This window comes from Malania oleifera, chromosome 10, assembly GCF_029873635.1.
Source record: "Malania oleifera isolate guangnan ecotype guangnan chromosome 10, ASM2987363v1, whole genome shotgun sequence".
Classification (NCBI taxonomy): domain Eukaryota; kingdom Viridiplantae; phylum Streptophyta; class Magnoliopsida; order Santalales; family Ximeniaceae; genus Malania; species Malania oleifera.
The window spans coordinates 16,044,062-16,116,150 of NC_080426.1; the positions used below are offsets into that span (position 1 = coordinate 16,044,062).

The 72,089-nt window shown below is 34.8% G+C and overlaps 3 protein-coding genes across 4 annotated transcripts; 2 read left to right on the forward strand and 1 right to left on the reverse strand.

The window, feature by feature from the left end:
• The first annotated feature begins 605 nt into the window (after positions 1–605).
• LOC131165414 (auxin-responsive protein SAUR50-like) lies at positions 606–1,304 on the forward strand. Its single transcript, XM_058123203.1, has one exon. It carries the CDS (start codon positions 663–665, stop codon positions 1,041–1,043), a length of 381 nt encoding a protein of 126 aa, XP_057979186.1. The 5' UTR covers positions 606–662; the 3' UTR covers positions 1,044–1,304.
• Positions 1,305–7,619: 6,315 nt separating this feature from the next.
• Positions 7,620–12,154, forward strand: LOC131165415 (U-box domain-containing protein 14). The gene is made up of 4 exons (XM_058123204.1): positions 7,620–8,126; positions 9,424–9,540; positions 9,756–10,169; positions 10,250–12,154. The coding sequence occupies exons 1-4, from the start codon at positions 7,860–7,862 to the stop codon at positions 11,321–11,323; spliced, it is 1,872 nt and encodes a 623-aa protein (XP_057979187.1). The 5' UTR covers positions 7,620–7,859; the 3' UTR covers positions 11,324–12,154.
• A 979-nt stretch (positions 12,155–13,133) lies between these two features.
• Positions 13,134–58,492, reverse strand: LOC131165416 (vacuolar protein-sorting-associated protein 33 homolog). Of its 2 annotated transcripts, XM_058123207.1 has the most exons (22): positions 58,278–58,492; positions 58,077–58,116; positions 57,871–57,951; positions 57,433–57,627; positions 57,209–57,319; positions 57,051–57,116; positions 56,763–56,870; positions 56,624–56,668; positions 55,691–55,747; positions 55,024–55,118; positions 53,642–53,693; positions 53,406–53,462; positions 43,383–43,445; positions 43,182–43,288; positions 34,706–34,828; positions 34,487–34,568; positions 34,301–34,371; positions 27,800–27,880; positions 24,339–24,396; positions 24,171–24,232; positions 16,368–16,446; positions 13,134–13,501 (listed from the first exon to the last, which is right to left on the reverse strand). In XM_058123207.1, the coding sequence occupies exons 1-22, from the start codon at positions 58,328–58,330 to the stop codon at positions 13,412–13,414; spliced, it is 1,776 nt and encodes a 591-aa protein (XP_057979190.1). In that variant the 5' UTR covers positions 58,331–58,492; the 3' UTR covers positions 13,134–13,411. The 2 variants fall into 2 exon arrangements, with proteins under 2 accessions (XP_057979190.1, XP_057979188.1); XM_058123205.1 differs by lacking the exon at positions 13,134–13,501 and having other exon boundaries at positions 15,763–16,446.
• Between the last annotated feature and the right edge of the window lie 13,597 nt (positions 58,493–72,089).

The following is a 72,089-nucleotide window of genomic DNA, read 5'->3' on the forward strand; positions in this document are numbered from 1 at the left end:
ACGTCATTGAATGCCTCATTATGCCTGAAGTTATATACAGCCAATAAAATTATTGAAATTCAATGATTAATAGCTATAATAAAATAAGAATCGATGAACGTTAAACATGATGATACTCAATTCGGGTCTGGTTTGTGAACTACAATAAATAAAAATAATAATAAATTAATTTTCATTTTGTCGAAATTAAGTTTCATTTACCAAACATGCATAGATGCTGCGTTTGAGAGGATGAATTTCGGATCTTGAATTAAAATTTGGGTGTACTTAAACAAATTTCAATATAATTTTATGTTATGTCTTATCCAAATTTAATATAAATTCCAATTAAGGTATCTCCAAAGGATGGTAAAATTATCCTACATCAATAATTTTATCCAAGTTCACTTTATTTTTACGTGCCAAACTATTTTTATGTACGAAATATTAGTAAAATGGTCATATATATATCAACAGTTTTGGGACAGATGTGACATATCAAAGACGGGATGAGAGCATGGAAGCTGGTTTCACGTGGATGGGTCTCTCCCTGCATCGTCCATTTCTACACCTAAGCATTAATATTGCATATATAGAGAAAGCTAAAGGAGTAGAAGATCGCCACTACTGCAAAACTGAATTAATTGTACGTACTGGAGAGGAAAAAAAAAATTGAACTCACAATGGCCGTGATTAGAGCTTTGAATGGTCCCAAAAAGAGTGTTGGCATCTCGGCGCTTAAAATTCTAGTGAAGCTGCTACAAAAGAGCTTGGCACTGGCAAGGAAACCAGCTGCTGTGGATTACTTTGAGGGGTTTGGGGTCAGTGGCAAAGCAGCAGCAGCAGCAGCATTGCCGGAAGATGTGAAACAGGGACACTTTGCGGTGATCGCCGTCGATAACGGGAAGCAGAAGCGGTTCGTTGTTGGGCTGAACTATCTGAGCCACCCTGTGTTCTTGAGACTGTTGGAGCATGCGGCGGAGGAGTTTGGTTTCGATCACCAGGGCGCGCTTAGCATCCCTTGCCAGTGGAGCGAGCTCGAGAGCATTTTGGCTCATTCTTGAAGATAAGCTCAATTAGTGTGTTCACTTAATTAGGTGTAATTGTCGGTAGAACCACCCAAATTATTATATATGTATGTATGCATGCATGCAGAGTGATTATTAATTAATTCATTCCTGAGTTTGTTGTTAGATATTTGATGATTTGTATGATAAAAATTGAGTATATATGTTTAGCGATTTCCAAAAACATCCGTATGAGAAGATTACATATATTTTGGGACAGAGAGAATGATATTAGAAACCTCTAAATAGTCTTATAAAGTTAATGTTTTTTTCTTTTTCATTTTTGATAATCTGGGGATTCTAACTAGCATTGCGTCACTTTGGACACTATGGTGAGGCACCAAACCTGGGAGGTAAAAGTAGCCCGTCCATTGACGTATCCTTAGTAATTTATCGGGATAAACTCTCAAGGGGAAATCGAACTCGTGATCTTGGACTCACTAAAGTCACAAGTCGCTCTTACCACTTGCTTTAATGATCTATTTTTTTCCTCTCCAAACATAGAGAAGGATGAGAAAGAATTCACCAAACGTTAAAGAGCGAGAAGTATTGAATGCTTAATTTTGAGGCATTATTGTGTTGTGTTGCCTAAGCAAGCCAAGCTTTAAATAATTAATTTAATTATTGAATTTTCAGTCATTGTAATATAGTTTTACTCAAACAATTAATTGTAAGCTGAAAATTTACAAAATCCAATAATTTGATTCATTATCCGAGAGTTTAATTTACTCAAACAATGTCTATTTAATTTTGGAGAGCATTTTTTATTTTTGAATTTTTAGTTTTCAAAGAATTATAAAAATTTTAATTTTTAAAATTTTTAATATCCATTTAAAAAAGGTAAAAAATAAAAAAGTTTGTTTAAATGTAGAAAATAATTTTTTTATTTAGTATTTCTAGATTTCATTATAATAAAAAACAACTTATTTTTTAATTTTTAAAAAGTTATATAAGGTAATATTTGGAATTATGGATTTTGGAATTTGAATTTGTGTGATTTGAAAAAAAAAAAATCTATGAAAGTCTAAGATTCGAATTCCATGTTCCCACATGCAAAGTTAAGAGTTAGAAATTTAGGAATAGTAAAAAGATGTTTTCCAAGTTTTCTATGGGTTAGTTTAAAACTTAAATAATACGATAGAAAGGAAAGGAAAATATAAAGAAATTCTATTTTTTATGTTTGGTTATTAGAGAAAGTGAAAAATAGAATTTTAAAAAATACAATAAACGAATTAAAAATTAATTTTATAAACCATTAACGTTTAATCATTTAAATTTTTTTTTAATCATATCAAAATTTTATTTTTAGTAGTTTTTGATATTGACAAAAAGTATAATAAAAAATAAGTTTCCTTCTCATTTTCATTTGTTTGCCTTTCCTCAACCAAAATCTTTTATCCAAAATTTAAGTAGACCCAATATAAATTTAGAAAATTTAAAAAGAAGATTATATTTATATAATTATTTAAATAAAAATAATAATAATAACTATTTCCAAACAAAGTGTCAAAATTATTTATTGATGTTCGTTTATTTCATAAAATTATTATAAAAATAAAAATTAATTAATATTTGTAAAATTTTTTTAAAAAATAAAATAAAAAATAAATATGTTTTTTCACAACTAAATGAACCCTTCATGGTTATAAAGTGCGCGCTTAACATGTATCCTAGACTAGTTATTAATTGAATGAAGTATAAGAAATTTTCAATCATTTTTTTCTTTTAGTCATTTTTTTAAAAGAAAAAAATGCCTTCAATTTACAACTGATCTCATAATCATAACATTTAGAAATAGATAAATAATATATAAATCTGTACAACTTTGTATTATCTTCTCAATTCTCATTCATCTCTTAAAAACTAAAAATACAAGATAAATTTAAAAATGTACCGATCACAACTAGTAAAGGGCAAAAAAGGAAAAAAAAAACCAATAATGTGGAGTAGGGAGATTGGAAGCTATAACCGAAGAGAGTCGATCGACCAGAGACTCTATATATATATATATTCAAGATCGATCAACCACAAACCAGATTGAATCAAATATTTCAAAATAAATGTATACTTGACTATGATCGACTTTGTTCTGATTAGCTCGATTGCGCTGGATTCTTTCCTTCATTTTCATTTCAATTTCAATATCTCATCAACTGAGCAAGAACTGAATTGAAACTGCTCAAGAAGATGGGGATAGGGGGGACCAAAACGGGTTAGTGGGTCGGGTTTGGACGGGTCGTAAATGGTTAGGGGTTAAAAGGGTTCGGGTTCGGATTGACCCGTTTATTAATGAGTGACTAACATATAAACCCAAATCCGCTCATTTAATAAATGGGTCATAAACTGGTACCGCTTAAGAACCCGTTTAAAAATATAATTGATTTATTTTTAATTTTTTGAAATATTTCATATAAAGTGATATATATAAATGGGTCACCTGGCAAGTACCCAACCCGAACCCAGCTAACCTGTTTATTAAACTGGTTGAATTGACCTGTTTATAAACGAGTCACATTCTATTAAATCTGAACCCGATTTAAATAGGCGGGTCACGAGTCACCCGTCAGGTTTTGATCCGTTTTGCCATCCCTAGATTGGGAATTGCGGATCTTGTAGGGGTTGGGTGGAGCATGAGTATTCTCTCCCTAATTCTAGCGTCTTGTGTTTCTGCTGCTCAAAATCCAACAATATTTACAAAAATAACTTATTATTCTCGTCGTTGTCGGATACCGATGGTGATGATACTTGCATTGATGATATAGCGAAGGTTCTTCTTTTACCCAATGAAGATGAAGATGAAAATGAAGAGGTGTTGGAGTAGAGGCGGAGGGATGAGGAGGAAATTATTAGTCGTTGCCGTTGGAGGTCTTGGTTTTGTTGGGAAGAAATGAGACTTACCAAAAAATCATGGAAGTACAATCAGAAGTTCTTTCTCTCCCAATTAACAAAATCATTTCTTATGATATGACAATAGTACAAAACTATATATTTTCAGTATCTTAAATCAAATTTGATAAGTTGATTCATAGATTTGGTCTAATTGGGGACCAAAATATTTTGCCAAACATAAAAAAATTAAATTTTATAAAAATAGTCAAACCTGATTACGGTGGTAATAACCAATTCAAAAAAGTTATGGCTTGTTTGATCAATTTGCATATTTACTTCAAAAAATATTTTTTGATTATTTTTTTAATAAAATAAACAAAAAAATAGGTGTTATATGCGCATTTTTAATTGTTAAAAATAATATAAATTTTTTATTCTATTTTTTTGCAAATATTTAAGATAATTGTGCTCCAAACAGAAAAAAATACAATAATGAAGTTTTATTAATTAAATTGATGTAAACTTTGAATTGATCCATTCATGAATATAGGGTCATCCTTGGATTGGATTGAGTCCAACATTCTTATTAAATCCTTTGTCAAACCATAGATGTAGTTTGGATTGATTTAGATGATTTTGGAATTCGAGTGGGTTGGGTCAAGCCGTTGATTTAGTTTTCTTTCTTTAAACAAATAACGGGGAAGTGCAGGTGCAGTGATCCAAAAAAAAAATTTTAAATACTCTCTGATACCACACACACACACACACACATATATATATATATATATATATATTGCAACCCGCACTAATCAGGGAATCTCGGGCACACCTGTCATTTCTATAATTAAAAATAGCGAAAGATGCTAAAACATCAAAACACTTTACCAGAGTTCTAGTTATTCCTAAACACATACATAAAACTACCTGTCTATATAATACAACCAACCAAAATAACAAAAATGCAACAGCTAGTGGCTCACCAGTTCTGTCTATCACCCCCAAAAGTCTAATCCTTGTCCCGTAATAAGTTAGGCACGGTTCCCTGAAAGACCTAAAAAATGATTTGTATAATGGGGTGAGAAACTTTTCAGTGAGACGGATTATATTATTATCAGTATGTGGCTAGCATGAGTTCCCGTGTGAATTTTAAATTTCAATTATTTCACTGTATATAAAAATGATGGCATTAAAACTGTACTGCATTATTTGTGTCTGAAAATACATAATTTCAGAGTAATAAATTGTCGGTTCAATATAGCCTATTTCTAGTAAATTTGCTTATATATACATAAAATATACAACCTAAACTGTTGAATTAGTATCGTCACACTATCACATACTCATACAACATGCTTCCCTCAATGATGGGTTGTGCGGCCCAAAGGTTGGACTCAGCATATGTCCAGCCAACTATAGCTGAGTCAAAAAAAAATTATAAGTACGATTGTACCTACCCTTAAGGGTCACCCGGAACTGCATTTGATGGGGCCCCCATAACTGCCTCGGGAAAGTATTGTCCCCAAGTCTCCAATTGACTATCCCGTATCATACTTCCATCCTCGTATGATTGCACTCACTCCCAACTCATAGCTACGGTACCATGCTTATAATATCACATTTCATATCCATATGGTTCTTAAATCATAGCAATGTACATAGATTTTCCTTAATTAAAAGTTGAGATTATTTTAAAGAAGCGGGACCCAGGCGTGATGCCGGCGCCTTGCGTGCCGACCCCTTCCTTATTTACCTTCAGCAGAGAAAAAAATAGGATAAATATTCTACGTGGGGCCCACGCCATAGACTCCAACTTACGTCCAGCTATTGGTTGGCCATGCGTCCACGTCAGCAAATAGCGACGTAGGCGCTCTTTGTAAGAAGTAGTTGGGGGCCAGCACATGCCTCCAATCGCTGCCCTTTTCTAGCTTGACACGTCGGCTGCCTCGGACTTTACTGGCTGAAGTGCTCGAGCCTTGGCTAATTCAGCTTCTGGGTGGCGGGGCTGTAATCCACTAATCCGGTGCCGTTGTAAAGTCGGCCGGATTGGAACTCACAAAATATTAGAAAAAAAAAAAACAATTTACATATTTTTATGTTTAAAATTTTAAGATGATTTATATTGAAAACTTGACCAAAATCTATGAAATATTTGACGAAAAGATAATTTAAAAAGTTATAATCAAGTCAAACTATTTAAAATTTAATTTCTAATTCATATATATATATATATATACACAAGTAATTTTCATCAACATAGCAATGTCTCCCATTTTAAATTTAGGATTTAATTTAATTTTTTGTTTTGAAATATTTTCATTCACAAATCACAAACTCAAAAAAAAAAAAAAAAAAAGGGCCCAGATTCAGACAATCATGACCATCCATTCATCGTCACAAGGTTGACCGACGCTAATGCCTTGACAAGCTCTCTGTGGTTTAAGCTCAAGCCACATAACTGAGCGGCTGGGCCTAGCCTAGCCTAGCCGCACGTATAAAGTTTACTATAAACTATATTTGATAGTTTCTACAGTTCCGCGTGGGAGCTGAGCACATGCTCAGAGAGACTCGCCAGCTCGCCGGTCAAAGGTCCTAAAGTCCAAACAACCCCTCCCCGCCTTCAACGGGAGATAATAATAATAATAAATATAAATGGGAAAAGAACTTTCTGTTCTCCCCTTTATATAAAGTCGGAAATGCCCTTCTTCCCGTGACTCTTTTTTCTTTTTATTTTTCTATTATTCTCAACAAATTTAAATTATATAGCACAGGTAATTTATCTTTTATTTTTTTTATTTTAAAATTTAAATGTATAATTTTCAAATGAAAGTTTAAAATTTTAACTAATTGGATATATTTTCTGAATTAAAACATAATATGAAACATAATGTATTTTTTTTTGTTTAGTTTGTTACAAAAAATTTGACGTGATAATGATGAAAATTATTTAGAATAATGTTATGCCATTATAATAATTATCATCGTTCAAAAAAATAAAAATTTTATATACTTTAAATATACAAATAAATATCATATATCATTAAACCACAAAAGAAAAAGTTATGTTATACAACTTAAAAGATATGTTATGAAAATACAAAAAATTCAACACTCGATTCACAAGACTCCAATAAACATGTCGGAAGTTTTTTATTTTTATTTTAAAAATTGCAAGAAATTCCAAGGAGGGGTGTTCATGACTCGGTTACCCGAACAAAACCTCTAGATACCAAATCGAATCTAACGTTTTGATTCGGTGTTTTTGTGAATCGAAATCAATATGAACTCTTTGATTAACCGGTCGTCTAGTTAACCAACAACTCGGTTCGGTTCGGTTATTTGGTTTGAATTTATTTTCAAACCATTATAATTTATTTAAAAGAAAAAAAAGATATTTTTTGTTTGAGTTTTGATTTAGTGTGTATATTTATACTTATTTATATAAATTAATCATCAAAAAATATTTGTACGCACTATTTTGTAATTTTAAGATATATTTTAAATATTCTTTTTATATAATAATATAGAATATAAATAGTATATATTGTAAATAAATACATGTAGATAACCATCAATTCATGAATATAAAAAATCAAAATTTTAGTTTAATTCAGATTGCATTCATTTTTAAATATTTTTGAACAGTCCTACTCAAAGGGTATTATCGTCTAAAAAAAACAGCTCATTTGGTCAGGAACGACGCCGTCCCTCATTTCGCCATCTTAATAATGCACAATAATCACTTTATGCGGATATTTAATCCCCGCATTCGGCCTTTATTCATATTCATATCTTTAAAACAATTTCAATTTCAATTTCCGTCCAAACCCAAGCCCTCTTCTTCTCCTTTCTCGTCTTCTACCCTCTCTCCCTTCTCACCCTAAAGGCTTAAACCCAAAATCTGACTCCTCCAATCTGTATTTGATCCAAAAATCTCACCTGGGCATCTCTCGCTCCCGTTAAATTCTCACAGATTGGGTGACCCACATGAGTCCGACGGATACGTTGGTTGGTCAGCTGGTGGAGTCGGTGAGGGAGATTTCTGGGTTTCCCGAATGTCGAAACACCTCCAAGAAGATGTATGGTAATCTTGTTCGGAGGGTGAAACTTTTGAGTCCTTTGTTTGAGGAATTGAAGGACAGTGATGAAGAGCTCCAGGAAAACGAGCTACGAGCCTTTGAATCGCTGCGGATCGCTCTGGATTCCTCCAAGGAGCTTCTTCGATCCGTCAGCGAAGGCAGCAAGGTTTATCAGGTATTTTAATTATTTATTTCAATTTGTTTGCTCAGACAGCTGTGGAAAAGGTAATGAAGAAGAAAAAACGGTTTTGTCTTTTGGTTTTTGCTTCAAATTTTCTGGAAAGTTAATTTGACTAAGCTATATATTTTCTTGTATCGGCTCATTTTGATGATGGAAGATTTAGCATAAATATTTGATTTCTTCTATTTCCTATACTCTGCTAGCAACGGGCAAGTGGTCGTCGCTTGTAAATCAGTTTGGGCGCTCATTTATGTTGATGTTTAAATCTGTGGCTTATAAAATTTTATTTTTGGTTATTTGGTCTCTTTGATGCTGAATTGCCATGTACTAAAATGTACCGTATTAAATTTATGAGGCCTTAATCAATTTGCTATTTTATGGATTATTTCACGAAAAAGGGCCATTAGGCCCATTACCAATTGTTGGTCCTGCCAACCTGAACCTTCGGAGGCCTGTGCTGAATATCCTCCTAACTTCAGGCATTTTTGTTCCCGGCAACTGCTTGGCTGTGTTATTACATAATTTTTCTTGAAATCGCATTTAGATCTTCTCATTAGTTATCTTTCAATAACTATTATGGAAGTTAAGCCTTGGAGAGGATTCTCTTTTCAGACAATGTGAAAGTTTACTTAGATTTGCATTGACTTTTTTGAGGCATGCATCATATTCACCAATTAGTTTCCATCTATTTTTATGGGAGGCATCCGGGTTTCAAGTAGTCATGGATTTTGAATTACAGATTAATATATATAATATTTTGTATGTGCATGCATTCACTTGCATGTGTGTGTGTTTGTTGCATAAAGTTATACGAGGCTTACCTGTACTGAGTATAGTTCTACATGCAACTGAGGAAGGATGCCTATCTGCTCACAGAAATCCAGCTTATGTTCAAAGCTGATATATGTGTGTGTGTGTTCCCGCGGGGGAGGAGGGGGGGGGGGGGTTAAGAAATTATTGCTTCTTAACTCTTTCTTTAGAGTGCAGACATTTGATGTGCTACACTTGCTGCAGCACACATGGTACATAGGAATGGAATGAAGTCGAATTCATCACTTGATTTCATCATGCCTTCAATTCAATTTTTCATTCCATTCTGCAAACAAACATGACATTAATGTCTAATACGAATGTATGTTAATTTCGATGTTCTAAGTTGATTACAAAGCATGGATGTGCTAGTTGCTTTTATTCTATGTAGAAGTGCATTGATTTTTTAATTTTATTGAATTGAGTCGAGTAGTTCTTTGAATCATTGTTTTTGAGGCAAGCAGTATTTTACATATCACAGGCTCTGGAAAGGGACAAAATTGCCGATAAGTTTCGCCAGATTACAGAACAAATTGAAGCAGCACTGAATATGATTCCTTACGATAAGCTCGATATATCAGAGGAAGTTCAAGAACAGGTATATTTACCACCTAATGATTTTTAGAAGTATTTTAAAGAATTCATTTGACCTAATTGATCTTGGTTACAATTAATTGGCGTTGAGAGTGTGATAGTAGTATGGGTGCTGTGTGATTAAGCTCAATCAGCTGGGAACTTCTCATATAAAGCTGATGAAGAGTCATGGACTAATAAATTTGAAGTGCTGACCTTGTAATGCTCTATGCCTTTCAGATCGAGCTTGTGCATGCTCAATTCAAGAGAGCAAAAGGAAAAAGAGACTCTCCCGATGTACAGCTAGAGGTGGATTTAACCATAGCTCAGAAAGAAAAAGACCCTGACATTGCAGTGCTGAAAAGGCTTTCAGAAAAGTTGCAGCTTCGGACCATTAATGATCTGAAAAAGGAATCACTTGCTTTCCATGAAATGGTCATTGCAAGTGGTGGTGACCCTGGAGACCACTTTGAGAAGATGTCTTCCCTACTGAAGAAGCTGAATGTCTGTGTACTGACAGAAAACACAGAAACTGACACCTCTGAGAGTGTGAAGGGCTTGATTAAGCACAGATCTCCTGTCATCCCAGATGACTTCCGGTGTCCAATATCGCTTGAATTAATGAAAGATCCTGTTATTGTTTCTACTGGGCAGGTAAACTGGCAGCTGCCGCAATAATTTTATAGCTTCCATTTATGAAACGTTATTTAGTTATGCTGTTATTTGTTTTGCAGACGTACGAAAGATCCTGCATTCAGAAATGGCTAGATGCAGGGCACAAGACTTGCCCAAAGACGCAGCAGACTCTGTTGCATACAGCATTGACGCCTAACTATGTTTTGAAGAGTCTAATTGCTTTGTGGTGTGAGAGCAATGGTGTTGAGCTACCAAAAAAGCAAGGGGACTGCAGAAACAAAAAATCAGGAATTTGTATTTCTGACTGTGATCGAGCTGCTATAGTTGCCTTGCTGCAGAAACTAGAAAGCAGGAATCCAGAACAGCAGAGAGCAGCATCTGGCGAGCTTCGGCTGCTGGCAAAGAGGAATGCAGATAATAGAGTATGCATTGCTGAAGCAGGAGCCATTCCACTCCTTGTAGAACTGCTGTCCTCATCAGATTCTCGGACCCAGGAACATGCGGTCACTGCGCTGCTTAACCTTTCCATAAATGAGGCTAACAAGGGAAGTATTGTAAATGCAGGAGCTATACCTGATATAGTAGATGTATTGAAAAATGGCAGCATGGAAGCAAGAGAAAATGCAGCTGCAACCCTTTTCAGTTTATCTGTTGTTGATGAGAATAAGGTGAAAATAGGAGCAGCTGGTGCTATCCCGGCTCTTATTGATTTGCTTTGCCAGGGGACTCCCAGAGGAAAGAAGGATGCTGCTACTGCTATTTTCAACCTCTCTATCTATCAGGGAAACAAAGCGAGGGCTGTAAAGGCAGGGATTGTCCCGCCATTGATGAGCTTCTTGAAGGATGCTGGTGGAGGAATGGTGGACGAAGCACTTGCAATACTGGCAATTCTTGCCAGCCATCAAGAAGGGAAGATGGCCATTGGACAGGCAGAGCCATTCCCAGTTTTGGTGGAGGTTATAAGGACAGGTTCACCACGCAACCGGGAGAATGCAGCTGCAGTGCTGTGGTCATTGTGCACGGCGGATGTGCAGCACTTGGAAGCAGCTAAGGAGCTCGGAGCAGAAGAGGCATTGAAGGAACTCTCAGAGAGTGGCACTGATAGAGCAAAGAGGAAAGCTGGAAATCTTTTGGAGCTCCTTCAACAATCAGAAGTTGTTTCCAGTTTATAGCGTTAGGGTTATGTCTGCTATCAGTTGGATATGGAGTACTTAGAAAAAAAGGGCAATGGCAGCTTCTGGAGATGCTGACTGGTAGGCAGCTTCAACACATTCCCGGAGAAGCTGATTGACCTATATATAGAATTAGAAACTGTAATTTATATTGGCAATGTTGGAATATTACACTAGAAGTTTGGCTGTATCTTGAGAATGCGAAATTTTTATGAAGGTGGGTGATGGTGCGTGCATATTTACTACTATTGGGGGTTTGAAATGGAGATGTGTTCATGGTAAGCCGAGAATTCGCACTAATTGTAGGGTAAGATACCCGAGACTTTGTTCTACTTGTACAGCTTATGGCATTCAGTGGATTTGAGCTTTGGCCAGAATGTTCTTCTCACCAATATTATGGGTGCATGCAGCAGCATCCATTGCAGGTGCCAATGCAGACGGAAAACTTCTGATAAAATTAGTATGGTAGTAACTCTCCATCTGATGTATGCGATGAATTCCAACATTCCTCGTAGAATTTAACGAGTACAGATTTTATTTTTTTGGGTTTTTGTTTTCGTATTTTAATGTAGGTGTGGTACTAGTGAGTGGATGTATCTTTGGCTTTTGTACCATTAGAACTTGGAATTGTTCCAAGAGTTTCAACTGTGAAATCTCCACTTTCTTGTGTTTGGGGATTCTGATATGGTCAAGCTTACATAGAATGTGAGAAATTTTTGGGCGTGCTAGGTCATGTATTGCGGTGACAATACCAGGGGCACCCCAACAATTTTGTGTAAACTAAGATATGTTGGTTTCACCTTGCTTTTGCAATCTGCAGTTTCTTTGTTAGATGTTTTTGCAATTGACTTGGTCATTTAAAATGCCTTGTAAGGACAACTAATAGTTTTTTATTCTTTTTTATTGGCTAGGCACTAAAAGTCAATAGTTGGTCGTCCTTTTCTTTGCTTGGCAGAGGAGATTGTTCTTGTCCTTTTTAAACAAAAAAGATGTGCAACTTTCATTGCCAAAGGGGAAAGGGAACAGCCTTGTATAGTTAGAATACAAACTTAACGACAAAATCAATCTACAAAGCCGATTTTAACATTTGTAATGAAGGGAAAGTTCATCATGGGTGTTCGTTCCTCTTGGGAAAATGTACTAAGAAGTTCACTTGAAGGCTTTATTTCATGTAAAATCCTTTAATATGATGGATAGAATTAGCCAAAATTAACAAATTTCAATTAATATATTATCCTTCACGAAGGCCATGAATTGCACTTCTACAATATAAGACGATAAAAAAAACTCAGCGTAAGAAAATGCCTATTATTATTATTATTATATACAATACACACACAGATATATATATCATCAACAATAACAAACCACCTTAAACCTTAAACCAATGTAATTTTAACCCTATAAATCTTTTTTTTTTTTTTTGCCAATTTACATAGTCATCATATAAATAAATACACATAAAATTAGCTGCCTGTGCCTGCCACCAAACCATAATATCAGCGAGAAGGTGTCTTCTAAAAGCAGTACTCAGCAGGTAAAAGAAAATAGTTGTGCTTAATAATTTTTCTTTTTAAAAAATAAAAATAAAATATACATGTTACTTTTATGCATTAATGCTATTTGAAAAAAAAAAAAATACTTTTTGCCATTTTCTCAATAAAATATATATATTACATGATGCTATTTAACTAGTCATGCTACTCCATAATCAAATACCCTACTCACCAAATCTCACTTTTGTTCCATTTTTCAAATGATGGTATCCCACAACACAAAAAGGATGCTATTGCAAGTGATTGGCTTGGACTTCTCAATATTAAACGGCTTGTTATCATCACTCTTCAGAATAAAAGCAATCCATGGAAGAGAAAAATGGTGAGTCTTACAAATCAAATACCAAAAAAACAAAAAAACAAAACAAAACAAGAAGATTTGACTTGCAAAACCATACAAAAGAAATCCCATAGTTTGAAAAGGTCAATAAACATATATCAATCTGGGTAAACAAATACACTGCCTTTGAAATCACCTCCCAAAGTTTGCTTCTTTCGAAGCATGATGTAAAAGCCGCATTGTACAAAGGAGTCAACCCAATTTCTCCATGAAAGTTTCAGCCAATGTATGACCATTGACAATCTTCGTTGTGCCAATGATTAAGTCATATGCCATTCCCTCCTGCAAGATATGACTTGCAATCAGGAATTCGGAACAGGTTCAAATAACATGAAGGAAAACCACAAGCAAATAGGGCATATCACCATTCCAGCAACAAATTCAGCCCAACTAAATAGCCAGCTACAATGATAAAATTTTGTGCTAAAAGATTCAGCCATTCAAGAACACATGTCAAAAAGTACATGGCAAAAGAAGGAAACTGAGATGCGAAAGCAAGACACAAACCGACAATATTGACAGGACCCAAACTGAGGACTATTTTCTTAGAGCGCAGGCCTTTTTTGTTTGGGAAGAGATTGTTTTGCGGGAGTGGGGGCAATTGAGGGACGGAGGCATGACTAGATCAACTGATAGGAGAAATAGAAATAGGCTGCATTTTTTGTTGCAAATTGAAGGGTGGGAATAATAAAAATTGAATTAGAAAATTCCATTATGTCCCTACATACCAAATGTTAGCAAGGGCATTGCTAAGAGATGTAAACTAAAATAGCTGACGAGAAAATGAGAAGAAAACTAGTGTATATGTACTAGAAATCACCAAGGATGTGTGTACATTATATATGTATACACACACACACTCATTTTCTTCTCATTTTCTCTTGTCAGCTATTTTAGTTTACATATCATAGCAATGCCCTTGCTAACATTTGGTATGTAGGAACATGAGTGCATGTACTAGAAATCACCAAGGATGTGTGTGTGTGTGTGTGTGTGTACATATATATATATATATATATATATTATGGATATTAATAAAAACTTTAATAGAGATTAGCACATTGTATTTATTGACCCAAAAAAGCCTATAATAGGAAACCTAGAGAAGTTCTATCGCTGGGTCTAAAAAAGGAATGGAATAGGTAGTAAGTACGATGTTACTAACCTAATGTTTGATGATTCTGGAATAGAATGGATTTGAATAGAAATGGAATGAACAAATTATATGGTGAATATGTAAAATTTTAAAGATCAATTAAATTCCATTCTTGCATACCAAAACAATTTATGAGGATATGCACAACGGGGTAACAATTTGAGTTAAGAGTATTTTAGGAGAATCTAAGGAATTTTCAATCATAATAGGTGCACAACAAAAGTCTACTTTCGAGTCTTTATACTTTTGCTTTAGTTATGGATGAATTGACAAGATATATCCAAAATGAAGTTTCACAATATATGTTATTGGCAAATGCTATTGTCTTAATTGAAGAAACCAGAGTAGAATTCAAGTTGGAATTATGGAGAGAAGTTCTGAAATCAACACATTTCAAAATATGTAGTAGTGAGAAGATACAAAATGCAATTTTAGTAATTTTAGGAGAAAAATGGAAAAAATATTAAATTTAATATGTTAGAAAAATCCTAGCAGTGGTAAATTTAAGAAGCTTTTTATCTATTATGCTAGTTGAAGAAGATGTGGTACGTAGAATCAAACCAAATTAGGAAAGTCGAGCATATTGTGTGATTGTAAATTTCTTTAAGCTTTAAGAGCAAAGTTCTGCAGGTCTGCCACAAGACCAATTACACATGGATCATAATGTTGGCAGCCAACACACAAACCAAAAAATAAACATTGTAGAAATAAGAACGTTAAGATGGATGGACAAATAACTCTAAAAGCTAAAAGGAATGAACATATTTGAGGAAAGTTGAGCATTATCTTTATAGAAAGGTAAGGGAGGAACGTCTAAGATGGTTAGGCACCTACAATGTATGCCAAATAACACTTTAGTGTGAAAGAATGATTTGATATCACAAGCTTTAGCCTATAGTAGGGCAAGGGTTACATTTAAAATACCATGGACCAAGCATTAAAAACAAATTGACAACACTAACTTTCCGAGGACATTGCCCTAGATCATGCGGAATGCTAAAGGAATTCACATAGCCAACCCCGCCTAAGTAGGAATAGCTTGGTGGTGATGGTGATGGTTGCTTTATATCTATTCAAGCCCTTATTAAATGTGGAGCACTCCTTTAAGCTTCAAAGACATGAAAAGCTCAAGTTTATATAAAAACTAGACACAAGATTAAAACATCCCAGGCCCAAAAAGGCAAGAAATCCAGGACCAACCCCAATCCAAGAATAAATTTGCACTCATAGTAATGCCTAATCCCACCTGACAAGTAGGATCAGCCATAATAAAATAGTGATATAGGCCTGATCCTGGTTATTTTTGCAGCCTTATCCAATAACATGTTGGAAATAAGATTTCCCTGTCCATGAAGGTTTCACAAAAGAAAGTTTATATTGCAATTACTTCAAGCCAAAAATAACCATACTTAAATAAATCATAGATTAACAAAAAGGAGATTCTGGTGAAATGCAACTATAATAATCCACAATGCAACCACATCTCTGCTACATAAGAATGTTTACTCTTCTTCTCTCGATAAATTTTTTTTTTCTATCACCAAAAAATAAAAATTAGACCCTGAATACATCCCAACCTATAATTAAAATTAAAAAGAAAACAAGTAATCATGTTCCTTTCCCATGCTTCTCTTCACCTCATATGATTTTCTATATTACCTTAACAATTGGAAAGAAAAGAACAGCAAATTCAAGATGCCATCACTACTACCTTCACAAGTCAACAAGCAAAGGAAACATCATGATAGTAGCAAAGAGTATTGCATTCAAAAGATCATCAAGAGAGTGCCAACTCATTCACAAAATATCAGTCGTTCAAAAAAATCAACAAAATCAACAGAGTTTAATCCGTATCATTTTGTGCCATAGCTATCTGCATGGGTTCAGACACTCTGTGTGCGTGCATGTGAACATGCATGTCCACAGGCGTGTTATAAGTGCTCGTGTGCCTGTGAGTATGCATGCAGTATTATAATGCAAAACTAAACATACCTGCGCACTGAGAAAACGGAGAGCTGAAATCTCAGCAAACGTTACCCCTCCAACAAATACAACCAATACAAGGGAACGCCTTACATTAAAAATAAAAAAGTTTGTTAATGATAATAATAGTGAATAAGGATCAATCTATCAAATCTATGGAATTAAAAGATAAAAGCAGATGAAGGCTTTATGGCTACTACATCAAGTAATAATAATTACAATCCATTTATTTGCTCCCTTAAAATTATTTCATAATATACCATGATCTAACCATAAAAATTAAAATTTTTAACCAGAAAAATAAATAAGAAGATCAAAACATGTCTCTCCCTCTACTTATAATATGTGCTTGACACATACCAATGACCATAATACTCTTTCTAACTCATGCTTACCAACACAACATTAGCACATAATAATAATGCTAAATGACCAAAATACCATTAACACTCCACCTCAAGCTAGAGCATAGATATCATATGCTCCTAGCCTGTTACAGATGAATTTAACATGAACATCCCCCAAGGCTTTAATGAATAAATTAGCAAGTTACAAATCAAACTTCACATGAGCCTCTCCACAAGTATCTCCCAAACAAAGTGGCAACCACCTTCAATATGTTTTATCTGCTCATGGAAGACGGATTGGAGGCAATATGAATAGCAGCTTGGTTATCAGACACCAACTCCATTGAATGAGAATGTGGAAAACCAAATTCTTCCAACTTGTTCTTCAACCAAACAAGTTCAGACGTATAGAAAGCCATGGCCCTACCGTCTGACACAGCACTTGACTTGGCAACTATAGTTTGTTTCTTACTATTCCAAGAAACCAAACTACCACCAACAAAGATACAATACTAGGTCACCAATCCTCTGTTGAAAGTTGATCCGGCTCAATTTGTATTTGCATATCCCTAAATATAAAGGTGACTGCAATCTTGATATAAGATACTTGTCCCAAGTGCATCTTTCAGATATCTCAAGATGCAAATTACTCCATCTCAATGACTTGTTCTCGGAGAATCAAGAAACTAACAACACTTGTTGCAGAAGATAAATCTAGTTGAATGACTGAGATAATTCAAATTTCCAAAGTCTCTAGTATCGTCCTCAGTCCAGCAACAAATCACTCATATCTGGCACTAACTTACTATTAGGGCCCACAAGCATATGTTTCATGCTTTTAAAACCCAGACCGGTAACCAAACTAGTAAAGCCCCTGAGCTGGTCGGATCGGTTGGACTAGAGGGCCAACCTTATGGTCGAACAATTGACGTTAGCATGATATAAATGTATACTAATATAATATGCGTATATGTATAATATTATTATAAAAATAAAATTACACTAATTTCATATAAAATAGTTTACAAAAATGTTCGATTAAAATTACATAGTAAATAGATTAAAGAAAAAATAACATAAACAAATTCTAACAGCCATCTAAAAAAAGTTTGAACTTTCAACCATGTTTCTTATTTGTATAAAAATATTATTTAAAACTTATATTAATACTCTTATATTTTTTTAGTTAAAACACAATAATACTTCAAAATTGTAGTGGCCATGTAGGTCTTGTTGTTATTATATACAAAAGTTTTTCCACAAACTAAAGTTGGAGTGGTTGTACTTGCTTTGAGTTAAACAAACAGTATGTCTTGGGTTCAAGTCCTAGGGACCTTAAATTCCAACGCATTATTTTTTTCTCTTTAAAAGCATGAGGTGGGTTGACCCACCTGCAACTCTGGTTCAAACTGATTTCATCCAATTCGCACTAGGTTGGCTGGGTCAACACCGTGATTTGTATCAAATCCAATTTTAGGAACTTGACAAGACCAGATTGGTGAACCTGATCAAATTGGCCAATCCTGTCCAAGTTTGAAAACTATGGTACGTTTAGATCCAAATATCCTAGTCTCACCTAAAAGATCAAGAAGGTACTTTTGTTGTGACACAATAATACCCATAAGAGATCTGAATGCTTTTATAACCAAGAAGTGCTTCAATGGTCTTAAATTTTTCGTCTGAAACTTAGCATCCTTTAGGCTTTCGATACCTTGACCATCGTCACCAATAATCACAATATAATCCACATATACAATAAGCAAAATCCTGTCGGATGGAATATGACGATAAAATATAGAGTGATCTACTACACACCATCAAGGCCAAACTGAAGTACTACAACACTAAATCGACCAAAACATACTCTAGCAGACTATTTTAAACCATATAATGATTTCTTGAGCCGACACGCTAAGCTTGATTCCCCCTTAAAAACAAACCCCTAGTGGTTGCTCCATGTAGACCACCTCCTAAAGATCACCATGTAGGAACGAACTTTTCACATATAGAGGCTAGTGACAAGTAGTGGCTAAGGATATGAATGTATTGAGGCAAGTTTGGCGACTAGGGAGAATGTTTATGAATAATCCAACCCATACAACTAAGTATATCTCTTCACATGGCAAGCCTTCAAACTAGCCACGGAACCATTTGGAATGGCTTTCACTAAATACACCCAATGACAACCAACCATAGATTTATTAAGAGGAAGAGGTACCAACTCCCAAGTATCACTTTCCTGTAGTGCACACATCTCATTAGCCATTATAATCCTCCAACCAGAATGAGAAAGGGCTTTAGAAATATATTTTGGAAGAGCAATAAAAGACTAAAGTATTAACATAACAACATTATAAGGGTGACAAGTGTGTTTACCTTTCCGAACAATAATAGGAGAATCAATACCTTGGGAAATAATATCATTTGACGAGAGCACTAAAGGCATAGAAATGAAAGTTGGAGGAGGCCCTCCTCCCTTGAACCACCATGTGGACTAGATGAAGATGTCAGAGGTCTAGGCGGAGATAATGGTTTAGGATCTAGCGGGTGAGGACAAAGGAAAGGACTCATAAAAGTCAATAAAACTCAAGGACTAAAAATAGTAGTGTAAAATAGAATAAAGTGACATTGGAGACAAATAATTGATGTAAAGTAGGGCTATAACATCGAAATCCCTTCGAGTATAGGCACAAAAACACATTTGATAGCACGAGGATCCAACTTATTCCTGGACTTGACTAGACAAAAAAAAAGGTGAATATAGGAGGAGTTGAGAACAAAGGAGCCTTGATGAAGATAATTGAATATGGGATTTTACCACAAAGGACAAAGATAGCATTTTATTGATGAGAGAGCAAGCACCAAGCATAAAATCACTCCAAAAAACTTCGGGGACATTCAGATACAATAGGGCATGAGTGACTACAAGAATATGTCTGTTTTTCCTCATACCTTGATCTCTATTTCGAAGGTAAATGGTGAAAGTCAAGATACTCGATGGGGAAATAGGGAATAAGATAAGTCAATGCCAGATTTCAAGAACGGGAAGGACCAAATTTCAGTCCATAAAGCTTAGGAAACGAATAGAGGGAAAAATGAGTCTAGCTGATCAATCTCTAGAACATACCCAAAATATTAATAGCTGAGAGCTAGAATAGACTGGTATTAAAAATATAACAAGCCTGGAAGAGAGTTCAAAAAGTGGGGTGGTAAGAGGTAAAAACCCAAGGTCAATTTTGGGGGTGATTGATGATATCTTGTGTCCAAATTTTGATAGATTTGAGGGTAGTAAGGTGTATGCTTGCCAGAAGTTAGTTCATATGGGCACCGTGATGAGGAAGGTGTTTGATGAGAAGAGAGAAAATTTTGGTGTGACAGGGACAAAGCTTTTAAGGAGAGACTTTAGAGGAAAACATAGCATAGTGGACAACTCGCTTACGTAGGAGGCTGAGTGTAGCAATGGGGAGAGGAAAGAAAACATGGTTAATAAATGGGGGGATTTTTCAAATTCATAAGAGTGATGATTTGAGTAAATTTGACTGTGATGGGAGTTATTGTTGGATGAGATTCAAAAACAACATGGGTACGCTTCTAATTCTTGCGACAAAGTACGGGATTTATCGTTCATCCTATCAGTTGGAAGGTTTGGAGGAAGTGTCAATTTTTGTAGAAATGATGGTTTGGTCAACAATTCACAGCGTAGGGATGGAATACTGCCTACTCCTGTGGACGAAATTACCAAGGAGGATTTATAAGCTCAAGATCTTTTGGATAAGTTGGATTTAAAGTTGACTTATACCGGAGGAAATGAGGTTCGCTAGGATGGTGGCAAAAGTTGTAAATTGATGGGTCAAAAAGAATTAGCAAAACTGAAGAGTTTGTTAAATTATAATGGAATGGGTCTGAAAAGGGGTTTTCTTGGTTAATTTTATCTAGTTTCATTGCGTGATGTTCGGTTTTTTTTATTTTCTTCCTTTTCCGTTTTTTTGGTGAACTCCTTATCCCTGCACATTATACCTTCTTTTTTCCCCAGATAATATACTTTCATTATCAAAAAAAAAATTTGTTGTGGAGTGTAGGAACAAGATGACTTATGGATCATACAAGCGTTGGTCCATATAGGTAGTAAATTAAGTATTGAAGCACTCCTTAGCATTATCACTATGAAGTATCCTCACTCGTATATCAAATTGATTCCTTATTTTAGAAAAGAACGCAAAGATATTAAACAACTTTAAATGATCTTTCATTAAATACAACCAAGTCATCCTAGAGTAGTCATTGACAAAATAACAAAGTCTTGAAACCCCAACTTTCACGTGACACGAGAAAGATCCCAAACATCGGAATAGACTAACACAAAGGGGCTAACCACTAGTTTATTGACTTGGGAAGCAAAGGGAACATAGTGATGTTTTCCCAATTGACAAGACTCATGCTCAAGATCAAACATAAAACTCAAAGTAGGAACTAGCTATTTTAACTTGTCCAATGATAGATGACCAAGGTGATAATGAACTTGATGTGGTTTAGCAGCGCACAGCAAGCAATAAGGGGAGAGAGTGACTCAAAGTAGTAGAGTCCACCAGCCTCATGTCCTGTGCCAATTGTCTTCCTCGTCTTCTAATGCTGTTATAACAACATAATCAAGAAGGTTGTAGAACAATTTAGTGACTTCATAATCTTACTTATAGACATGAGATCAAAGGAGAATTTAGGAATGTACAAAAAAGAAGAAAGAGAATGGAGGGACTAGGATTTACTGTTCTTATCCATTAAAATAGTAGTGAATCCATCAGCAACGGTAACTTGAGGTAGATTTTTAGAATACAGAAAAGAAGTTGGTTACACTTGTCATACAATTAGTGGTGGTAGAGACCTAGGGACTAATGGGAGACATAACATGACACGGTAGGCTACCTTTCTAAGCAAAAGATGCAATATGATGAGATGCTTGTTAGGATGCCCAATACTACAGGAATCTTGAATACTCCTCCTCAGAGACAATTATGGTACAATATTCACCTGAACAATTGACTGATGAGAGAAACATACTTTTGTGATTTGGGGACTCCATCCCAACACACACATCCTCAATACAGCAACAAATCAGAATTACACAGCGAAAAACATGCTTTTGGAATACATGGACTCCATCCCAACACACACAACCTTTGACAAGCGGAGCAAACCACAAGGACATGGTGAACAAATCACAAACACAACATATACCACCATTCAGGCCCCAATGAACTCAATAAACATTGACAAACAGCTACAGACAGTACCAAACAATCATTCCTCAGGTGCCGCACATCAGCAACTAAAAAAGGTGAGATCTTTGGACAAAAAACATCACTAGAAACTTCAATAATATGTTGATAGAGGGATCTGAACACTGGATGAGGAATTCAGGCCCAAAACATGCCTGGAATAATCTTCATGCGCCGGTGCACGGGGTTGGCCCTGCCTGCTTTTGACCAGTGCGTGAGGACACGTGGGAGGAGCCCTGTTAATGGGATTTCAGTGATTGGCATAATGGCAATGCCTCTGGGAAGCTATGGCGTTGGTTTTGCAAAATCTAAAAGGGTGTTTCTGTTCCTGAACTGGTAGTCTCATCCAGGAAATTTCCTGTGACTATTGTGGCTTCTGGCAGCTGTTGGCTGCTTTTCAGGCCTATCGTGGCGCTAGAAATTCTCCTATGACAGTAGACATGCAGCGGATTTAGCGTTTTAGGCTTTGGTTTTCACATTGGCTGTGGCAATTAGGGTTTAGGTATCACTATCAGAACCATGCTCTGATACCATGTTGAAGAATTGATAAAATGGAAGACCTAACTACAACAATAGATCTCTCCCTATATACATTCCAATTACCACGATACCCTTACTAACTCACTCCTACCTTTACTGACCCCTGCCTGTGAAAATTGTTACCTGTTCAAACTGAATCTCCATGCAAAAAAAGGAAGACAAAACATTGAAATATACAAAACCATGATAACAGGCACAAATTACAATTTATGATTAAAGCTGGTAATCAGAAGCCAAAAAATTATTTAAGATAGACCTTGCATAGACTTGCTAATTTGACCAATGGTTTAGTTTTTCCCCAAGTTTGATTCCCCAAAGTAAATTTTTAAATCTTATATTTCAAACATTCAACTATCAAACTACAACTCCCAAAAGTCAATTTTTACAATTCCAATTCCCAACAACTCTATTATTATAATACTCTCTCTCTCTCTCTCTCTCTCAGACACACACACACAACACACACGATCACAGAGTTGCAGATTTTCTGTATGTACAAAGCAATCTTCTCGAAGACTCTAAGCAGGGTTGAAGACATGCTTGGCTGGACCCGAATCTGATGACTACCATGAGAAGAATATTGCTGTCGTCGCTCTCTCTCCCTCTCTCTCTCCAAAAACAAGATATGGGATGTATGGTCTTTTCGGACCCTGGTTTTTTATCCAGTTCGCCAAATTCTTCTGGGTTTGTCCAGTTTTTTTCCTGGGTTTTGACTTGCTCAAAATTTTATAAGAACCGGACTGGATGGGGACCTGGGTCACGGGGCTTGATATAGATCATGGGCCCAAAATTTAACAACTCAAGCATCCTGGTAAAGTGGTCGCTTAACATGGTATCAAACCTAGGGTTGCTAGGAGGTCCTAGGTTCTAGTCTTGCCTTAATTTATTGCACAGTTGTTAAAAATTAGCTTATCCCTTGTAGTGAGTGTTACTTATCATCTGTTTATCCATCCACATGTGGCTGCACCTGTGGGGGAGTGTTAAGACTTGATATACAGTGTTGGCTCACAACTGAAGAGCTTAAACTTTATTGCATGGTTGTTAGGAGGTCTTGGGTTCTAATCATGTTGCCCGCATTTATTTCATTGTTGTTAAAAATTAGCCTATTCCCCATAGTAAGTTTTTTTATTGTTTGTTTATCTCTCCACTTGTAATCTAGATGCACATGCAAGGGATTGTTAAGCCTTGATATACATTGTTGGCTCCCAACTGAACAGCTTAAACTTTTAGGTAAAGTTGTTGCTTAGTTGTTTGAGCACACAAGGAGGTTGAAAACAGTTTGTGACAGAATTAGCAGCCAAACAGAAAAAGTATTTTTCTAGTTGCAGTGCTTTCTTAAAGTTACAGTGCTTTGTTGTTTCCTATTTTAAACAACCACCCTTTATTTTCTGGTTCCCAGGTTTTCAAGCACCACCTTTTATTCCCTTACTCGCAAAAATAGAACCCAACATGCATTAGCATGTTTCCTTGAGAAATTTCATTTTCATTTTTTAACAAAACAAAAAACCATAGAAACAATAAATGCTACCATATGATACCCGTTCACAATGACAATGAGCTCATATCTAACTATAAGCAAAATAGGTTGAAAATGATGCATGTCTTGACAAAACCAAATATAAAGAGAGGCTGTGAAACACTGAGAAATGCACCTGTCCATATTTGCTGCAGCACCCGTCAAAGAGTCAAATGATGCACTGCTTGAGAATCCACTCTGTACAAATGGCACAAAAATTCAGAAATTTAGTAGTAGTATGGCAAGTAAAGAGGATGGCAACAATAACAGGAATAAGGGTTAATGGGGTAAAAAAATCACTCACTCTCTTTGTTTCTGAATGTGGTCCAGGCAATAGCTTCAATATTTCTTCAATAGGACGCCTAAAGTGTCAAGTTGTGACATTTAAGAGAAAATATCCCGCAAATACAGTTGAAAATTCCACTAAGCATATGGCACCAACTTCAATTAAAGTGATATAATTCGTTTGAAAAAAAAAAAAAAAGCCTACATTGATTATTCCATGCATGGACTTCCTTAAGACCCCACTGCAGCTGTTAGAATTTTTCAACTAACCCACCTCAACAGGGGGTGAAGTATATCAACTTCCTTGCAACCTCCATCTTTTTCAAGTTTTAGCATAATAATCCATGGGAATTCCAAAAGATTGAATCCCAGAAATTAGCACGAATGACTTGTTATGTCACAAACTTCCCTCTTGAAAGTTAGATCTCCTTTCAAGAGCTACTTTTATGCCAGGATGTATACCTAGATGACCTGGGTTTTTCATATGGCAATAACTATTTAAATAAATTAAAGATCACCAATGCCTGCACCATCCCTTTATAACCACACATAAATGTAAGTATCCATTCTGATTCAACTTGGTATCCAACTTCCTAAGAGCCCTAGCAGAAGGAAATGAGTTTTTTCAGATGTATATGTAGGCAAAACAGTAAACAATGAAAAAGGCGAGCAGCTTGAGAAGGGGTTTTCACTTTAACATGTAACAACTGTGCTAAGCTAATATACTGCTATACAATAATACATATGCGATGTAGTTATTTCAGTTCCTATTTAGCAACAACTGCACTAAACCAATCACTCACCGAAAACTGTTCCCATCAGTAACATCTTCAATAGCCAGTGTTACCTAGAAAGTGAAACGTTTTAGTTCATGGGATGGGAACGGGGTTGTGGTACAGCACACGTTTTAGTTCAGGGGTAAATTTTATGAAGATATATTGGTAAAAAATAAGTGATGGCACTTGTATATCCAAGGGAGCGCGTTCAGGTGTTTCTGAATCTAGAGGAGATTTTTATTGGTCGAATAAACTAATAATGAGTGAAACTAGAATTATAAAGCAATAATGCCTCTCTTTTAGTAAAAAAATACATCAATTGAAATTATAGAATTAAAACTTCAGATAACTATATGTTGTGTTTCAGAATTGCAGAGTGTCATGTTTTGGAACATTCATACCAATTTACAGTTGAGTAATTGACTAAGGTGCCAGCATTTTTTGGTAACCATGCATCAGACCCTCTCGAGTGTATGAAATCTAACATCAAGTTGAATGCAAAGAAAATAAGAGAAAGTAGAGTAAGGAGGAGCAATGTTTTAAAAGGCGAAGGTGTAAGGTGAGGCATTTTACCCTCTGCGAGGCGAGGCGAGGCGTAAGCCTAAAGGCATTGAGGCGTAAGCATTTCGGACTGTATTTTTTAAAATAATTAATAAATAAAATCAATTTATAAATAATAAAAAAAATGTGAAAAATTTAAGAATAATGGAGAAAAATATAAAAACATAATTTTTAAATAGCATATAGGCCAATTTTAAGTTTTAACTAACAAACACAAACAATATATGTTAAAAAAATAAGCATGAGCCATAAGAAAAAGCCAAATTAAAAATGTCTCAAGATTCTAATTTCTAAAAGCCAGCTGCAGCTAACAGTGGCAGAGAGTACGAGAGGGTCGCGGAGAGAGGCGAGAGGCAGCAGAGGGTCGCTGCAGAGAGACAACAGCTCAGAAGGGTTCATCAAAGGGAAAGGATATGTCAGAAGGAATCATCGGAGGCAGATCAGAGTTTGGAAGGGAACATTGACTCGTCGGGGAGAGACGAGAAGCTTGGAGGAATCGTTGGAAGCAGCCGTCGAGTCGTCGGAGAGAGGTGCTGGAGGAATCAACGGAGAGATACAGAAGTTTGGAGGGAAAAAGATTCGTTGAGAGAAAGGGGGTTTTTGCCGCTCCCATCAGGCTGCGTTTATTTATTCTTTTTTATATTCTAAAGCAGGTGCTCCCAAAAGGCGTACGCCTTTCCAAATGGGGCGTAAAAGGAGAGTTTTTCTCACCGAGATGTACGCCTTATTCCCTGAGGCATAAGCATTTGGGACTTTACGCCTTTCCAGTTACACCTTAGGGCATTTTATGCTAAAAATGCCTCAAGGCGGGCCTTACGAACGCCTTTCAAACACTGAGGAGAATAGAGGACAATGAGAGATCCAAACTACAAATATGAGAGATTCCTCTATTCTTTTGCTTGGGTAAGTTAAAAATAAAAATAAAAATAATAATAATAAATAAAAATCTTGTCTATGATATTGGCTTGCACCATAATCTATACATATTTCAAGACTAGACAGCCACCACTTTGAACCCATCCAGCCTAATATCCAACACAAGTTTATTTGGTTTGAAACAATTACGTGAACCGAACATCCTTTGAAGTTTAGAAATTTTAGCTCAATTTTGTAGTAATAAATAAGAAAGTACATAAGAAAAATAAAGTGATGCCAAGAACTAGCTATTTTCTAAACCGAATACATAACAGCCACAATAAATCACAAATTTAGAAACTATAATTCATTCTTTAGATTAAAATAATTCTTATCAGTTCTTTCCGTAGAACCAAAACACTATGGCAGTGACAATTCAATCAAGAAATACAGAAACACAGATTCACCTTTCATAATGTTCAATTTACGCCTTATTCCCTGAGGCATAAGCATTTGGGACTTTACGCCTTTCCAGTTACACCTTAGGGCATTTTATGCTAAAAATGCCTCAAGGCGGGCCTTACGAACGCCTTTCAAACACTGAGGAGAATAGAGGACAATGAGAGATCCAAACTACAAATATGAGAGATTCCTCTATTCTTTTGCTTGGGTAAGTTAAAAATAAAAATAAAAATAATAATAATAAATAAAAATCTTGTCTATGATATTGGCTTGCACCATAATCTATACATATTTCAAGACTAGACAGCCACCACTTTGAACCCATCCAGCCTAATATCCAACACAAGTTTATTTGGTTTGAAACAATTACGTGAACCGAACATCCTTTGAAGTTTAGAAATTTTAGCTCAATTTTGTAGTAATAAATAAGAAAGTACATAAGAAAAATAAAGTGATGCCAAGAACTAGCTATTTTCTAAACCGAATACATAACAGCCACAATAAATCACAAATTTAGAAACTATAATTCATTCTTTAGATTAAAATAATTCTTATCAGTTCTTTCCGTAGAACCAAAACACTATGGCAGTGACAATTCAATCAAGAAATACAGAAACACAGATTTACCTTTCACCAAAACACTATGGCAGTGACAATTCAATCAAGAAATACAGAAACACAGATTCACCTTTCATAATGTTCAATTTATGCTCAGAAAAATAAAATATCCACAGATTGAAGAGGAAGAACAAGAGATGGGGCCAGTATTGGCTTTCCAGCACAAAAATAAATATGAGAATTAGCGCTTGAGAAGAATTAAACTCACCATCCAGATCGAACTGCGTGCTGAACAAGGCGAATACTTAGAGGTGCATATCCAGAGAACACATAAGCAATATCATTGGGACTGTTATAATGCACATAACAATTCAGAACTAATCAACAATACAACTGATGTTAACAGAAATAAATATAAAATATAAAATTAAAAAAATCTAACACATATTTTCAGTTACAATAGTATTCATTTTTATTTGTTCTATAAAAACATGATGAGCATCAGTTTGACAGAAAAAACATTAAGATGAAACAAACATCGAGAAAGCACTCAATTCACATACATATGGTAACTTCAGTTGAGGAAACAATTGCCAGAATCACAATTCATGACAGAAAGATGGCAGTGAAGGCCCCAGACGACTTTTAAATATGTTGAAAGCAGTCATTGAACTCTCAAGATGCCTAATAGATTTTTAAAAGGGGATCTAGATCCATTAAATCTGAAACATGAAGCAATTGTCTTGTAAAAGAGGATCTTTGGGCTCTCTACTTATTTGATATCTTGCAAGATCATCACACATTTAGTGTCAAGCTTCTGATGGTTTTATGCTTTTGTTTCCTAACTAGTTGCTTATTATTCTTTATTGAATACGTGTTTCAGCTTTTTAGAGTGCATAAATATGTATCTCAATTTTAAGTCCATCTTTTTCTATAAGATCCATTAAACCTTTTATTCTTTCAAAAAAAAACCTCCATTTTGCAGTTTAAAATATAAGAAGCAGAATAACAACCCATTAAAGTAATATCGATTTGTTTTGTACAAAACAAAGTACGGAATATTCAATCCATCGTCCAATGAACAATTTGTTTGTGGGCAAAGCTTCCCAAAAAGATATGAAGATATTGCACCCTAAAAACAACATACATAAACCATAATCCATCTCCCTTAATATATGCCATACTTGTGCACTTTGGTATACAAAAGATTATCATCTTGTTAGGAGGGGAAGGTATTTGTAAAGCCCTAAGGCTAAAGGGAGTTTGGAAATGGGTAATTTGATGAAAACAAACATCTCTTTAGCAGGGAAATGCATGTGGAATTTCTCTTTAGATATTGATTCCCTTTTGCCATAAGGCAATGTGGACTAAATACAAACTTAAGAAGAATGGATGGCGTGCTAGACCAGACATTAGTTTCATTCATACAAGCCCTCAGAAATTTGTTTCTCCGATTTCTCATATTTTCTTTCCCCAGGAGAGATATGAAGTGGATAACTGGGAGAAATTTCGATTTTGGGAGGACTTGTAGTTAAAGGATGGTAAAAAGTTTGATTTTGGGAGGACTTGTAGGTAAAGGATGTTACTTTAACTTAACCTTTTACCAGTCTTTTTCACTTATCTAATCGCCACAGTGCTCCCTTTCCTCATTTTTCCCTCATTCCGGAGAGTATTGTTTCTTGGAGCTTTCATTGTGCCAAGAGTTTGAATGAAAGGGAGACAGGAGAGCTTGTCTTGTTATTAAATAGTCATTAGTCTTTACATTTCTTTATTGGGCGTGATAGAAGATTTAGGGTTTCCAATTCTTACGAGAATTCTTCTCATAAATCCTTCTTTATTCGTTTGATTTGTGATCCCAATGCTGATCCACTCATTGGCATTTTGCATTATTGTACCAGGAGAGCCAAGAATCAAGATCGCTTCTAAAATTTTTATTTAATCTACAGTCCTTGATAAAATCAACACCAAAGAGTTGTTACAAGACCTCATAAAGCATTATGACTAGATATGCTTGTGCTTTGCATCAAAGGAAAGGTGTTTGCAGTGTCTCTTAGCATTGTTTAGCATCTTACACTTTGTTTGGATTGTGTGAATTGGAGAGAGAGAAAACAAGTCAGACTTTCTCTCCCCAAATCACTCATTTGGATTGCCCTTCATAAAGTAAATAAGAAGGGGAGAGAAATGGATGAGACTAAAACCCTCATTGAATCTCTCTCAATGTAGAGGGAAAAGAGACTCAATCTATAATAAGATCCCTTATGGCCCCATTTCTCTTCAGTTATCCAAACAAAATAAGAGAGATCATTCTCCTTTTCTTTGTTTCTCTCTAGTTATCCAAACAAAAACAAAAAAAAATAGAAAACACTATCCCTTCTTTCATTCTCTCTTCGTTAAAAGAAACCAACATGATTCCTTCTTTTCACTCATAGCTATCCAAACACAGTGTTAGGGAAGAAGTGGGCTTGTCCCCACTCTTTGGAAAGATTCTGTTACCGACATCTTAGGGGATTTGGTACTGCCAAGAAGATCCATTGGAAGTCTGCTTGTGGGGCACGATGATAGAAATTTGACAAATCTACCAACTCCATCTGATTTCTTATGGAGTAGGGCAGTTTTCCTAGCTTTTGTCAGTATGGTGCTAATGGCTTCATTACAGCATTTCCTTTTTATCAGCAAAGAAATTTTATTAAAGATTAACTAGGCATCAAGAAGATGCCATTCAAGTACAGTGCAAACAAACAAACAAAAAGACTAAAAAACACCAATCACAGAAGTGTATCCTGGAAATACGAAAAAAAAAAAAAAGGAGGTCCCTCTCAGGAACCCACAATTCCCACTAGAGATCATGGAAAACCCAATAGAAGAAGCCATCCCATCAAAGGCCCTCCTGTTTCTTTCTTTCCAAACCACCCAAAAGATAACAAGGGGAATAAGAGTAAGGGCTCTCCTTTTGAACTTGTTGGCACGAAATCTGGCTCTCAACCAATGTGCAGTTACCCAGTGCTGATTGATCAAGGAAATGGCCGAACTCCAGAGATTCCTGGTCCAGTAGCAATGGAGACAGATGTGATCCATAGATTCCACTTCTTGAAGGCACAAAAAACACCTACTCACGGTAGAGATGCCCATCTTTTGAAGGTTGTCAAGGGTGAGGATCTTTCCCAAAGCGGCCTCCCAGGTGAAAAAAAAAAAAAAGCAACTTTAGAAGGGGCTGCGGTTTTCCAAATGGGCTTCCAAGGAAAAGAGCTGGTGCACTCCATCGCACAGCTAAGGTGATAGAAATAGAAATTAATTGTAAAAGTTCCCTCATTGCTCTGGGACCACTTGGGGTTGTTGGACGAGCCCTGGCTCTGAAGTCTAAACATTGTAAAGTCTGCTGTAAAAAGCAATAAGAGTATCAATTCCCCAATCAAAAAAAATCCTGATCAGTAGAACATTCCAAACGTTCCCATGGTTTTGAGTGTTTCTGGTGATGGCAGATGAGGGCATTTTTGTCGCAGGCAAGTCTATAGATAGAAGGGAATGAAATGCTAAATTGGGAGCCACCACACCATACATTGTGCTAAAAAAATAATGGCTTCATTAGAGCATAGTTTTAAAACCTAGATTCCAGCCTGGTCTGACTAGTTCAGGCTGGAACAATCGTATCATCAGTCCAGTTTATGCCATAAACCCAAAATGGCTTGAACAGAGGTCAAGTGCTCAACCTATCTAACTTGGAACTAGGGCTGCGCAAAATTCGGTTTGCACCAAAATAACTGAATAACTGACCAAACCATTTGGTTCAGTCCAAATTCTTCTGTCGAAAAAAGGTCTCGTTTGGTTCTCAATTATGCTAAGCAATATTCAATTTGGAATCGAAAACCTATATTCCTGCCCACTAATTACTAATTTAGTACCTAGGCCCCTTGCACCCTGTCCACAGTCCAAGATTCCAAGCCCAGTGGCTGCAGCCCAATCACACTTGCAGCCTTCAAGCCTTCAGCTCAGCCAGCCCCAAGCTGAACCTCTGCTCTGAACCTGAACCTGAACCTTCAACTCCTAGGAGTGTGTGCGAATGTGTGACTGCAGCAACTACCAACTGCATGCAGTGCAAATCGCCGAATCCTCAGATCATCATCCCCTTCATCTTCAGCTCTTCATAAATGACAGCTCCAGAGCTACTCCTTGCCTCCTCGGCCGCTGGCTGCCGCCTCCTTCCCCTACCCAGCTCCTCCTCCAGCCTCTTTCTGGTGATTGGTGAAGAGTCTGTAAGTTTATTTTTCATATAATTTCAAAAGCATTTGTAAGAATATTTTGTTTCGATAAAATAAATTAAGAGAGAAATTTCACTTCACTCCTAAATCTCTTATTTGAATTCCGAGGAAAATTTCATTGTATAGTTAAAATTTCGACTAGTTTCACTAAAATTTCGAGATTTCGATAAATTTTGGGATGATTCGTTGAGATTTTGATGGAAATTATGCAAGACAAAAATAGATTGCCATTTCAATTTCGAGGGTGACAAAAACCAGAAATTTTGACAATTTCGTGGAAATTTAAGACCATGGTGAAGACTGACGACAGGAGATTCACAGCACAAGTCACAGACCTAGTGTCACAGGTATATTTCCCCCCACTTTTTCTCAATATTTCATATATTTCAGTTATTCCCCCACTTTTCACGCTTTTTTTTCATGAAGGTTGGCTTTCAGGGGTGAAAAGAACTTGTCATTCGTTCGTTATTAGGGGCATCCTAAAAACGTCCAGGGTTTTGGACCAAATAAAACCGGTTCGGCTTCGGTTATGGTTCAAGTTTGTTTTGGTTCATCCACCCAGATAACCAATAAAATTTCGTTCCCAAAATTTTGCCCCCAAACCAACAGATTATGCAGCCCAAATTGGATCCAATGGACTGGCTGGAAGACCCAACCCTCACAAAAAAAATAATAGTGAACCAGCAGAGCAGAACCAAGTCTCACAAAAAATAAATTGCAGCAGATTATACTAGCAATTCCTACATTTGTCAGAGGATAGTGCCCTGGATCAGGATGAATGGCAGAAGGATTCATGTGGCCAATCACCTAGTAGGACTCAAGGTTTGTTTATAGCTGTTGTAGATGAGACTAGCAACTCTTAAACTATTAAAGAGAAGGTAGAGAACTTACCACAATACCATTAACCAGAAAATGCTCTTGGTTAAGATAATGAAAAATACAAACACAGAGATATCTAGAAGAACCAGATAGCGGGATACTCCAATGACACCCAGCATCACCTGACACCTTCACAGTTCACACACATTACACACATGCAGCAGACGCTCACCCACTTGTGCTCTCAATAAACCAGAACTCAAAATTGCTGCCTCAGTACCTCTCTTTCATTCACTCCTTCCACTCAAAAGTCAAGTATCAACTAAAATTCTCTCTCTCCAGTTAGGCAGTCGCCATGTCTAGCTCTGGTCATAACCAATAAAATAAGTTCTGACCCTCTCCAATTAATTTGTCACCATGTTTAACTCCAGCAGTAATGAGTAAAATCAGTTGTGACCCCACTGGCAGGCAGTGCCACACCAGAATAATTGAGCCCCACCTTAATTAATTTCTATTCATCCTAAGGCTCCTGTGTCTTTCCATCAATGAATCCTGTTAAGGCCTGATATATATTGCTAGCCACAACCTAACAGCTTAAGCTTTTAGGTAAAGTAGTAATCTAACAAATCCAATAAAATTCCAACTTCAGAGACGCAGGAGCAGCATTCTCTAACCAATAAATTTACATTAAATTGCAATATTTCATGAAACCACTGCAAAGATGTTGAAGCCTATAAGGGAAGTTCTGTATTAATGGAAAATATTGAATGCAAACAGATTTTGCAACTGATCGAATGACGGATTTTTCCATTGTGGGCAGCAAGTCTTTAGGCAATAATGCATTATCGGAGCTTGTCAGGATGACAACACCATCAAATAACATGTTTGATAAAACATTGAAATACAGAAAGTGTAGAGGGTGTTCGCCTTAGAGGAGGTTTTTTGCTACATTATAGACCCAAAGGTTGGTAGGGTTATTGAGCTTCAGATGGGACTGCCTGCATGCTGTATTTTGTGCTGTATTTTGAGAACAAGGATCACAGGAGAGCGCACTTGGAGATTATGGGATAAGGAATGGTTCCTTGAAGTGGTTCCTTGAAGTAGTTGGTGCCAAAGGTTTGGATCAGTTATTTGGTCAGTTAGTCAACCACTAGATAGGGTGTGTGTGTAAGGCATTGTGGAGGTGTCATGATGGGCATGTGTAATTGGAGCATCACCATATACACCATGTGGGTGCGTGCGTGCGTGTGCGTGTGCGTGTCAATTTATATTATATACAAATAATATATAAAATTAACAGAAAATAAAACATGTTGAGTTTACAATATTCCTTCCATCCTCGCTGGCACATTCCTCCAGCATCACTGATGTGAGCTTCCCAATCACCAACCCACTGGTCTGCCTGAACTTACCAATACAACATGTTAGCCGGGTTGGTCACTAGTCGGGGTCATAAAACTTTCTCTAAAGGAGCGTCTTTGACTGATTTGCGAAGTGATTTGAGAGCTCTTCCTCATTAGCTGTTTAGCTATTCATTTTCCCTGTTTCTTTAGTTCAAAGAAGGATGCTTTATCCTCCTATTTGTATTTCTTCTCTTCTTTCTTAAGTATTTGTTTGTTTATTAAAAATATATATTTTTTAATAGTTAACATAAACAAAACCAAAGCTGAACACATGATTAAGAAGAACAATACTTGGCTGTATCAGTGTCATCGACAACTAGTTGCAGAGCACGTTTAATAGTCATCCAGTTGCTTTTTGACTCCTGCAACATGGAAATAAATTCACCAACTCAGTCAAATTACCTAAACTTTACTTTCACAATATGAAGGTGAACTGAAAAAGATATGCTTAATTATGTGACCCAAATTATATTGAACCTGTTTCTTAAGCAGTCCAGCTTTTTCTAAATTATTCAGAGTAGCCATGTGCTCAAATCCATAACTGTGAAGTAGCTCTCTCCTAAACCAAGAGTTCAGAGAACAGCTTCAGGAAAACACAACTAAAATTTCCACAAAAATGAAATATCCATGTTTATTACAGTTTCAGCAATTCAGAGTCAGACAGTAAAGAACAGTTGTGAGATTTAGTAAGCTTGCCTCAAATAGTCAAAATGCTTTTTGGGCAGCCCTGAATTTGTAATTGAAAATAAGATCAGAAGGCGTAGGACATGGAAAATAGGCTCCTGCTTATGGATCATTTCTTCAATGTACTCAAAGCATCTGCATTTATACGCTGCATTATTTCTATACTAAAAAGTAACAACAGTGGTATCTAGCTAGGCTGAATCATACTTATGACTAGCATAAAGCATGGAATCACATGAAAATAAAATGCTGGTGAAAGAATGCACAGAAATTTGATTGATTCCAAAGCAAATTATATAATTAAAAAAAGTTTGGAATAAAGGACTATGCCATAAGTGTGAATGCCCCATAAACAGAGACAATGGTCTAGACAACTTCAAAGTAAACAGTAATAACAAGTAGACCTAGTTGATTTCATGTATCTTGCCGTACAGACAGCAGGGAAGTACTATATCTTAAATTATCAGCTTTATCCACCGTAAGTCATGCATAAACTGTTTCACAAAGTCAGCGCTGCAATTTGCAGAAATAAATTGTCTGACCCAGTAGACAGCCAGGGGCAGATCTAGGATTTTCTTTTAGTTGCAGCAAGTTTAGTAATTGATTTTGCTATTATAAAGTGCACCAAATACAAATTTTATGTGATGCTATAATAAAACTCATCCAACAGTATTAAGAATATTAAATAAAGTAGAAAAAACTAACGAATGACATTTTGTATTATGTTGTGTATAATGTCATTACATACTGCTGCTTTTATACATAAAGTCAGATGCCTATAAATAGAAAGAAATCAACTCACACTCTAATACAATTAATTCTAGGAAATTATAGCTAATAAGGCAAGTCTAATTTAGGACACACTAATTATGATTCTTGGCACACTCTATATTTAGAGTGGCCGAGAATGGTAGCTTTCCATATGCGGCATATCTTCAACACTCTCCCTCAAGCTAGCGAATAGATGTCAACAATCCAAGCTTGTCCACCAGAGCTTCAAGCTTGTCCACCAGAGCTTCATAAGTATTCTTGTCTAACCCTTTAAAAAACAGATCAGCCACTTGTTGAGCTGTAGGGATATATGGCATACACACTTCTTCAGACTCAATTTTCTCTCTAATGAAGTGTCTATCAATCTCAATATGTTTAGTTCTTTCATGTAGTACCAGATTGTGAGCTAATGAGATTGCTAACTTGTTGTCATAGTAGAGCTTCATGGTTCCATTGATGTTCATTTGCAAGTCCTTCAGCATTAGTTTAATCCACAGTATCTCATCTAATCCTTTAGCTATGGCTCATAATTCTGCTTCTGTACTAGATCTAGCAACAACATTTTGCTTATGACTCTTCCATTTAACTAAGTTTCCCGCCATATACACACAGTATCCTGTAGTGGATCTTCTATCATGCAGACATCCTGCCCAATCTGAGTCAGTTAGACTTCTACATTCAGTGTATCATGTTTTTTGTATAGGATGCCCTTTCCTAGGAATGACTTCAAATACCTTAGGATTTGATTCACAACTTCCATATGTTCTTTACCAGGACACTGCATGAACCTGCTCACATAACTTATAGCAAAAGCAATATCAGCTCTAGTATGTGATAGGTAAATTAATCTACCAAAAAACCGCTAATATCTTCCCTTATCAACTGCTTCACCCCCTTCATTCACCCTTAGCTTGGCATTTGCTTCAATTGGAGTTCCTGCTGGTCTACTTCCTTCCATCCCAAGCTCTTTTAACAGATCAAGAACATATTTCCTTTTGAGTAATAAAAATACCCCGTTTAGATCTGGCAACTTCAATTCCCAGAAAATGCTTTAGATTTCCAAGGTCTTTGATCTCAAATTCTCGGGCCATCCTCAATTTCAGATTCTCCATTTCTTCTTTATTAGTCCCTATAACAATAATATCATCTACCATTCATGGTATTAAATAATGGCTGTTACGTAACGGAAAAATAGGTGGACAATACCGTTACAGGCCGCATTAGCGGTGAGCAGAAAATTCATGTGGGTAACAGCCCGTAATGGCTGTTACACTAACGTTACGGCACGTAACATCCGTTACGACACATTATGGCCGACAGCCCCTTACACTACTACGGGCGTACCTTCCTTATCTCCTCGAATCTGTTCCATTTTGTGTGTTTCTCCTTCGTCTGGCTTAGATCTCGTCATTTGAAGCCTCCAAAGAATCAAAAAGCAGCTTCGAAGCCTTCGATCTGTTGTGCTCCACAAGCTGAGTTCCCTCTTTCACTCGAATCACTCTTTGTCTCCTTCATACAACTTCGATCTACTGATTTGAAGCTTCGAAATCCCCAAAATCAGCTCAATTTTTGCCTTGAAGGTGTTCGATTTTTCCATCTTCAATATTCGTCTCCTATGTCCAGCGTAAGAACCCAAAAATCAGCTTCGAATCTTCAAAGCCTTCGATTCCTCCATTCGAAGCCTTTGATTCCTCCAAAATTTGGAGGCTTGCAGGTTGCAGCTGCAGCAGCTCTCTCGCAGCTTTCGTTAGGACTTGGGAGTTTGGAGTGGGTAACTGGGTAGTGGGTATGTTTGTTTCTTCACTCTTCACTTCTTCTAGACGTCTACAGTTCTACTTCATTGGTTATTGGTTAATGCAATTGTAAATTAATAATTTATCATAAATTAATAATTAGTTTGTTTTATAATTTTAGTTTATACTTTATATTTATTATTTAATTAGAATGTAAATGTATAAATGATTGTATAAGTAGAATTTATTAATTAAAATAAAGAATTTGTATAAAATTATTAAAATATAAAATTTATAGAGTTACTTAGGCTCTTAGATGGTTAGAACCTAGAAACTTAGAGTACAGATTTAGTAAAAAATTATTCAATAATATTCTACATATTTATTTTTTTTAATACCTTGACAATTAATAATTTAATATTAGATCTACAATTTATAATAAATTCTAATTTGTACACAATTAGTCAAGTCTCAACGCTTAAGTGACTCAAGTTCGAGTACACTACCATTTAAATAATTAAATTGTAAGATTTACAATTCCATATTTATTTTGTTAAATTGTAAATTTTAATATAAATTATTGTATTATATATGTATAAATGAACTAAAATTTTTAATAGTTAGTAACTTAAAGTTTAAATTTAATCCATCATTTATGTAATATTGTTATGTAATTAACTAATTAATTAATTATGTACCATTTTCTTCTTAATTTATTGTATAAGGATGATAACTTTTTTTTGTTTACTTGTGTAGAAGTCATCTAATCAAGCACCAATATGCCACGTGATAAAAAATGATCTGAAGAGCTACCTAGTGAAGACATTGGTTGGCATTTTTCTACTCCAGTGGAAGGTAGACAAGTTGTCTTATGTAAATTAGGCGGAAAGACAATTAAAAGAGGAATTACACGATTGAAACAACACTTGGCACATAAAAAAGGTCAGGTGTCTTCGTGTCCAAATGTAACCATGTAGGTGAGAGAAGAAATGATGAAATATCTACAACAATATGCAGAGAAGAAGAAAGGCAAACAAAAAATGCAAGATGAAGTAGAAGCTCAAATCATAGGAGATTTTGAAAATTTGAGCGATGAAGAAGATTTAGATGAGGAAACAATGAGATTTGCTCGACAAGAAAGCATACGAGCACAACAAGAATGGGAAGAGAGGCAAATATTTAGGGCAAGAACCGGTGGAAGTGGTAATTATTATGAACAAGGCGGTCACAAAGCGTTCGAGAAGCTAGAGGCAGTGGGCGACAATGGATTAACCCTAATGCCCCTGAAGCTAGATTAAGAGCGATGGATCCTACTCTAGAAAGAAGTAGGAGTGCCTAGCAACCAAAAATAATTACCAAAATTCTGAAGGGTTTAAAGAGTAAATTAGTAAAAGTAGTGAGCAAATTCCTAATTTATAATCGAATTCCAGCGAATGTAGCTGACTCTTCTTTTATGCAACTGATGTTGTTGCTGTAGAGGTTGGAAAGGAGGTGAAGGGCCCATTATCCTATGAGATCTCTGAAATATATTTAAAACAAGAGTATCAAGAAATGAAAACTTATAAATATTCTTTTGCTGACATTTGGAAGGAGAGAGTGTAACCATTATGTGTGATGGTTGGTCAGGCACACAAGAAAACACATAATAAACTTTATAGTTTACTCCAATAGATGCACTGTTTTCCACAAGTTAGTTGATGCCTCTAATGTGCCGAGCCGAAAAGCTGAATATTATTTCAAGTAATTTTCTAATTTTAATTGACTTGAGCCACTTGATGACTAGCATATTTTTAATTAAGTAGTAGTAATTGTTAAATCTATAATTTTATTTCAGATTAATGGACGAGGGGGTTGAAGAAATTGGAAAGGAAATTGTTGTCTAAATAGTAACTGATAATGAAGTTGGAATGAAGGCGAGAGAGAAATTATTAATGCAAAAAAGACCCAATCTCTACTGGACAGCATGTGCAACTCATTGCATAGACCTTATTCTTGAAGACATTGGTAAAAAGAGTAATGTGAAGGTGGTCTTAGAAAATGCTAAAATAATAACTTCTTTTATTTAAAACCACATAAGGAAAATGAATTTCACGAAAAAATTCACAAATAATAGAGAATTGCTTTGTCCTGCCATAACTCGATTTGCCACCAACATTATTGCCTTGGAGACCATTGTTAGCCATAAACAAACATTAATGGAAATGTTCACATCTGATACTTAGAAAAGCTCAAGGTTTGGGATGGCAAAATCTGACTCAACATATGACGCGAAGAAGATTATCTTAGGGAAAGAGTTTTGGTAGAAGGCCTCCGATATAATTAAAGTACAAGAACCTATAGTGAAAGTTCTTAAACTGGCTAACGGTAATGAAAAACCAACTACAAGTTTCATATATGAGGCAATTGATAGGGCAAAGTTGGCAATTCAGAAAGACTGCTGATTCTACAAAAATTATTGGAAAATTATTGATCAACAGTGGAGTTTTCAATTGCATCAAGACTTACATGCAACTGGTAAGTGTAAATAAAATACAATTTCTTATTATTTCAACTTTTAAATCATGTGTAGTTGCATTAAAAGTTACAACACTAATACACTATTATTGATTAATATATTTGTAAATTTAATTTTAGGATATTTTTTGAAACCCCAATTTTTGTATGTTGCCTCACCCTCTTCTGAAGTTGCTAGAGAAGTTATGGATGGGGTCAAAAAAGTGATAACCAAGCTGGTGCCTGATATAAACACTCAAATTCGGGCTATTAATCAAGTAAGTATTGGTTTTGTTGAATAATGAATTATTTTAGCATTTTGCCATACTTTCTATAATATATATCTAATTAATTAATTATACTTCAAAATCTTTGTTTTTTTAGTTGTTGCTATATCAGGATAGCCAGGAGACATTTGGAACTCCACTAGCTCAAAGGGGAGTGAAACAAACAAATCCTGATAAATGTGACTAAATAATGGATGAATTGATCTATTTTGTCATTTTTATGTTCAAATTTGACTTTTCAAACACACACTATATTGACAAGTGTTTTTCTTCAATTATTTATGCAGCCGAATGGTAGATTCATTATGGCATGTGTGCTCCTGAGCTACAAAAAATAACAATCAGAGTTCTTAGCCAAACCACGTCAGCTTCGAATTGAGAGCGTAATTGGAGCACAAAGACTTGTTTTCGTGTATTACAACATGGGGTTAAAGTTGAGACATACAATGAGAAAAAGTCAACAGGACATTGAAGATAGCTTGAACCCTATAAATTTGGACTATATTTTCGAAGAAGATGATCCTTTGAGTCCATAATTACAGGAAAGAGAGGCTCCATTACTCGACGATCAGGACAACTCAAATTGGTTAGATGAAGAGGTCGGTGGTACTGCACAAGGAGATGATCAACCATCAATAAATGTGCATGATTCAAGTTCAAGTCCTGAACGTACACAAAGTGATGATAATCTTGGTTTGAGCCCACCAAGTGATGATGATGGTGAAACTGGACCTAGTGGTGCTGGGACTGCTATTGGGGGTGACGGTGGTGGCGATGCAGAACATGGTTATGAGTATGATACAAGGACATCATTTGTAGGGGAAACATATCCTCAAAGTTGTTATGGACTACTTGATATACCCGAAAATTGTGACTTGGGTATTCCTCCAGGGAACCAATCTTCACAACCTAGGAGAAGGAGTGCTACTAGTGGTGACCCTAGTGAGAGTCATAGTGCACAAAGTAGAATAAGTCACCAAAACGTAGATCGTGATTCTGCTGAAGATTCATAGGGTGTGATTCGTAGTTTTGGCGACTTTGGTTTAGATGATTCATCATCACAATCATATGGATCTTATCCAACATATCCATCATCTCATAGCGAGTCTACTTCTACACACTACCCAGAGTCAGCCCCAGCCCCAACCCCAACTTATGGACATTATTCAGGATATGGTCAAGAAGGAGATTATGCACCTCCTATATCAGTTGGATTTTCACCACCAGTACATTTTCAGGAGCAACAACGAAATAACGCAAACTTGGGTTTATTCAGCTATGTATTTCCATGAGGGTGGGGAGATAATTCCCAATCCCAATCTCAAGATACATATGCAAATTATGAAGACCCTCCACGTCATTCTTTTTGGTGGTCACATGTGTTATGTTATAAATTTGTAATATTGTATTCATGTATTTTCAACTATTTATTGATATTTGATACCAATCATTATTCAAATTCATGTATGTGTAATGTGCATAATCATTTTTAGTAACTTTATGTCTTTAATTAATTGATTCTTCATTTTAATTACATTTCTACATCTTTTTACCGATTAAAGTAATGCAAACTATAAAAAAAAATATGCCTTTTTTTGTGAACAACGCACTAAAATTAATATAAAAATCATAATGCCTATTAAAAAGCATTTGTAGGTTGAATGAAAGCCTTCAAAATTCATTAAAAATCATGTATTAATGGATTTCATGATTATTTTTCAATTTTGGCATGGTTATGCATGCGTGAAAAAAATTCACGACTGTTACGCCCGCTTCCCGTTACGTAACACCCATGTCCCACAACACCCGCAACCGTTACGCCACATTACCCGCGACTGCAATTTTGAACCATGGTGGTGGCTGAACTTCTTTCTCAGCCTGAGAGGATGGCAGTTGAACCTCGTGGCTGGACTTCTTTCTCGGCCTAATAGGGTGGCCGCTGAACCTCTTTCCTTGCCTGAGTCTGCGTGCTCAAGAAGTTGATGATGGCTACGGTTTTCCCAGGGATAGAATGTGCGGCTAGGGTTTTTTCCAGACTGTGTGGCTAGGATGTTAAGAATCTTAGGCTCTGATACAAAGTAGAAAAAACGAACATATGACTTTTTGTATTATGTTGTGTATAATGTCATTACATACTGTTGCTTTTATACATAAAGTCGGGTGCCTATAAATAAAGAGAAATCAACTCACACTCTATACAATTAATTGTAGGAAATCATAGCTAATAGGGCAAGTCTAATTTAGGATACACTAATTGTGATTCTCAACACACTCTATATTTAGAGTTGCCGAGAATGGTAGCTTTCCATATGCAGCAGATCTTCAACAAACAACATTGCACATGAACCCTGGAAAAAAAATGATCGACATTCTTCAAGAATATTCTTGAGACATTTCAACGATGAAAACTAAATAAGGGGACATCATGAGATATAAAGTAGGATTGTAGATATCTATTATTTTAAAAAAAAAATAAAAGTAATATTTAGAATATTAGAGTGATCCCTACCTTCTAAAACACAAATTAGTGCGTAAGTGGGGGCAAAACTAATCTGTATATAAAATGAAGAACATTTCTATCGAAAAAAAAACATTTAAACCATGTGAAGTGAATGGTGAGAAATATGTTGAATAAACCAAAAGAACACCAAAATAGTCCATGTTGGTAGATCATTCATTGAAACATGTGCCTGCACACATGCACTTAGTCATTGTTTTTCCCCTACAAATGACTTTTTTTTTAGCACCAAAAGAAGAAGAAAGAAATATTATTCAACGTGTAAAAAAATAGAACTCATATTTTCAATAAGAAACAATTCATAATTTCAAATGACAAAGATAAAATCTCAGGCAAATAATGGTTCTTTCCAAAAGAAGAAGAAGAACAAGAACAACAACAACAACAACAAATGGATCTGCTTAATGGAAACAATGGCATGCTTAAAGGTAAATTTCTGTTCACAGATTGTGTGCATCATGAGATCCAACATTCAAATTTTAATATGTAGACCAGTAAAAACCAACTAGTAAGCACTACAGACCAGCCACACTTTGATGCCCCAAGGTGCCATTCACTTGATGTAAAGAGTTCCATAAGTGTTTCTCATTCACTTGATGTAAAGAGTTTCATAAGTGAGAGAAACATAAAATCATTGAATATATTAAGCTCTCAAAAACTGTAGGTAAAAGATCATTTTGACTCACATGTCGTAACTCTGAGCCTCAACAATTGTGTGCTCCATGTCAAGCCGCCCAAGAAATGATGGCTTTGATGTAAATGTAGATAAATGCTGGGCAAGATTTATGTGCCTCTGAAGTGACAATCAACAGTGAATTTTTAATCAAAAATTCATTTAGAAAACCACTTAAATGAAGTCCATCACGAACCCTGATGAAGATACTTACAGTCATTTCTGGCAATGAGTTGAGCTTTTTGACAAAATCCTTTAGTTCGGACACTGTCTGAGTCTGTATTCATTATATGGCACACATCAGAGATAACTAAGCGAGTTGCAGAGCCAAGCCAAGATTTGAAAAACTAGGAAGCAAGATTAAATAAAAATTTATAAGGTCCATGGTTATATATGTCTCACACATTCTATTTACAATTTGATAAGTTAGGGATCATTTAAAACACTAATAGAAAATTACTTCTCCGAGAAAGTGGAAAGATGCTAAAAGTTATAAGTGGTGGTTGTATCTAAGAAAATAAGTGTTTATTATGATTGATGATAAAATAAGTGATGCTTAGATGCTTATTTTTTTTAAAGGTGTTGTATGAGTCTATATTATTATCATATGGATAATATTATCATATTTAAATGTATAATTAATATAGGAGGAAACAAAATAATATATGATTATTAAATTATCTTAATAAAAACTATTAATAAATAAATGGTTTTAATTATTATTTCCTAATTAATATGCTTTAATCACATAATTAATATTTTCTAATTAACAATTTAATTATATTTATGCTAATTAACATTTTAAATTACAATTTTTAAAGTTTCCTAAATAAAACAATACACGACCACTATTTTTGAATAATAATATATGATTTATTAGTTTCATATTATTTTGTATAATCCATGATCAATTTTAAATTTTTAAATTAATATTATTGTAAAGTTCTTAAAGTAATTCACAAGAAAAAAAAAATATGATGAATTATTTAAAAAATAGTAGTTGAAAATATGATCTGGTTTTTGCTTCTCATTACAGATCCAGATCCAAGAGGCCAGCGAGGTGGAAAAGAAAGAGGAGGCGGCAGCACAAGGAGGAGAAGGGTAGCGACGGAGGAAGAGGAGGATGCCAACAAAGTAGGGAAGAAGGTGCAGCAGCCCAAGGAAGAGGCAACAGTGCAAGGAGGAGGTAGCTGAGGGGAAGAACGGTACGCACAGGAGGTGACTCAGGAAAGAGGGAGAGAAAAAGAGAGAGGGAAGGAATGTTTCTGAAAATTACAAAATTACTGCTGCAAGTGATAAAAATTACAATGTTACCACTGCCTCTCTCATGTACCCTCTTATAAATACCCAAAAATCCATCTCTCGTTGCTTCTTGAAATTCACTTGAGAGTTCTTTAAAAAATGGTTTAAAAATACTTTGTGCAACAACCACTTATTTTTTAGCGAGGCAAGCACCACTTTTCTGTACAGGTGCTTATTTTAAGTGATACGTAATCTACGCATTTTTTAAGAGCTCCCAAACAGAGGCTTAATTAGGCTGTTTGTTATTTGAAATTAAGGCATAAAACTTTTTAATAAAAATAGTTTAAATTTTTAATTTTCTCTTCATTAAAAATATAGATATAAGATGGTAAATAGACTTGAACATATTTCTAATACTAATTTTCCAGTTAAAGGGCATCCCCGGGCCACAAGGCTCCCCATATCTATTAAATTTTCTTTTATCAACATCTTGAGGGCATTCTAACCCTATGAAGTAGCTGAATTAACGCCTAACACATATATAAAAACATAACAATTAAAACCCAAATAAAGTATTAAAATAACTAGTGTTTTGATATAAAAATTTCAATATAAAATAGAACCATAAGAAGTAGAAATATGTACCCAAAAAACGTTCTCTAATTAAGGAGAGTAACAGTATATCTGCAGCGTAAAATTAAAAAATAGGAGGGCTGAAATACAGAGAATTGAGGGAAAAAATCATGGCGTGCTAAAAAAATGGAAGTTATTGGGAAAAAAAGAATAAGGAAGATCAAACAAGAAACACTTATGCATACTCTATAGAAAAAAAACTTGTATATATACAACAAATATAGAAATAAAAACAAAAAAAAAAAAAATCATCAAAAGATAAATTACATGGAACAATATATCTAAAACCCAAAGGTCCATTTTTTAAGCCATTCCTTTTTGAGGCAAAAAGAAATATTTCACTAAAATCTTCTTTTGTGAAAGAAATGTTGATTTATCATTACTACTAAGTATTAAGGAATAGGTGGAGGAAATGTTAAAACAAGCGATGTTTTTTTAGGGTTAGATTGGGATTTGCTTGCTATGGTTTTTGAGAATTGGACGAGGATCTTTAAAAAACAAAAAGTTCAAAAAAACAAGAAAAAGAAAAAAACCAAAAAAAAAAAATCATCTCCAACAAAAGAATCATTAATGTGTTTTGTAAAACCCATTCTATTTTGGGCCTAAAAGCCCTTAGTAAACTACTTAAGACTCCTCTTCCCTTGCATCTCAAAATTTCTTCCCCCAATAAGAGTAAGAGCTAACGTCATAATCAACAACAACAACCCTTAAGTCCCGCTAGTCACTAGGTGGGGTCGGCTACATGAATAACCTATTTCCACCAATTCACTTTATCAACAACATTTTCTTCTGTTAGCTTAAGAGCTATGAAATCCTTCTTCATCACCTCATTCCAAGTAATTTTAACGCCTACCCCTACCCCTTCTCATACCAGAAACAATAAATAACTCACTCCCCCTCACAAGTGCGCTGCTAGGTGTGCATATCAAATACCAAACCATCTAAACCTCTCCTCCCTTATCTTGTCTTCAAGTGATGTTGGGCCTAGTTTATTGTGTATATGCTCATTCCTTAATTTATCTTTTAATATTATACCACTCTGCCACCTTAATATTTGCATTTTGGCAACTTTAACCGTTTTTCACATGTTGTTTCTTAGTTGCCAACCATTTTAATCCATAAGCATAGCTAGTGTTATAACCGTCTTATAGAACTTTCCTTTTAACTTTTAAGAGTATTCTATGATCACACAACACGCCTAACGAACTCTTCCATTTTACCCAACCTACTTTAACTCTATGTATTACGTCCTCTTCAATCTCCTTTTCTGCTTGCATAATAGATTCAAGATATCAAAATCTACTAGTGCTATTACTTTCTTGATTATCAAATGTTGAGATTTTGATTAAAATGACTAACCTAACTTGAAGACTGGTTTCTCCCTCTACTATACAAATCAAATACATTCTAATGACAATAATACTCTTACTAACTCTCTCAAATTAACATACTAACAAACTTAATAACAATACTAAAAGACATAAATAACCTCTAACACTCCCCCATCAAGTTGGAGTATAAATATCATATGCTCCTAGCTTGCTACAAAAAATTTTAACACGAGCACCCCCCAAAGCTTTGGTCAACAAATCAGCAAGCTACATATCAAACTACACATAAGCGGTAGTAATGAGTAATGAGCTTCTACACGAGGTTCTCCTCAACAAAATGGCAATCAACTTCGATGTGTTTTGTCCGCTCATGAAAGACCGGGTTGGAGGCAATATGAAGAGCAGCTTGATTATCACCCATCAACTTCATGAGCTTAGAATGTGAAAAACCCAATTTTTCCAACATGTTCTTCAACCAAACAAGTTTAGGAGTAGTGTTAGTCATAGCTCTATATTTTGATTTAGCACTTGACCTGGCCACCACCGTTTATTTCTTACTCTTCCAAGGAACCAAATTACCATCATCCAAGATATAGTACCCGGTCGTGGATTTTCGGTTGGAAGACAACTCAGCCCAATCTGCATCTGTATATCCATGAATATAAGTGTAAACATGATCACAATATAAAAGACCTCTCTCAAGTGTACCTTTAAGATATCTCAAGATGTGAATTACTGCATCCCAATGACTTGTCCTCGGAGAATCTAGAAATTGACTCACAATACTTGTTGCAAAAGATATATCTGGCCGAGTGACTTTAAGATAATTCAACTTTCCAACAAGTGTCCGGTATTATCCAAGATTAGACAACAAATCAACCAAACCCAGCACTAACTTGCTATTAGGATCCATGGATGTATCAACTAGTTTGGATCCTAACAATCCAGTTTCATCCAACAGATCAAGAACATACTTCCTTTGTGACAAAACAATTCCCATATGAGATCTTGATACTTTCATATCCAAGAAGTATTTCAATGGTCCCAAATCTTTTGTTTGAAGGTCTTGGAAAAAGTTTGAGACTCTGAATACCTTTATCATCATCACCTGTAATAATAATATCATCCACATACACAACAAGAAGGATCCTACCCGATGAATTATGATGATAAAACACAAAATGACCCATTGCACATCATCAAAGACTCAACTCTAGTACTGTAGCACAAAAACGGCCAAACCATTCTCTACGAGACTGTTTTAAATCATATAGTGTCTTCTTAAGCCAACACACTAAGCTTAACTCCCCCTGAGCAAAAACCCAAGTGGTTGCTCTATATAGACCTCCTCCACAAGATCACCATGCAAGAAGGCATTTTTCACATCTAAATGATGCAAAGGCTAGTGACAAGTGGTAGCCAAGGAGATGAACAAACATACTGATGTAAGTTTGGCAATCGGAAAAAAAATGTCAGAATAATCCAAACCGTACACTTGAGTATGCCCCTTAGCAACAAGACGAGCCACAAAACCATTAGGGTTGACTGTTACAATATATACCCAGGAACAACCAACAACATACTTGTCAGGAGGAAGACATAGCAAATCCCAAGTACCATTGTCCTTTAAAGCATTCATCTCTTCAACCATAGCATTCCCCCACTCAGAGTGGGCTAAGGCTTCCAAAACTGATTTAGGAAGGGCAGTAGATGATAGAGCAGTAACAAAATAATAATAGGAGGATGATAAGAAGTCATAGCAAACATAGTTGGAAATGGGATGTTGGGTACATGTACGTTTACCTTTCTAAACAACAATGAGAGGGTCAACATCATGGGAAATATGATCATTAGACGAGGAAACCAAAGGTGTGGTAGGGGACTCTCTTCCTTGGAGTTGTCATCATAAATTCACCTGCAAATTTGGATGATTGAGGCAATGAGAAGGACTCGAACTACATGAAGACTTGGATGGTTGATTGGATAAGGACAATAAACTAGAATCTAGAAGATTAGGCAAAGGAAGAGACTCATTGACCTCAGAAGCATTCAATGACTAGGTGTAGTAAGGTGTAGACTCAAAGAAGGTAACATCTGTAGAAACAAAGAAGCAATGCAGCACAGGATTAGAATAACAACATCCCTTTTAAGTATATGAGTAGCCCAAAAAGACACATTTTATAGCACAAGGATCCAACTTATCCACCCCAGGAGTTAGTTGATGAACAAAGGACACACACCCGAATATACGAGAGGGGGAGAGAATAAAGGTGAATTAGGAAAGAGAATGGAATAGGAAATTTTACCACTAAGAACAGAGGATGGCATCATGTTGATCAAATAGGAAGCCGTAAGTAGAGCATCACTCCAAAACACTTTAAGTGGATGCATTTGATAAAGTAAGGTGCGAGTGATTTCAAGAATATGTTTATTTTTCCTTTCTGCAACCCCATTTTGTTGGGGAGTGTGGGCACAGGATGATTGATGAACAATGTCAAACTGAGTCATATATGTAGTGAATTGTGAACTAAAATACTCCTTAGCATCAACAAAGGTTACAAAGTACCAGAAACCCAACTTGAACAAAACTCTACTAGGACATCAAACATCATAATGGACTAACATGAAAGGGCTTGCAGCATGTTTATTGACTCAGGAAGCGAAAGGGACACAATGATGCTTTCCCAACTGACAAGACTCACAATCAAGACTAGACACAAAACTCAAATCAGGAACAAGACGTTTCAACTTTTCCAATGAAGGATGACCAAGGCAACAATGAACTTGGAGAGGTGTGGCAGCAGCAGTGCAGGCGGTAGAAGGAGATAGCAACTCAAAATGATAAAATCCACTAGCTTCATGTCCTCTGCTAATCGTCTTCCTCGTCTTCAAATCCTAAATAACCATAGCATTAGGGAAGAATGTTCTTGAACAATCCATGGATTTAGTAATCTTGCTAACGAACATAAGATTGAAAGTAAACTTGAGAATATACAAAATCGAAGTAAGAGAAATAGAAGAAGTAGCATTTACAATCCCAATTCCCTTGACTATAGTGGTGGATCCATCAACAAGAAGTAACACAAGGTAAATTTGCAAAATACTAAAACGTAGAGAAGAAATTAGGTATACCTCTTATATGATCAGTGGCAGCAGAGTCTATAACCCAAGGAATAGGACAAGAAGTACTAGATGACGGACATGTTGTGGGATTACCTGTTTGGGCAAGAGATGTAATACGAAGAGAAGCTTGTTGTCATGCTTGATATTGCTAAAACTTGGAATACTCTTCCTCTGACATGGATATAGTATGTTGCCCCCGACTTGGCCCCAAAGATGTGTGGAGTCGATGGTGGCTGCATTGGCTGCCCCCAAAGGTGTGAAGTCGGTGGCGGTTGCATTGACAACACGTGAAGGTCTACCATAAAAATCCCAACACTACTCAATAGAATGATTACCTCAACCACAATAAGTGCATTTGAGAGGAGTGCCTCTACCTCGGCCATCTCTACCACAACAACCACTCGAACCACCTCGATAACTTTTGCAATTGTTTGGTAGAGAAGTAGAATCACCCTGTGTAGCAAACACTATCCTCTTAGAGTCGGATGCAAAAGCAGGAGAATGTGTACCAAAGGAAGCACAAAGGACACAAGAATAAACATCGGCAAATAATGGCAATAAAGCATTACTAAGTATTTAGAACCAGACTGCCTCAAACCCAGGTTTCAAGCCCGCTAAAACCTGAAGAACTGTCATCTGCTCCCTTTTCTTTTGCATCTCACAAACATCAATGGTTATAGGTTGCACAACGTTAAGCTCCTCATGAAAACATTTCATCTCTCTAAAATAATCTATAATGTTCCTATCTTCTTGTTGTAACTGAAGTACTCCTGGGATAAATCATACATATGTGTAATGTTACCAGAGTATAGAAGCTTGGCATAATCCCAAATCTCCTTGCATGTATCTAGATGTATGCACATCCACGCAATCTATGGCTACATCAAATTCCACAAAAGAGAAACAATCAAGGCATCATCTACAAATCCACACTTCTTTTCTCTTCTCATCAGAAGGATCCGATTGGAGCAAGTGGTCAGATTTTCCTAATCTTACTAAATAAACCCAAACAGTTTAGACCATTGAACAAGATTCTTTCCATCCAACTTTTGAGTTGATATCTGTGGCAACAATGAAGGAAACATGTTTTTTTGATTCATAGACTGCATCCCAACACTCACAAACTAGCAACCACACCAATGCCAAACAAGAAGAACAATCAAAACTAATCGAGACAATCATAAACGATGTGAAGCACCGATACAACCACAAATGAGGTAAACGACTTACCAACTGATATAGCACTGCCACAGCCTCACAACTCAATGTACAAACCCTGACATTGCTCCAAGGAACTCAAAAAGAATTTTTTGTGAACACCAAACTAAAATTAATGGATTACCATGAGTGCATGGTCAAAAAAGGTTGGATCTGTAAGCAAAAAACAGCTTGATAATATGGTCTAGAGAAGGAATCAGAACATTGCTAAGGAAAAAAAAGAAAAAGGTGGCCGGAAACTTTCTCACACACCGGTGAGTGGTGTTGGCACTGCTAGTAGTTGGCCGGTGTGTGGCAGCACGTGGGATTGTTGTCAATGATGGGATTTTGTGGGGGTAGGCTTTAGAGGGTTCTATTTTTGGCTATATAGTTGGTTTTGTGAAATAATGAAGGATGGAGGTCGATTTGAGAAGGGCAGCGATAGGATGGTGTTTTCCAGCAACGACTGTGTATGATAGGGTTTAGGTTGGATCACACTCTAATACCATGCTGAGATTTTGATTAAAGTGACTGGCCTAACTTGAAGATAGGTCTCTCCCTTTATTTATAATACAAATTAAATACATTCTAATGACAATAATACCCTTACTAACTCTCTCTAATTAACATACTAACAAACTTAATAATAACACTACAAGATAAATAACCTCTAACATCAAATTTAGTCTTCTCTCCAATACTTCTCCTTACGTTACAGAAATTACATTTCCTATATTCCGTCTTATTCCAACTTATCCTAAAACTTTTAGACTCTGAAGCGGTTCTCCAAAGTTCCAATTTAGATTCCACCCCTCTCCTACTTTCATCAATCAAGACAATATCATTTATAAACAACATACACCAAGGAATCTCATTTTAGATATTCCTAATGAGTTCATCAATCGCTAAACCAAAAAGTTATGTACTCAAAGTAGAACTTGATGTACACATACTGTGATTGAAAAATTTCTATATTCCCCTCCTATAGTCCTAATGCTAGTCATTACTCTATCGTACATATCCTTAATAACCTCAGTATATCTACTACAAACTCCCGTTGTTTTCTAAAACCAACCAAAGAACTCCCCTAGGTACTCTACCATAGGTTTTCTGTAGATCAATAAAAACCACATGCAAGTCCCTCTTCTTTTCCCTAAACTTTTCCATTAATCTTCTTAAAAGATAAATAGCTTCTGTTGTTGATCTCCTAGGCATAAACCAAACTGATTTTTGAGACCCACGTTTCTAGTCTTATTCTTTGTTCAAATACCCTTCCCATAGTTTCATTGTATGAATCATAATCTTAATTCCACTGTAGTTATCACAATTTGAATATCGCATTTCCTTTGTTGTTGCATACAAGTATTGACACGCTTCTCCTCCATTGCTTCAGCATTTTCTTGGTTTTTATAACAGTATTGAATAGATTAGTTAACCATATATTTCCTTTATCCCCCAAACATTTCTACAGTTCAACTAGTATGCTATATGGTCTTATAGATTTCCCACTTTTCATTTTTTTTAAAGTCATCTTTATGTCAACGACTCTAATTTTTGTAAATAGATCTCCAATTGTTAGCATTTTCCTTATTTAACACTTCCAAGTACAAGATTTCAGTTTGGTTTTCATTAAACAACTTATCAATGTATCTTTGTCACCTCTCTTTTATGTCTTTTTCTTCAGTTAAGACATTATTATTCTCATCCTTTATACATTTTACACTACCTACATCTTTGCATTTTCTTTCTCTAGCTCTAGCAAGTTTATAACTATCTCTTTCTCTTTCTTTGTATCTAGTTTAGCATATAAAGTATCATAAGCTCTATGTTTAGCTTCACTAATGGCCTTTTAGGATTTCTATAACTTGGTTTGCAATGTTTTATGCTAGTTTCTTTTTGTCTTAACGACTTTTAGGACTTCTTGATCCCACCACCAACTTTGTTTACTACCCGAATATCTTCCTTTGGACTCACCTCGCTTTTATGTTTTCTTCTATATTTAAGACGTTATTATTCTCATCCTTTATACATTTTACACTACCTACATCTTTGCATTTTCTTTCTCCAGCTTTAACAAGTTTATAAATGTCTCTTTCTACTTTTTTGTATCTAGCGTAGTATATAAAGTATCATAAGCTCTTTGTTTATACTCACTAATGGCCTTTTTTGCACTTTTTCTTGCCTCTTTATACTTTTCAAGCGTTTCTATGACTTGCAAATTTACAATGTTTTATACCAGTTTTTTTTTTTCGTCTTAATGACTTTTAGGACTTCTTGATCCCACCACCAACTTTGTTACCTGCCTAAATATCTTACTTTGGATTCACCTAAAATATCTTTTGCTATCTTTATGATAGAGCTAGTTATTCTATTCCAAGCAGTGTTCACATCTACCTCATGCCCTATTGTCCAATCATACTCTTTGATCATTTTATCTTTGAATTTTACTATAATTTCTCCCTTCAAGCTCCACCACCTAGTCCTCTTGCTTTGAATTATGCTGCTCTTTCTCTTCCATTTTTTAGTATATATATCTAATACTAGAACTCTATGTATATAGCTAACATCATAATATGTTACTTTATTACAAAATTCATCAAACCAAACAGAGGTCAATTTCACTGACACAAACACAGGCATTGTATTTGGAAATATCATAACAATTAATGAAAACACCATATGATAGTTTCAGTGTGGAACCATTGACTTACAGTAGTTGTCATATCTGTATAGTCCTGCTTCATGGATGTTGCTTTTTGACGTAGAACCTGCAATCATACTGCAAATGGCAACTAAAAAAACCGAACTCCAAAGAAGACAATGATATTTAGTATAAAAAAAAACTGATACTTGAGAAAATTATAGCAAAGAAACACTTATCATATTCATAAAAAACAAAAACAAAAAGCAAAAAAGAAAAGTGATATGCTGGAAGAAATAGATCAACCTGGACAACAACTTCAAAGTTGAGATCTCGTATCTCCTTGAACAGTTTGTCACTAGAAAAAAAAATTTAAATCACATATTAAGGACAATGCACAAATTATTTTACCAATGGAAAATGAAGAAATACATGTGACAAGCAAATATAAGTCAGCAAAATATCCAAAAAAGAACTAGCAAGTGGCATAAAAACATATATGCATACACATATATCATAAGTGGCATAATTAGTTAGTGTGTTTGTGTGTACTAAACTAAGCATAAAACCAGCCATTATAGGAACTTTATATTTCATTACATTGCAAAACAATAGTGCTAAACTCACTACAACTGTCCAACAGTATCCATAATTATGTTTTCTGGTTTGTTCTTCCACGGAGAGCTATAATAGGCAATATATGATCCATTATATGAGTTAAGCATGCTCTTTGGAACAGAGCATCCAGGAATTACATCTAATAAATCCCAGATCATAGGCTATGAAGTCTTGGATAAGGTAAATCCATATATTAGGCATAGGTACAAGGGCAACTACAAAAACCCACTAGAAAAAACTCTTATATTTTATATGAATCGTATCCCATAACCACAAAAACGTCATGTTGACATGAGCATACTGGTAAAATAACAAGTCCAAGTATTATGCACTAGAAGATGCTTTCCAGTGCTGGCTTCCATATGGAATTTTTTTTTCCATTCTCCAGTTCTCCAGAGTTTTTCAATTATTATATTCTCAATGGAAGTTCAGGATTTCGAGTAACCGATGTAAACAGTGGCATTAAGTGCAAAAAGATTTTTTTGGGGGAAAAAAAAAATAGGAGCAAATGTGTTGTAATCAGAGAAATAAATCACCTCACGATTGAAATCAGAAATTATAATCATTCTATAGAACTGTCTCTAGTTACTAGTCTCTAAGCTTAAACAATGGCCAACATGAAGTGCCTAAAGAGATAAACAGACACGCCATGCAGCCGTCAAGCCTGTCACAATAGCACAATATTAAAAAGGTTGTTATGAGACGCTCTTACAATTATTCTCCAAACCGGCAAAACTCGCTGACAGCCCCATTAATCATGCAGCAAAATTGCCAAATTTTTAACAAATATGTTGAGAAATCTATTGCTCCAGAAACCTTTATATAAACCAAAATTGCCTAGTAATAGAAAAAAAAATAGAAAGAGCATGTTGAATAGAAAGATACAAAGCAAGCATGTTGTGGTTTCAGGCAGAGATTAAACAATGATATAGCCAAATCCCCAGAAACTAAAGGACGACTTGATAATAGCAATAACAAGAAATGGCATAGAAAATGGAGAGCGACCCTAACAATAGCAGCAAAATATCTTTTGTGCAGCAATTTTATTTTTTCTCAAAACTATCAGTTACCTTGAATTAAGTGGAACCTTTATCTTCTTCCCCTCTTGCTGGACGCCCATGATAGATGCTTCAAGTTCCACAGAACCATTATTCACACGAAGAAACTGCATTAAACCTATTAGAGATAGCTTATAACGAAATCCAAATCAAAAATAAAGAATGATTATTATGATCAACTGGTACATCTTATTATAATGGTCCCAGAGTATTCTCGACCAGGAAGTATTGGAATTAGTTAGCCTTAAATGACTTAATTTCCTAATAATGACCTGAAATGTATAGGAATAAGTATTTTTACTTTAGTTGGAGTATGAAACACTAAATAATATAGAGCAATTTGCAAAAATTGCTAGATCATAAAAATTTTCGTACATATTTAACATGATCATACTACTCAAAATACTACAATGACATAGACAAGAACAAAGACACCATCAGCATCTCTAATTTTCCCTGCATATACGTACATACTCAATAATCAGAAGAAAAAGTGATCAAATATAAATAAATAAACTAACTAATACATGCATGGAGTGTACATGCCCAACTAATCAGCATCATTCCAATATTACAGTTTTTGATAAGACATTAATTTGTCCTCCTATATACAAACCATTCATTGTAGAACTTAATCAACAATCAAGATAAATAATGAACAAGTTTTAGAGTGTCTTACCTCATCCACCAACCCCTCATATGTTAATTGAGAACACATAGGGGTGACCATGTCCACCTACAGCCAGAAATTTCAAAATTTAAGCCACAACAATAACATCTACACTTAAAAAAATTAAAAATCTATTAAAAAAATTAAAAATCTATTTCTCATTTACTGTCAAAAATGCACCAATACAGTAACTATAATCTTATATTATGCTATCTGAGCTTACTAGGGCCTTAAATCCAGACTGCTTGCAAGATAACAGCATCTCCAGAAAATTTCAAACAAAAAAAATTCTAACAGAGCATTTGCAGCGCTCAAAGGTATTTTTGTTTTCTTGGAGCATTTATCAACTTGTCTATGTTTTTTCTTGCGCAGTATCCAAAAGATATAACATTAAAGAAACTCAGTGAACCCTAAAACACTATTTAGTTTATCAATTCAATTGTTTGATAACAAATTTGGCTTTTGATCTCACTCCTTTTGCTTTTGCAACATAGCCCATATAATTTCTAAGCTTTGAGTTAGTGATATTCTAATAAAATAACCCTCCACAATACCAGGGGAAAATATTTAATAAACACTAAAAAATAAGCCCTCAATTTCCTCCATAATACCAAGGGAAAAATATTAAAAAGAAAAACACTAAAGAATAAAACCTCGAATGTGCTGAAAATTGGCCCAACTAGAGCCACATTTCTTTGCACAATTGAAAAATTACCCAAATCTCCAACTCTATTACTGAAAATTGAATCTCATTAGGATGCATTCTTCAATGATAAATCATTTTAAAATAATTAAGTTGCTAGAACACTATCTTCTACAACAGATGAGACAAGGAAAATACGTGCATATTGCATTGCACCGTGCATCACACGATTATAGGAAAGCTACTTCTGTAGCTTACCAGCCCACCAACCCACATATGCAAAGAAAGAAAAGTGTTACCTCTCTATCTAGAAGAATGAGAGTATTTATCTCTGGAACACCCATCTGCGGGATAAACAATTTATTAGTGGTCACGACAAAGTGAAGGTTATAGCAAAAATGCATGAATTTCAGGAGTGCTTGGATGTCGCTCTCTTACATCAGATAAGTTAACTGGTTCTTCTACTTGCATGCGATTAAGAATGTCAGCAATACGTACTGATGCTTTGCCTTTGGCCCTCACATTGGGTATCACTCCAAAAGAAGACTAAGATGCATAAACCATGTAATCACACAAATAAAAATACTTAATTAATAATATAAAGAACTATAAAAAAATGCACAGAAGATGGCCTCTATTTGAATTATCTCTCTACTAATTGACTAGAGCCTTATCTTTACATGGTTAAGCTAAGTTATCTAAAGTAATATGAACAAATCATGCAACCTCGAGCTTGTGGATAGCTTTAGCAATATGCCAGAGGGAACTCATATCACCATCCACTTGGCACTCCTGTCAGACAGATGCACCTATTTTAGACGGTACAAAATCAAGTAGAATTTAGTTTAAATGAATTAAAATAAAAAGTAGCAGTTCTTCCATACTTTATAAGCAAGGTCAATTTCAAATGATAGCACATCCTCATCCAGTGGAACAACATATAATGGGTATTCCCCTATAGTCATCAAGTGATGCACATTCTCATCCTCAAGAACCTGCATAACCAGAAATATTCTATACAGCATTAACACAGAAAAAGACTGTGTATTAAGGTTATAAATCCAAAACTCAAGCAGTGTTCATTAATCAAAAGTAAAGAAAAACTCACTTTCTCGCACACAATCGTGCGACGAGGGACAAAATATACAAAATACTCTCTCTGAAGACCCTTTGAAACATCATTATGAATATGTGAACATATGAATTTCATCAAATTAATCTGAGAGCGGACAAGGTATATCACTTTGGCACACTCAGTCTGAATAGGGTCTGCAGAAAGATGCCGCAGCTCAACCCCATGTTCCTGTTCGTCAGTAGCAAGGCATATAAAGCAGGTCATTTGCCCGTCATTCGGTTGGGCACAAAAACAAAAAGTGAGCACAAAAAAGATTTTGAGCCTCGTGTTTGCTCATATGGTTAGAAGTTTTCTGCTTTACATAAAATTATAACATTCAAAATACTAATTTCCTTTCCATTTCCTACATTTTCGCAGCAAACAAACAGAGCTTCAGTTTATAAATTTACAGAAGTTGTGAGAGACAAGTGCCTTGAGGAGAGATGTATGGACAATCAACGACAGCGAGCCGCCAAGCTTCGGATCGATGACCAAACACTTCTTTCCTCGAATCTATGAAGGATAACCCAAATACACCGAAATTCAAGTGAAATTATAGTTATTGAACAGTCGATTAGATCGTGTGAAATCAAAAAAAGAAACAACTTAATGTGTTTTTTGCGAGAGATTGGACTCACATTCTTCAGAATGTTTATGAGCTCTTTCTGAGACTGATCTCTGATTAAAACCAAAAAAAATAAATAAGGATGAAATAACAGAATGATGAAATTAATCAGTATTGATGATAACAATAATAAATGCTAATTTTCTGGAATTGAAGAGGAGTGCGGATGAGAAAGAATGGGGAAATGGAGGATGTGGTTGAATGATGTACGCACCTGAGGGGCGTGAGATTTAGTGGGGAGTTGTCTAAGTTGGGAATCTGAGCCATTTTCTCTCTCAGTTTCTCCCCCCGTGTGTGTGTGTGGAGCCACTGCGAGCAGCCGGAATGAAAAAGAAGACGACCGTCACTGGGGACTTCCAAGTTCACCCGGAAGCCTGAAAGTTACTTCTACTCTCGACTCTTAAGGTTTCCCGTTTACATTCAGGCCAATTTAAAACTCGAAAAATATTGCATTTCATATAGAAAGGAAATACAACAGAAAATGTGTCTCCTCCTTATTTTTCTTTACTTTTTAATTTTCATGTAAAATCCTTAATTTAATCCAAATAGATTCTAAACATTTCACATTCAAATATTAATAGAAAGGATCATTCAAAATCACTTATTACTTCTACCATATATTTGGATAGCATTTGGATTTAAATAAGATATAATATAAAATTATGTTAAAATTTATCAAAATTCATCTAAATCCAAACCCAAAATCCAAAATTCATACTTCCAAACACAATATTAAAAATAATATATTGAACTTATAAGGGTTAATGATAAGAGTTAAATTAAAAAAAGTATTAAAAATTATAATAAATAGTATTTAATTATGATTAAAACAAACGATATTTGCATGCTTATTTTTACTATATGAGAATTTTTAAATACATTTTAGATTACAAATATTAATATTTTTAATTAATAATTTTATTAATAATTACTTGAATTATAATAAACATTTTAAAATAATATATAGTTATTTTCAAATATATTTTAAATAAAGATATTAATATTTTTATAACTAATTTTAAATTAATATTATATTAATTTTATAATTAAAATTTAAATATTTTTATTAACTAAAATAATATAATATTATTTATTAATTAATAATAATTTTGTTATTAATGTGTACTGATAGCATATGATTTATCACATTAATTTATTGTAAATAGAATTAACAACTAAATTAATATTTTTAGATTATTTAGTATCAACTTAAATTTATAGATGATTTTTTTATTCATTCCAAAATTTAATTATATTTTATTAATAATTAATAGGCTATAATGCATAGTAAAATAATATATAATTATTTTTAATTCACAATTTAATTATAATTGTCGCGACATCCCTAGGCGCAAGGGTGCCCCAGGTGGGCGTAATAAAAAGCGTTTTGATATTTTCATGAAAAATTGATATTGGAGTCGCCACTAACCTTTTGGAGTACGATTATAACACATGATTACTACCCAATTAAGGATAGAATCGGTCTGCGTATACTAAAGTAGGGATCGGGAGTTCGATTACGTGAGGGGAAAGTACTAGCACCCCCTACACGCTCATTCTACGAATGATACCTAATTAATTAAAAAATTATCCCCAAATTAAATTTAACAGTGTTGACTTTTTGAGTTCGTCTCCTGCTTTGATTATGACAAACCACAATATCTCGTATGTGTACTAAGTGTACGAATAGATTTACTTTTCTAAGCACGGATGACAGATGAAAAATGGAAGCTGATAATCAATTAAAGGAGTGCATCTTTCAACAAATTCCATGAAATTGCAAATGAGCAAAGCATGAAGTTTCCGTTTATTTTAAGTTGTATTTTTATATTTATCATTCGGGTCTATAATAATTAATACATGACATGCATGGTAGGAACTATAAGCTCAAAGACCTTAAACAAGACTTCGGTCAACCGTCGTCAAGTTTTTAGATTAAATTAAAAAGGTCTAGACCATAGATAGACCTTAGGTCCCTACACGGAGATTATATTCAAAATCAATACCAAAAATTGAAGATTATAAGGGCTTCGAGTGACCGAACCTGTGCGTTGAAAATGTCTCGGTCAACCAAACGTGTGAAAAGTCAAAATGTTGACTGAGGGTTGGGAGACCGAACCAAAATGAACTGAATGTTCTCAGTCGACCGAACATTTACTGACTAATTTTTTCACCTGCCTAGGGTGCCCGAACTTCACTTTCATCTTCACCTCGGGCGACGTAATTAGCTAGTTCGGCAGACCGAACTATGTGTCAGGCGACCGAACCTCGAGCGGTTTGGAAAATCGCCTAGACCAGCCACCCAAACCTGCTACCGGGCACCTAAATTTTAAAAATGCACTTTTCTTCATGTGTCCGTTGAGGCGACTAAACCTAAGGTTCAAGCAGGGGCGGCTCTGCCTTTAGGCCATTAAGGCACCCGCCTAGGGCCCCCAAATTTTTGGGGCCCCCCAATTTTTGTTTAATATAATAATATACTTTTTGGGCCCCAAAATTTTTTTTAATTAAATAATGTTAATGTTATTTATTATGCTCTATTCCCATAATTGACTTCCCAACTAACAAAAAAATAAAATTATATTTTAAAATATAAAATAAATACAATTTAATTCTTTTTTTTTTCAAGTCTTATACTTCCCAACTAACAACTTTATTGTATTTCAAATTATCTATTACTCACATCTCTCTCTCTTAGTCTCTCTAAAAAAAATTTTTCATCTCTCACACTCTCTCACTCTCATCTCTTGGTCTCTCTATGATTTTTACTCCAACTATTGTGTTCATCATCTTCGGGCCTCCGATTCTCTATAATTTTCCTCAACTCTAATTTTGATTTCAATGTTTGTATATTATTTTTCTATTATTTTCACTCTAAATTTTTTTTTTCTATTTTTTCTTAGATTTTGGAAGCTTTGAGGTTAGAGCGCTGTATCCGGCAATAATCTGATATCTCTAAAGTCTCGCTCGCCAATCGATTTGCAATAATAATAATAATCAGGTTATATTATTTCAATCTACTATTTCTATAGATTTATTAAATTTATTTTTATTTGTTTACATAATTTGTCAATTTATAGTGTTAATTTTGAAATTTAACTATGTCAACGAGAAAATATGAATCCGGATATGAAAAACAAAGAAAAAAAAATAGAAGAATTAGTGTCATCTCAAAAGGGAGCTCTTGATAAATTTATTTTTAGTTCTAAGTAAAATATAAATGAACAAGATGAAAATCCTCTAAGAAACGAGCAATCAATTCTAGAGATGAAATTAGAATCTAATATAATGATAGATAATAATAATAATAATAATAATAATAATAGTGATAAAGATAACATTGATATACAGGAAATGTTCACTAATGATGTTTCTTTTGAAAGACATTTTAACAATATAGAAGAAAAATAAATAAATAATGATGATAATATTTATGATCCAAAATATTAGGAAAATACAGATACCAAATTATGAAATTTACTAGTTGAAAAAGGTCCTATTAGGGATAATGATTTAATTTTTCCAAAAGATGAAAATTCAAGACATTTTTCAAATATATATTATATTCGAAAATTATCAAATGGAGAGAAACATGATAGAAAATAGCTTATATATTCTAAAGATTTAGATAGAGTATTTTGTTTTTGTTGTAAGTTTTTTGGCAAAAAATTAAATAACCAACAACTAACTAATGAAGGGTATAAAGATTGGAAAAATCTTAGTACTGATCTTAAAAGTCACGAAATTAATGAAGAACATATTTTCAATATGAGTAAATGGGCTGATTTAGAGTTAAGATTGTTAAAAAATATAACAATTGATCAAAATATAGAAGAACAAATTAACAAAAAAAAAGAACACTGGAAAAAAAAGTATTATTGAGAATTATTTTTGTTGTGAAAACTCTTGCTAAAAATAATTTGGCATTTCGTGGGAAAAATGAATGAATTTATCAAGAGAATAATGGAATTTTTTTAAGTTTAATTATAATGATTGCAGAATTTGATCCAATAATGAAAGAACATATTCGACGTTTTCAACATGGTGAAATTCATAATCATTATCTTGGTCATAATATGCAAAATGAATTGATAAATTTATTAACTCTTAATATTAAAAAGAAAATTATGAAGCAAATCAATGAAACAAAATATTATTCAATCATACTCGATTGCACTCCGGATGTAAGTCATCAAGAACAAATGTCTTTAATAATACGATATTTGAATCTTTCTACAAGTCCAATTAAAATAGAAGAACATTTTATAATATTTCTAAAAGTAGATGATACGTCAGGAGAATGACTCTTTAATGAATTAATAAATGTCATACAAAAATTTGAACTTGGTATTGAGATATAAGAAGGCAAGGATATGATAATGGATCTAATATGAAAGGAAAACAATAAGGTGTACAAAAGAGACTATTAGATATAAATCCTATAACATTTTATACTCCGTGTGGTTGTCATAGTCTTAATCTAGTACTTTGTGATATGGCTAATTGTTGTTCTAAAGCTATAACTTTTTTTGGAGTAGTACAATGAATATATACATTATTTTCTTCTTCTACGAAACGATGGAAAATTTTAACCGAATATGTACCAAATTTAACTGTAAAATCATTATCACAAACAAGTTGGGAAAGTCGAATAGAGAGTTTTAAGGCAATAAGGTTTCAAACTTCTCAAATTAGAGATGCTTTACTTTAATTAGAAAAAACTAGTGATGATCCAAAAATAAAGAATGAATCTTATTGTATAGCAACTTATGAAATGGAAAATTTTGAATTCTTACTAGGAATGATTATTTGGTATGACATACTATTTGCTGTTAATTGTGTTAGTAAAATTTTACAATCAAAAGATATGTATATTGATGTCGCCATTAATCAATTAAAAGGTCTTATTGTTTTTCTAAAAAATTATAAGGAGAATGAATTTATATCTTCTATGATTTCAGTAAAAGAGATTGCACTTGAAATAAATATTGAACCTATATTTCGTAAAAAACGTGTAATTAATAGGAAAAAATAATTTGATGAGAATGCTAATGATGATACAACACACTCAGCTGAATAATCTTTTAGGATTAATTTTTTCTTATACATAATAGATCGAGCTATTATTTCATTTGAGAGTAGATTTGAACAATTTCAAACATATGAAAATATTTTTGGTTTTTTATATGATATAAAAATATTAAAATCATTAGATGAAAATAATTTGAAACAAAAATGTTTGACACTTGAGAATATTTTAAAATGTGGACCACATTCAGATATTAATGGTATTGATTTATTTTCAGAATTGAGAATTTTAAAAGAAAGTTTGGAAGAAACAAGTATACCAATTGAAACATTGAACTTTATAAAAAAGATAGATTGTTTTCCAAATGCATTTATTGCTTATAGAATTTTATTAATGATACATGTGGCAGTAGCTTCTGCAGAAAGAAGTTTTTCAAAACTTAAACTTATAAAAAATTATTTGCGATCAACTATGTCACAAGAAAGATTAAATGGATTGGTTATGTTATCAATAGAAAAAGAAATACTTGAAAATCTTGAATATAAAACTTTAATTAGTGATTTTGCATCTCAAAAAGTTAGAAAAATTAATTTTAAATAAAAATTCAAATTAAAAAAAATATTAAGGGTCCTTGATTAAATCATTCGCCTAGGGCCCCATATTAGGAAGAGCCGGCCCTAGGTTCAGGCGATCAAAACTCTCGAGTTGGTCTATTCTTACTGCTGGTTATTGAGGTTAAAATGGAGTTATTAGGGTTAAATATGTTTCAAACAATTTTAAAAATGTCCCCTATGTCCCAACGATCAAAATTTTAAAGGTGTCTATATATATGAGTTCATAGCACGAATTAAGCTAAGATTAGGAAGTTTGATTAAGAAAAATCCTTTAAATTTTTTAGTCTTCTCTTCACATACTAAGTCAAATACTCTTCCATTGATCATCCTATTGCAAAATCCTTTTGAGTGAGAGTATTCTAAGTGATCCTACACTCTCTACTATTACTTAAACTCTTATTACTTTGATTGTTTGATTGATTTTTGATTGAGAGTTTAGTCAAAAGTTTTCCCCCTGATTTAATTAATAAATCCATTGTGTGGGGAAACTTTTTAGCTTGTGAGTCTTAGCATTCGTATAGCAAGACTCCTAAGCTTGTTTTGTGATTTGTGAAGCAAACATCTTTTTTACAAGCTAGTGTTACAAAATATCTCTTGTGCTTAATATTTTCGAAAATCATTTTCTGAGATATTTGATCATACTATTGGAAATCTTTGAAACCCTACTTGTGATTGATATATATATATATATATATATATATTGTTTCAAAAATAGTTTTATAATACACTTTTGCACTTGATTGCTTATTGACATTACATTGAGTGTTATATCACATAGTTGTACTAAGCTTATAGTTCTTATCCATTTGAAGTGCATCAGTTATTGTTTGTACGTATCAGTACAAATCTGCTTGTATTAGAAGCAACTTTATTTATACACAAAATTTGAGTTGATTGATTGTATTCCAGGCATGGGCCTGAAGAGGGTATACTTTGCCCTATTAAGGAGTGTGTTGTAAAGGCTAGGGTTAGCCTTATGAATTTGACTTAAGGCCTTATCCACCCTGTAAGGAGAGTGTGTAAAGGTTGAGGTCAGCTCTACTTTAATTTGACCTAGTTGTAAACGGTGTAACTCCACCATTTAAGTGAGTTGTAGTAGAATCCTTGGGCTTGCGAGTCAAGGCGGGGACATAGGCACAGTTGGCTGAACCCCTATAACATTTATTGTGCCTACTTTTAATTTTCGCATTTTAAATTCCAGCACTTAAATGTTTATGTTTTACTATTGTAAATTATTGGGTTTATGATTATCTAGAAAGACCCTATGTTTGTGTAATACTGCTACTGATCTAAATAGTCGAACCTAGGAAGAAATTTTTAAATACCTAATTCACCCCTCTATTGGGAATACACCTATTCCAACAAACAGTCTTTTTATTTTACTCCCTTATAAAAATTACACAAACACTAATACACATGCAAATAATAAGTCATACAAATATTATATACTTAATATAAGTATTCACTCAGAACTAAGGCATACAATACTCCGAAGAGCCCATGCCTCCTTTTGAAATCATATGGAAAGAAAATCGAGAAAATATTTAACAAAAATAAACTCCCAAATTTTTTGAATTTTTTATGAGATTTTTCTAAGTATTAAATGATATTTATATATATATATATATATATATATTTGAAATTTCTAAGAGATTTTTTAACTCATTTGGGATAAAAAGTTTGCAAACAATTTTCTCGACCTCAAAAATATTTTTTCTAGTTTTTTGTAATTTTTTGAATTTTTTAATAATTTTTCCATAATTTTCCTGAATTTTTAAACAATAAAATAATATGATTCAAAAAATTAATTAGGGAAAATAAAGAGAAATACGTTAAAGATATTTTTTATAATTTTCCTTTGATTTTTTGTGATTTTTTTTTTTCAAATTTTTTGTGAATTTATAAATAATATAGTACTAATAAAATAAATAAAGAAACAAATAAAAAAAGGAACCAATTTAGAACTAGTTCAAGGGGGGGAAGGTCAATTGGTTCGTGGGGAACCGGTTTGGTTCAACCAGTAACTTGGGGACCGGTCACGATCACAGGCCAAACCACGTGTGTGATACCCCGTGGAAGAAAGACTTAAAAAGATTAGATGTTATTACTCATATCAACAAGGTGCATCTTTCTTTTCGGGAGTCTTCCCATAAGAACTTCACGGTTAAGCGTGCTTGACTTTGAGTAATCTTGGTATGAGTGACCTTTTGGAAAGTTTTCTCAAGAAGTGTGAGTGAAGACAAAACACACCGAAAATGACACGTGTTGGTCTGTGGGGCCAATCATTAGTTCGATAAGGTCGCCACCCTGTTGTATGGTCCAAGTGGAGGAGGAGAGACGTGGTGCTCCCTGGAAGACCTAGGTTGGAGCATTACAATATGGCTCTTTTGAATGAGGACACGTAGCGCACAAACGAGCGCATGTGTTTGACTGTTTACACTTGCAGGCGCTGACGTTAGCGGGACATAAAGGAGCTACGTGCCGGTTGCTGAATGGGTGATCTGATACGCTCCGAATTATCGATGTGTCACCATCGTGGCCATCCTGAAGAAATGCAAATCAGACGGTGGAGGAGGGGTAGCGTAATATGCTACATGAGTGGAGTGAGATAAGCCACGTCCTGGTAGCTGGATGGATGGGCATACGTGTGTGTGGATTGATGACGTGGCTTGATCAAAGTCGTTCCCAAAAAACATAGATCGCACAGTTGGGGTTTGATGCGCTCGGATCCATTACATGGCATGATCTTAGCCGTTGCTAAGAAACACAAATTCAATGGCTTAGAGAGAGCCATGTAGCCCTCTGAATGCGTGGAAAGGGTTGAGCCACATGTCGGCTCCTTGTGGCTCCAGAGTCGGACATATTTAAGCCAAATTTTTATCATTCCCCTTATTTCTCATTCTCTCTCTTGGAGCCCTCTATTTCCCTTCTCTCTTCTGCAAATGAAACCCTAGTTTCTCCTTCCTCTCTGTGACTCACTCATCGAAACCCTAATCTCCATTTCTCTCATAAGTTTATCCTCTCTTCTCTCTTTCGAACTCTTGTTTGAAACCCAAAGCCATCTATTATTTCCCGAAAACTCGTTTCTCCATCTCAAAAAACTCCTTTTTCTGGAGCTTTTCTCTCTTTCACTCTTCTTTGAAACCCTTTGTTCTCACTCTCTCAGGCTCTCTTCGATCCCTTCTCTCGCCCTCTCAATGCTTTCCTCTCTCTAATAAACTTCCTCGTCCACCTCTCTCGATCTCTCTGACACTCCCATCAAAACCACTGAAAACCCTAACCCTCTCTAACCTCAAGCTCTCTGGAGCTCCCTTGCATACCCCCTTGTCTCTCTCAGAATCTCTGGTTCCCTTTCAAACCCCTAGCTCTCTGCGATTCCTAAAACCATAGGGTTTCAGATTGAGGTTCGATCCCAATACCTAGGAGAGATCTGATCGGGTTTGAAGACAAAGACGAGGCTAAGTGTTCTTTTCCCTCCCTTTTTTATTTTTTTATTTTTATGTTAGGGAGAATATTCAAAATCTGTTGTATTGTGTGTGATTTGTGTTCACATGCCTAATGTGTATGTTCCGATTGCAATGAATGTTAATTTATGTGTTCGGATATGAGTGTGTGAATTTCGGTGTTATCCCAAGAGGGGGTGAATTGGGTATTTTAAAAAATTAAGTCCTTCAAGTTCTAATTTTAAAAACTTTCAATTACAAATTTGCAAGCTACTTACAACTAGCTAAATGTTTTTTAATTAATCAATCTAATGAGTGATTTTGTTAATCAACCGATTTTACCCAATTACTTTGCAAACCTACTATATATTCAAAACATTCACAATATTCACATAAATAAATGTTACACGGAAATTAAAAGGAGTTAAGGGTAAGAGAGATGCAAACACGATTTTACGAGATTCAACTAACCCGGCCTACGTCCTCGCCCTGAGCAACCCACTCAAGGATTCCACTAATCCTTGCTCCTTTAACTTGGACAGAGCTTCCCTTAACAGTCTGCTGCTTACAAGAGGCGTAGTTTCCTTCTAAACCTCAGTTCACAACCTGATTTGTGAATACAATTTCTGCAAAACTCAAAATGCTTCTAACAAAGTTAATGAGTACTGTAGTAACCCACCCCGAAAAAAATAAATAAATAAATAATAATTATAATAATAATAATAAAATAAATAAATAAAAAGATATTTTGGAGAAGATATTTTGAAAAGAGATATTTTGAGATATTTATATATAAATATCTTGGAGGAGATATTTATTTAGATTACTTAAGGGTTAAGTTAGGATTTATTCTATAAATTATCTTATTCTCTCTCATTCTCTCATTCTCTCTCTCTCTCTCTCTCTCTCTCTCTCTCTCTCTCTCTCTCTCTCTCTCTCGCTAAGATCCTTCGCCGTTCGTCGTCCGTTTCCAAAAACGGAGGGTACTGCGTGGATCAGAAGAGGAAACTCTACACTTTTAGTGGATAGGATCGTCGTTTCGGAGAGTTTCGAGTTTTCCCAAGAATCGAGGTAGGAATCTGATCCTAATTTTGATTAGATATTTGAATAGCAGTAGAAAATATAGTAAGGTTATGTTATGTGGTTTTAGGTTTTTGGGATCTCGGGTTGTCAATTTGGAACGTTTTCATACGAACTTTCATTTCGAGTATAAGGTAAGGGGAATTTGATTACAACCGCTATTTTAGAAAACACAGCTAAAAAGCTAGTTTATGTTATTATCTATGATTGAACTGCTTATTTGTGAAATTCTATCGAGTAGAGATGCCGGTTTGACGATTTTACGGTTTTTGGTAAAAACGAGGTTTTCGACGTGTAATCTCCAAAATTTTACAAACATCATTTATTTGTGTTTATACTATAGTAGGAGTGGCTCGAATCCTTTATTTATTCAGTTAAACTATGTATATTGAATTTCTATTATTTAGCGGGTTTTTGTATTAAACTTGTGTGATATATGTTGATATGGGAATGAATGAGTTTTCTATACTATTGATATAGAATATGGGAACGAAGTTCCAAATTTGTTATACTGATAATGTGAATAAACAGAGGGTGGTAATACACTGAGCCGCATCAGTAAACAAATAAGGGTAAACTGAGTGGAAAGACACCGGTTTGAACCCAATGCTATTGTGTGAATTTGTGAAAAATACTAGAAATGCGCAGGTTATAATATTTGTATAAATTGAATTTATGATACACAGAACCACAACTTGAGAGTCCCGGGAGGGTTGAAAAATACTTTCTTTACAGGGTGAAATGAAACCACTGTTATATGATACGGCACGATATCGTAGATAGATGTACACGTGCAACCACACGTATTAAACGATGTGGGTACCAAGATGGTTGGCTAGCAGGGTGAAACCATTGGCTGATATTGGGCCAATGGGGGCAGTCGGGTCGTATGTAGGTACTCGGCAGTGTCTGCACGAACAGGGCATTGGACGAGTACCAGTGCACAACCCGAGCCACGGGGTAAAACTGGTTATAGGGATATTTTGCTGTTGGTCATCTGATAAATCATTAAATGGTCGAAAGACAGATGTGGGAATTTTGTAATATGAATAATGATATACCTGATGCATTACTGTATTGAAAATATTTGATTTATATTCCAGATGTTGAATGAAAATATGCATGTATGCAGTCACACACTGTTGTAACTCTTTCTTCCTTACTGAGAGGTGTCTCATCCTATCTTACAACCTTTGTTTTCAGGTCCGTCCGTGCGTCGATCCTAGTAGATAAAGGGACTGGGGAGGTTATTTTGGTTAGCTTACGTAAGCATCTAAATTTTGTACTAAACTTGATGAAAGTCCTTTTTGGAGGGTTGTAATATGACGATTACTCTAAGTCCGAATGTATGTAAATTATGGATGTATTAGTGAACTATGGTATAAGGCTAGTAGTAATCCCAATGGATGTTTATGTTTTTCCGTGATATTTACATCATGATTATGGATGATTTACACCCGTATGTCCCTGTTTAGGGCGGGTTGTTTCCATATCTTGAACAGGTATAGGTATTTGATTTATGTGAGTGACACCTGAGTCCGTGTAAAAGGCCGGGTCGTTACAAGTACAATAAAATTCTTAGTACATAATCATATGATAAAACATGAAACTCAATATATATGTAATGATAAGATTGTTATATGACTAATAAGATGCTTCCCAAATCTACCTTTTAATCAATATCTCCCAAAATAATTTCTTAAAAATGTGTGCTTTGGAGATCTTAAGGTTTGATGTTAGGTCACTTTATGTAAGAATAGAAAATAAGATCCTTTTAAAAATAATCTTGAATAACACGCAGATCTATGTTCTTGCTATTAAATAATTTGTAAAGTTAAATCTTTAAATAAAAAATGTGACTTTAAATATTGTAAAGATTTAAACAATATTTTTCAAAAGATATTCCTCAAGAATATGTATTTAGAAGCTCTTAGAATTTTCAATCAAATAGTTTTGCAATAACAAAATATAAAGTCTCTGAAAGAAAATATAGTTTTAAATATCTTAAAGATTTTAGTTTTAGAAAAACTTTCTCAAGTATTTTATTCAATCAATGAATATAAAATACACAGATTACGTTTTTTGCTCCCAAGAAATTAAATATAATGAGTATGGAAAAACAAAAATAAGATCTGAATGCTCAAAATACTAAAACGTCAATACCAACAATGATTGCAAAATATATGCGTGAATGTCTTTTGATCCACGTGAGAAATGCCCAAACTAGATGTAAAATGCTTTGGAATGCAGGCACAAGTTCAGCAATATGTTTAAGGCTCTCAGAATGTAGGTCAAAAAGTTATGCTATAGGGTTTAAAGATTAGGTTTATAAGTATTCTTGGTAGTTGATCAAATCCTGGTCGTTGGATCATTTAGAAATAAAAAAATTTGTTTGTGTCTGCGCTGAGATGCCATTTTGCGGCGCGACATTTGTTAACGAGAGGATACTTTCGTCGATGAGTGTTCAACACTCGTTCGTCGACGGGAACGTGAGTTCTTTGATGAGAGACCTGTCTAAACTTGTTGGGCTCTCAGTATTTTCTCGTTGATGAAAATAAATTGTTCATCGCCAAAGTGGCCTTCATGCATTCGTTGACGAGGCCTCTAAAATTTGCCTCTAAAAATTCATTCAACCTATAACTAATGTAGATGTATCTTTCATGAAATGCACGAGTCATAAGATCTGTTTAGGGTATATTTGAGCTTCGAATTATATTATATGACATATGTAAATACATTCAATTCTAAATACCCAACCCATTGAAGATCTTGAACTTGAAGTTTGCTTCTTCACCCTTATACTCTTCTAGTTCCATGGACTGAGCTAAGTGATATGTACCTTAGGTTCCTCGTGGCTTCCATATCATGCTTATCATTCGTGCATTATAAATCATGATCATGTTCACAAACTCAATTGCATAGGTCAAATATCAAGTGATTTGTCATTATTAAAATAGAATTGGACTCATAAAATCAACAATCTTCCCCTTTTTTATGATGACAAATACACAAGCAAAAGTGGGTTACACCTAACAAGGCTTCCCCTAAGATAATGCATAAATTAGAATTTAGCAATATAATTTACACACAATGAAGTTCATACACATTGTAGAATATGTAAATATTTTTTCTAGTACAACTTCTCCCATTTTCATTCAAAACTATTTTTGCTGGTATATACTTATATACTTCTCCCCCTTTTGACATCAACAAAAAGTTATATAACAAATTGTTTTAATATAAATATATCCCATCTTTTAAATAAAATTTTCATATGTGTCAAAATTGTACTGCGAGATATATCTCCCCCTGTGTTACTCAACTTACTTCTCCCCCTTTCTAATTAAGGTATAATTGTGTTGTTGAATCAAATTTCAATGTGAACATACACAGCATTTTAGTTTACATAGACACGGATAAGCAAATTAGTCCATTAAAGTCAAAAAATTTATGTGAACATCAACATGTGTCGTGTATCCATACAAAAATTTAACATGCAATAACTATTTGTTAAGTTTAATACCAAATGAAAAAAAATTAGCCGCCTTCTCGATACCCAATGTGAAAATTTTAACCAAATGTTAATTTTAATTGAAGTTGCCCCCCCTTAATTATGTAGTCAAATGTAACTCTAGGCAACTTTTCGACTATGCATCAAGCCTAATTCACGTTTAATTTGGATAAACCTATCATCTAGAAGTGGTTTCGTGAATATGTCTGTCCATTGTTCATTTGTGCATACAAATTCAAGTGTCACATCACCTTTTTGCACATGGTCACAAAGAAAATAATATCTAATTTCTATGTATTTAGTTCGTGAATGTGATATAGGATTCTTTGAGATGTTTATTGCACTCGTATTG

Bases quoted from the DNA above. Each gene is read 5' to 3' on its own strand.
- LOC131165414 (XM_058123203.1), top strand. From the start codon at position 663: ATGGCCGTGATTAGAGCTTTGAATGGTCCCAAAAAGAGTGTTGGCATC.
- LOC131165415 (XM_058123204.1), top strand. From the start codon at position 7,860: ATGAGTCCGACGGATACGTTGGTTGGTCAGCTGGTGGAGTCGGTGAGG. The intron at 8,127-9,423 runs GTATTTTAATTA...TACATATCACAG, and splicing joins AAGGCAGCAAGGTTTATCAG to GCTCTGGAAAGGGACAAAAT. The intron at 9,541-9,755 runs GTATATTTACCA...TATGCCTTTCAG, and splicing joins CAGAGGAAGTTCAAGAACAG to ATCGAGCTTGTGCATGCTCA.
- LOC131165416 (XM_058123205.1), bottom strand. From the start codon at position 58,330: ATGGCTCAGATTCCCAACTTAGACAACTCCCCACTAAATCTCACGCCC. The intron at 34,569-34,705 runs GCAAGCTTACTA...CTCTTGGTTTAG, and splicing joins AAGCATTTTGACTATTTGAG to GAGAGAGCTACTTCACAGTT. The intron at 27,881-34,300 runs GTATTGTTCTTC...GCATTATAACAG, and splicing joins GATGACACTGATACAGCCAA to TCCCAATGATATTGCTTATG.